Source organism: Mytilus trossulus, chromosome 12 (assembly GCF_036588685.1).
Source record: "Mytilus trossulus isolate FHL-02 chromosome 12, PNRI_Mtr1.1.1.hap1, whole genome shotgun sequence".
NCBI classification, from domain to species: Eukaryota; Metazoa; Mollusca; class Bivalvia; order Mytilida; family Mytilidae; genus Mytilus; species Mytilus trossulus.
Window position 1 is genome coordinate 52,917,737 of NC_086384.1, and position 60,948 is coordinate 52,978,684.

The following is a 60,948-nucleotide window of genomic DNA, read 5'->3' on the forward strand; positions in this document are numbered from 1 at the left end:
GAATCAATACAGCCTTACACTCCAATGAATCAATACAGACTTACATTCCAATGAATCAATACAGCCTTACATTCCAATGAATCAATACAGTCTTACATTCCAATGAATCAATACAGCCTTACATTCCAATGAATCAATACAGTCTTACATTCCAATGAATCAATACAGCCTTACATTCCAATGAATCAATACAGTCTTACATTCCAATGAATCAATACAGCCTTACATTCCAATGAATCAATACAGTCTTACATTCCAATGAATCAATACAGCCTTACATTCCTATGAATCAATACAGCCTTACATTCCAATGAATCAATACAGCCTTACATTCCAATGAATCAATTCAGCCTTACATTCCAATGAATCAATACAACCTTACATTCCTATGAATCAATACAGCCTTACATTCCAATGAATCAATTCAGCCTTACTTTCCAATGAATCAATTCAGCCTTACTTTCCTATGAATCAATACAACCTTTCATTTCAATGAATCAATACAACCTTTCATTCCAATGAATCAATTCAGCCTTACATTCCAATGAATCAATACAAACTTACATTCCTATGAATCAATACAGCCTTACATTCCAATGAATCAATTCAGCCTTACTTTCCAATGAATCAATTCAGCCTTACTTTCCTATGAATCAATACAACCTTACATTCCTATGAATCAATACAGTCTTACATTCCAATGAATCAAAACAACCTTTCATTCCAATGAATCAATACAGCCTTACATTCCAATGAATCAATTCAGCCTTACATTCCAATGAACCCAATACAGCCTTACTTTCCAAAGAATCAATACAGTCTTACATTCCAATGAATCAATACAGCCTTACATTCCAATGAATCAATACAGCCTTACATTCCAATAAATAAATACAGCCTTACATTCTAATAAATCAATGCTGCCTTACATTCCAATGAATCAATACAGCCTTACATTCCAATGAATCAATACAGTCTTACATTCCTATGAATCAATACAGCCTTACATTCAAATGAATGAATACAGCCTTACATTCTAATGAATCAATACATCCTTACATTCTAATGAATCATTACAGTCTTATATTCAAATGAATGAATACAGCCTTACATTCTAATGAATCAATACATCCTTACATTCAAATGAATGAATACATCCTTACATTCTAATGAATCAATACAGTCTTATATTCAAATGAATGAATACAGCCTTACATTCTAATGAATCAATACATCCTTACATTCTAATGAATCAATACAGCCTTACATTCCAATGAATCAATACAGTCTTATATTCAAATGAATCAATACAACCTTACATTCCAATGAATCAATACAACTTTATATTCAAATGAATCAATACAACTTTATATTCAAATGAATGAATACAGCCTTACATTCCTATGAATCAATACAGCCTTACATTCCTATGAATCAATACAGCATTACATTCAAATTAATGAATACAGCCTTACATTCCAATGAATCAATACAGCCTTACATTCCAATGAATCAATACAGCCTTACATTCCAATGAATCAATACAGCCTTACATTCCCATGAAACAAAACAGCCTTACATTCCAATGAATCAATACAGCCTTACATTCCTATGAATCAATACAGCCTTACATTCCAATGAATCAATTCAGCCTTACTTTCCAATGAATCAATTCAGCCTTACTTTCCAATGAATCAATACAACCTTACATTCCTATGAATCAATACAGCCTTACATTCCAATGAATCAATACAGTCTTACATTCCAATGAATCAATTCAGCCTTACTTTCCAAAGAATCAATACAGCCTTACATTCCTATGAATCAATACAGCCTTACATTCCAATGAATCAATACAGTCTTACATTCCAATGAACCCAATACAGCCTTACTTTCCAAAGAATCAATACAGTCTTACATTCCAATGAATGAATACAGTCTTACATTCCAATGAATCAATACAGCCTTACATTCCAATGAATCAATACAGCCTTACATTCCAATAAATAAATACAGCCTTACATTCAAATGAATGAATACAGTCTTACATTCCAATGAATCAATACAGCCTTACATTCCAAAGAATCAATACAGCCTTACATTCCAATGAACCAATACAGTCTTACATTCCAATGAACCCAATACAGCCTTACTTTCCAAAGAATCAATACAGTCTTACATTCTAATGAATGAATACAGCCTTACATTCTAATAAATCAATGCTGCCTTACATTCCAATGAATCAATACAGCCTTACATTCCAATGAATCAATACAGTCTTACATTCCTATGAATCAATACAGCCTTACATTCAAATGAATGAATACAGCCTTACATTCTAATGAATCAATACAGCCTTACATTCAAATGAATCAATACAGTCTTACATTCCTATGAATCAATACAGCCTTACATTCAAATGAATGAATACAGCCTTACATTCTAATGAATCAATACAACCTTAAATTCCAATGAATCAATACAGCCTTACATTCCAATGAATCAATTCAGCCTTACTTTCTAATGAATCAATACAGCCTTAAATTCCAATGAATCAATACAACTTTATATTCAAATGAATCAATACAACTTTATATTCAAATGAATGAATACAGCCTTACATTCCAATGAATCAATACAGCCTTACATTCCTATGAATCAATACAGCCTTACATTCAATTGAATGAATACAGCCTTACATTCTAATGAATCAATACAGCCTTACATTCCAATGAATCAATACAGTCTTATATTCAAATGAATCAATACAACCTTACATTCCAATGAATCAATTCAGCCTTAAATTCTAATGAATCAATAAAACTTTATATTCAAATGAATCAATACAACTTTATATTCAAATGAATATATACAGCCTTACATTCCTATGAATCAATACAGCCTTACATTCCAATGAATCAATACAACTTTATATTCAAATGAATCAATACAGCTTGATATTCAAATGAATCAATACAACTTTATATTCAAATGAATCAATACAACTTTATATTCAAATAAATGAATACAGCCTTACATTCCAATGAATCAATACAGCCTTACATTCCAAAGAATCAATACAGCCTTACATTCCAATGAATCAATTCAGCCTGACATTCCAATGAATCAATACAGTCTTACATTGTAATGCATCAATACAGCCTTACATTCCAATGAATCAATTTAGCCTTACATTCCAATGAATCAATACAGCCTAACATTTCAATGAATCAATTCAGCCTTACATTCCAATAAATCAATGCAGCCTTACATTCCAATGAATCAATACAGCCTTACATTCCAATGAATCAATACAGCCTAACATTTCAATGAATCAATACAGCCTTACATTCCAATGAATCAATTCAGCCTTACATTTCAATGAATCAAAACAGCCTTACATTCCAATGAATCAATGCAGCCTTACATTCCAATGAATCAATACAGCCTTACATTCCAATGAATCAATTCAGCCTTACATTCCAATGAATCAATGCAGCCTTACATTCAAATTAATCAACGCAGCCTTACATTCCAATGAATCAATTCAGCCTTACATTCCTATGAATCAATGCAGCCTTACATTCCAATGAATCAATACAGCCTTACATTCCAATGAATCAATTCAGCCTTACATTCCAATGAATCAATGCAGCCTTACATTTCAATGAATCAATTCAGCCTTACATTCCAATGAATCAATGCAGCCTTACATTCAAATTAATCAACGCAGCCTTACATTCCAATGAATCAATACAGCCTTACATTTCAATGAATCAATACAGCCTTACATTCCAATGAATCAATACAGCCATACATTCCAATAAATCAATACAGCCTTACATTCCAATGAATCAATACAGCCATACATTTAATGAATCAATACAGCCTTACATTCCAATGAATCAATACAGCCTTACATTCCAATGAATCAATACAGCCTTACATTCCAATGAATCAATACAGTCTTACATTCCAATGAATCAATACAGCCTTACATTTAATGAATCAATACAGCCTTACATTCCAATGAATCAATACAGCCTTACATTCCAATGAATCAAGACAGCCTTACATTTAATGAATCAATGCTGCCTTACATTCCTATGAATCAATACAACCTTACATTCCAATGAATCAATACAGCCTTACATTCCAATGAATCAAGACAGCCTTACATTTAATGAATCAATGCTGCCTTACATTCCTATGAATCAACACAACCTTACATTCTAATGAATCAATACAGCCTTACATTCCAATGAATCAATACAGCCTTACATTCCTATGAATCAATACAGCCTTATATTCCTATAAATCAATACAGCCTTACATTCATATGAATCAATACAGCCTTACATTCGAATAAATCAATACAGCCTTACATTCCAATGAATCAATACAGTCTTACATTCCAATGAATCAATTGTGCCTTACATTCCAATGAATCAATACAGCCTTACATTCATATGAATCAATTCAGCCTTACATTCCAAAAAATCAATGCAGCTTTACATTCCAATGAATCAATACAGCCTTACATTCCAATGAATCAATTCAGCCTTACATTCCAAAAAATCAATGCAGCTTTACATTCTAATAAATCAATACAGTCTTACATTCCAATGAATCAATTGTGCCTTACATTCCAATGAATCAATACAGCCTTACATTCCTATGAATCAATACAGCCTTACATTCCAATAAATCAATACAGCCTTACATTCCAATGCATCAATTCAGCCTTACATTCCAATAAATCAATACAGCATAACATTCCAATGAATCAATACAGTCCTACATTCGAATAAATCAATACAGCCTTACATTCCAATGAATCAAGACAGCCTTACATTTAATGAATCAATGCTGCCTTACATTCCTATGAATCAACACAACCTTACATTCTAATGAATCAATACAGCCTTACATTCCAATGAATCAATACAGCCTTACATTCCTATGAATCAATACAGCCTTATATTCCTATAAATCAATACAGCCTTACATTCCAATGAATCAATACAGCCTTACATTCCAATGAATCAATACAGCCTTACATTCCAATGAATCAATACAGTCTTACATTCCAATGAATCAATACAGCCTTACATTCATATGAATCAATTCAGCCTTACATTCCAAAAAATCAATGCAGCTTTACATTCCAATGAATCAATACAGCCTTACATTCCAATGAATCAATTCAGCCTTACATTCCAAAAAATCAATGCAGCTTTACATTCTAATAAATCAATACAGCCTTACATTCCAATAAATCAATACAGCCTTACATTCCAATACATCAATTCAGCCTTACATTCCAATAAATCAATACAGCATAACATTCCAATGAATCAATACAGTCCTACATTCGAATAAATCAATACAGCCTTTCATTCATATGAATCAATTCAGCCTTACATTCCAATGAATCAATTCAGCCTTACATTCCAAAAAATCAATGCAGCTTTACATTCTAATAAATCAATGCAGCCTTACATTCCAATGAATCAATACAGCCTTACATTCCAATTAATCAATACAACTTTATAGTCAAATGAATCAATACAACCTTACATTCCAATTAATCAATACAACTTTATATTCAAATGAATCAATACAACCTTACATTCAAATGAATCAACATAGCTTTACATTCCAATAAATCAATTCAGCCTTTCATTCCAATGAATCAATTTTAAATAATATTCCCAAAATTCAATGAAAATAATCTGACAATGCCATGGCTACAAAAGAAAAGAAAAAAAAACCAAATAATAGTTCACAAGTCACAACATAGAAAACAAAAGACTTAGCAATACAAACCCTACCAAAAACTGTGGGTGAACTCAGGTGCTCTGGAAGGGTAAGCAGATCCTGCTCCACACTAGGCCCCCGTGGTGTTGAGACCTTGATACTGGATAATACCAACCTCATTAATTGGATTTCTAGTTTGTATATCGTTCTTGTGAGCAGTAACCTTCTATCTTGAAAATCAAGATAGAATATATAAGCCCTGGAATATAGTCTCAACTGGGAGATATATAATCTGTATGCAGGTATTGCAGGGATGTTGCTACATAGAAAGAGAAAGTTCACAAATGGGAAGCTGAAATCACCTCTTTTATCTTAAAGCTTTATTTTCAATCGACCCTGAGTCATTGTCAATGTCTACATGTGACTGTATCTGTTGCATCCTTTATTTAAAGGTTGATGGGATAGATGCGTTCAACAGTCACAAAATTTGATTATTTAGGGAGAGAACATCATGTATACAGCGGAAAATAAAGATAAAGGATACTGCTAAATTCCTTTCTTCCTTCCTTTACGAGTAACCCTTCTATAAATAGAGGAACAGGTTGGCAAGAAGAGCACAGTTGGTTCCCATTGGAATGCCGATTGCTTGTTGAAAAACCATGGCCTCCAAATGAACAAATATGTTGTCAATCGAGTATTCGAGCATTTAAATAATGTTAGTTTCAGAGATTGTTTTTTCTTATCGGAGTGATTTTTTTCACAAAGAACGATTTATCCCTTCATAAGACTAAATCCTTGTATCTACTTTGGTCAACTTCTTTTATGAAACAAAGCAGAACTAACTCTTTCAGTTTGGAATATTTTTGTTACGCGACGAAAAGTCAAATGTTTTAATACTATTGCACGATGAAGTCAGGAGCCTGTAATTCAGTGGTTGTCGTTTGTTGCTGTGTAACATATTTTTTTCCGTTCATTATTTTTTACATCAGTGAAATTAGGCAGTTAGTTTGTTTTTTTTGGAATTGTTTTACATTTGTCATTTTGGGGCCTTTTATAGCTGACTATGCAGTATGGGCTTTGCTAATTGTTTAAGGTCGTGGTGACCTATATATACATGTTATATATCTGTGTCGCTTTGTCTCTTTTGGATAGTTGTCTCATTGGCAATCATACCACATGCTCTAATTTTTCATATTAGATTGTATGTTCTCTCAAAGACCTTTGGGATGTTTAAGTATCCTCCTTTTTGTCTGTTTGTATTTTTATTTTTAGCCATGGCTTGGTCAGTTTCTTTTCGATCTATGAGTATCTTTCATCCCTCTTTCTTGATTCGCGCCACTGCTACAATTAGTTTGATTGCTGATAGAATTGATTGTAATCATTTATTAAAAGGTTTCAAGGAGCACTTGGAAGACCCAGATTTTTAACGTTGTTTGCAAGGACACTTATGTAGATTAGGTATTCAATACTGTGAAGAAGGATCTAAATCTTCATCTTTGGTTGAAATTCCAAAGGAAGGTAGAACAGACCTTTGTATATCCTATCATGGGGTATATGCTGAGTTTCAAAAGGAGTGTCAATACCTTGTTCATTTAACAAGCAGTGCATGCCTAATGTAATGTGTATTTCACACAAAAACGATGTTGTTTGTGGCTTTATCTGCGAGGACAGCAACATATTTCTCATTGAGGTAAGACATGTGTTTTGCAACATTTGGGTCTTGATGCAACATATGTAATCATAGAATTATTCAGTTTTTAGTTCTGATTTGTATCAAGGACCTAAAAGCCTTAATTAATACATTTGAAAAGAGTAATACGTCTTCTTTCTCGAATTCAAAACATTGACCGACATTATACTTGACTGAGTTCAGTATTTTTGTGACATTTTTACCTATTGTCCTTTTGTTTTGTTCACACATCATTATCAATATTATTAAATTTGATTGGACTATCGTCTAAGTGAGAGGTTTAGCACTATAAAACAAGGTTGGTTTTCCCGTTTGAATGGTTGTACACTAGTAATTTTGGGGCCCTTTATAGCTTGTTGTTCGGTGTGAGCCAATGCTCCGTGTTGAAGGCCGTACTTTAACCTATAATGGTTTAATTTTCAAATTGTTATTTGGATGGAGAGTTGTCTCATTGGCACTCACACCACATCTTCCTATATCTATTCAATCCATCATTTTCAATATTTAAAAATGCCTGTACCAAGTCAGGAATATGATAGTTGTTGTCCATTCGTTTGATGTGTTTTGTCATTTGATTTTGCCATTTGATTAGGGACTTTCTGATTGAATTTTCCTCAGAGTTCAGTATTTTTGTGATCTAACTTTTTTTTTCAACTGATAAATTTAGGCTCACAATACAGGTATTTCTGGACTTTGGATAACACATTTCACAGATAAGTGTTATTGACAATGATTGGGTCACCAGTAATAGCATGGCTAGCTGGATCATATATAAATTGGAAGTAAGGATGCATAATTATGTTTAGACTTGAAGTCGTCAAATTGAGATCCTGCAACATTTGTTAGTCATAATAAACTGTTGACACAGAGAGATATGTCTCACATTTATGGATTTTTTATATTATAAACCAAATGTTGAAATCAGCATTTACACTGCTGTCATAAGTCTTTCACAATCCAACCTATACAGAGGGAGATACCGTTTATGACCAAAACAGCAATATATGGCATAAGGACATGCTGCCTAGGAATGCTCACTACAATACCATATACAATATACCCTTTGCTGTTGAATCATTTGTTGTACAAAAGATTAAAAAAAAGACGTATGAAACTGCATAAGTTTAATCTTGCATACTGGGCATGTAACACATTGCTCTTGATTGTAATTAGTAAGGAAAATGGCACATTACAAAATATAAAGTCATCACAGAGATAAGCAGCATACATATAAGAATATCATATTAATTCTCCAATTCGCTGTTTCAGAATCTAATGTATCCTGGGTAATATTTTCAAAAGTGTACACCAAAACATTGTGATTGGTTAAAAATGTCATAAACAGTGGAAATTCAACCAATGATGTGACATTATTTTCATTTTGGGGTACGAACAATGCAATTACCCATGATTCTTTAGATTTTGACATGACGAATTAAGGGGTGTTCCAGATTCAAATTCATGGGGGGATGGCATGGAGATTTTTTTTTAACCACCCATAAAATTTTCATTTTATTTATGATTTTCACTAAGTTCTCAAGATTTTAAGTACTATTTAGCATAAGCTTGATAAAAAACAACACTTTACATTGAATAATCTAATTAACTTCAAAATTAGTAGAGCATAACAAAAATATTGACCTTGCAAATGCATGTATTCACATTATGCTTCTACTACATGTACAATAAAATTTCAAACAACACTTCACTTTTTTTTTTTATCTAAATGCACGCATACAATCAAAATAGTAAACATTTGAAAATGTTAAATCCAATTTTGTGTGACAAATATAAAACTACAACATAGCATTTTAAGATAAAACATGAGAATACTAAGCTCTTATGTCAAAATAGGTTAATTCACAAAACTTTCTGTTATAAAAATTACTTTATCGAAGTTCATATATAATCTTCCCTTCTGTGGTAAAGTTTGGGGAAAAAATGAATTAAACAAAAATTATGTGTTTTTTTTACAGTAAAAACAGCTATAAATATGATAAAACACATAATTTTCAACATTAACATGAAAAATCTTTCACATGAATTACATACTGCTCTCAAAATTTGCACATTTCATTAAAGATCTAGACTTATTTTCATCTATTACTTCAAAATGGTGTATCTGATGAGTTATTCAAATTTGAGGACACTCCACCCCAGTCACCTTATATATATATATAAAAAAAACTGTGCAAGTGTGGTAAGACCAGTCAAAAATGATATAAACTCCCATCATTATCAATCACATCAAACCTTAGCTTAATTATTATAACATTATTTTTCTTAAACATACATAATCAAAAAATTTCGTATTTAAATTTTAAGGTCAATGAAGCATAACTTAGAGGGCAGACATTTGTATGCAGTAAGCAATTAATATTTGTGGATGATTGAAAATTTGTAAACCTCATATCAATGATGTACAACATATCATAAGTCATTTAAGGTAGCACAATACAAAGATTCTATACCTCCAATTCCACAGTTTTCAAATGCTGTAACTTTCTTTATAATGCTTGAAATTTATAAAAGTGGTAGTTTTGGATAACTACAGATTACTCTTTCAAATTAATGCAATGCAGAGGCGGATTTAATTTGGTTGCTAATATAGGGAATCACTGAAGCGTGACAGGAGCGGCCCCCCTCTTAGGTCAGTCAGTGGGCCCCCACTTATGAAAATTTCTGGATCCGCCACTGCAATGTTAGTATTATTATAATACTATTATACAACAATTATGTAATCAATTATAATAATAACTGTGTCTACAAAATTTTACAAGACATTTCCACTTTCAATTGAAATTAGCTTCTTCGTGAATCCCTCGAGAGGGTTGATTTTATTATATGTTGTTCCTAGAGCCATTATCTACAAAAGCGTGTCTCAGATTTCTGATAGAATGTATAGATCAAATTTTACACCTAATCAAACATTATCTACTTTTATGTGGTAAGGATGTTTACACTAATTACAAATTTATGAGAGAATGGAAAATGATAGCGATTATTTGAGACACCCTTTTGTAGCTCCTGCTGTGTTGATTAAGATAACGTTAAAATTTCTTGTGTAGTTATAGAGATGAAAGAGCTAAATTCATTCAAATGAACTAACCAAGATTTTGCCACTAATTGCATAATAATTGATTTCATAATGAGTGCATAACAAAAATATTGCATTCATTTAAAGGATTAATCTTTTATCTATCTATATATACCTCCTTTATTAATTTATATGCAGTTTTAAGAAAGTAACAGCATTTTAAAGGTTGGAGATTGGAAGCAAAAAAATCTTTGTATTGTGCTACCTTAAAACATTAATACTGACAAGGACTCACTCTTTCACTACATGTGGTGAAAACAAGAAGAAAATGAATTAATGAGACATTTTTCTTATTTACCATTTATTTTCGAAGGTTCCACATTTTCATTGATTGGGAAAATATTTTAACCTTGTTGATATTTGATTCCATGATTTTGCCTTCGACTGCATATGACTTTTGGAAATTAATACAATGTTAGACATTGAAAATAGTTGTTCAAGTCTTCCCATGAAACCCATGAAAATTGGCATCCAACGAATAATAATGACTCCACAGTATAACAGTTCTAGTATATATATTCACAAATCTCCATTTAAAATCCAAACAAGAATGTGTCCATAGTACACGGATGCCCCACTCGCACTATCATTTTCTATGTTTAGTGGACCATGAAATTGGGGTAAAAACTGTAATTTGGCATTTAAATTATAAAGATCATATCACAGGGAACATGTATACTAAGTTTCAAGTTGATTGGACTTCAACTTCATCCAAAACTACCTTGACCAAAAACTTTAACCTGAAGTGGGACGAACGGACGGACAAACGGATGGATGAACAGACGGACGGATGTACAGACCAGAAAAACATAATGCCCCTCTTCTATCGTAGGTGGAGCATAAAAATTGGATAACAAACGACAAATATAATTCCAGGAAAATAATTTCCTGATCCAGTGGTTTCATTACTGTTACCGACCTAAAATATTTGATCACAGTTTTGTTTCATCTATTGCACTGAAAATCTAAATTCCCATGAAGGCCAGTTCCCCCTGAAGGGTGCCCAGTTTTCATTGATTTTTGAACAATACATGGTTTTTAGTAATTTGAGTTTAAAAAAGATCTTCGGATATAAACTATAATGGTTCTTTCTTGAAGAATTTTGTATTATGGCAAATATTTGATTGTTATAATTGGTTTTTTTTTTATTCACAATTCAGTACTTGACATATAGTTTAGACACTTATCAGTTGTTGAACACTGTATTTTTCCCTCTAGATGTCTTATAGTTACTCTAACTCCTTTGTTTTTCTTTCTGTCTGATTAAGTATATATATCAGATCTCTGCATGTTAACAAAATTCATGATTTCAAACAAATAACAATTTTATATTACTTCATCAAAACAGAATATAAAAAAAAGCTACATAAATATACAAGCATCACATACTTGAGTGAGTAAGCTCACATATTATGTATTAAATGAGACATCCACAACAGTTAACAATAAATGCTTCACATAAATAACAGCAGATTAACAGGATTATTCTGTTTTCTGTTTCTGTGCCAACACACTTTCCAGTGCTGAGTCAACACCCAAAAATCTAAATAATGGAGCCATGGCCGTCGCTGGAAATATGCTAAAAATATTTTAAAGTCAATTGTTAATGCATTAAACCAAACACAGATTATAGACAAGTTCAACTGTTAGCTATTATCACTATTTATATAATACCCGTGATTAAAGTATTCAGTAAAGAGAAAGTTGATAAGTGATCATAGATGTAAAAGTTGTTAATTTCTGTGTCATTTGGTCCCTTGTGGAGAGTTGTCTCTTTGGTATCATACCACATCTTCTTTTTTATATCACAGGGTAAAGCATGCTAACATGAAGCTTGATGCCAAACTTCAGAAATCCTATGAGCATTGATTTGCTGTTTCTGAATTATTGCAATACAAATTTCATACACCAAAGAGAGCAGATCTATTGCCTATATTATCTTAATCAAAGAGCAGATTGCTCTGAAGGAAACAATTGCCATTGTTTTCCTTGATACATGTATTAGTTCAACTGCACGTGTAAAATGCTCGTAAAATGTAATTTAAGTAATCTGAATAGTTAATCAACTTTAAAAGTAGCCAATCCTCGATACAAGTGTATGAACAATGTACTTATTGTGTTTTATTTTTGTACTATCAATTCCAAGTTTACTTTCCACAGCAGTCACTGAGAGTGAGAGAAGGTATTTCACTTCGTACCTTATCACCTATTTTCCTACGTGAATTCTATGTGGAACCCCATTCCTAACTCTTTAAATATTTAATTTTCTTTGGGTTAGTGGGCATGACTCCTTTCCGTACACATTCCTCTGTTTAAATTGCGATTGGTTTTTATATAATACGACGTCTATCGACAGAACAAGTTAATTTTTCTCGACGTATGGTCGTTTGACAAAAGTTACTTACAGAAGGGAGACAACTCGAAGCGATAATATGGAAGACTCCATTTTGCCTGAAGGGGTGTTCTAGTTACACCTTTACATTGTGGACTACATTTATTTTAATTTAAATGATGCATACGATTTAAAATTATGCAACAACAATAACCCTCAATAGCAGATAGACATAGAAAGGACCTCGTGAGTTTCAAATGAATAGATGGAGTGGGGAATCCAGAGCAACATTCAATCTGATACCCCTTCAAGTCAAGAAAACTATACGCATGCGCATAATTACCTAAACAAACCCTAGACTTGTGATTTGTAGTGTAGCGGGGTTGCTTCCCCTTAGTACAGGTAGAACATATATAGCCAGTTTTAATCAACTGAGCTAGGGAATCGATTCTTTGGCTCAGTGGGTTAAAGCACTGACTGTCACCCAGACGACCGGGGTTCGAATCCCGGTGGTGACGATATGAATTTGTAGAGTAGATACGTGCTCTCCGGTTACATTTGGCGCCGGACTAAAAAAGCCATGATGGTTATCTGGAGTATAGCCAGGGTTTGTGTTGTCAAGAGTCATATATGAAGATATGATGACTCTTGTGGTGGGGGAATAGTGTAGCGGGGTTGCTTCCCCTTAGTACAGGTAGAACATATATAGCCAGTTTTAATCAACTGAGCTAGGGAATCGATTCTTTGGCTCAGTGGGTTAAAGCACTGACTGTCACCCAGACAACCGGGGTTCGAATCCCGGTGGTGATGATATGAATTTGTAGAGTAGATACGTGCTCTCCGGTTACAGTAGCAAGGACGTATATTAAATGTTAATTAAAGGACCTCCATTTCTTTATGGAAGTACAATATCAAATATCAGTTTCATAACGGTGACATTTAAGAAAACTCTACTTCAGTTCTTATATGACAGAAATAGATTTATCGATCGGAATTCATGGAACTTCGCATGTTATCAAAACTGGGGAATTCCCTCTGACGTGTTTCTAAATTTATAAAAACACTAAATATAAATACTGCTTAATTCTGATTTTCCGTGTTGTTAAAAACATGCATACAAGTCAAAGGAAATATCCAAACATGAAGATTGTGAGAAGAACATTATAGGACAGTTGTTTAAATTCAATCCTTTTGTTTTTTATACCATTTAAAGCAAGACAATCTCAAGAATCTGAGATGTTCCTTGATGTTTAGAATAAAACGGTTGACGTAAGGGCATGGCCCTGAGTCAATGGTATAAGTCTACAGATTGCTTAAAAGCAATTATATCCCAAAAACAGAAAACAACACGAAAACTAATATATGAAACCTGCCTGACAGACATGTTCACCTGACAATTATTCCAAACACCAATCTGATAATTTAATCACTGTTTATAGTATCTGAAATATAGACTTAACAATTAAGGAAAACTTAAGTAACCTTAACAGTTACCGCTACCTACGTACATTATATTATTTGATAAGTCAATATATCTCATGACAAAAGCTGCACCTCTAAGTGTTTCAAACAGTCACTTAACCATGAAAATGAGGTGAAGGACAATGGACATATGACGAGCAGAAACTTCATAACATAAGGTATATCTGCATACAAGGATTGAGGCATCTAGTACTTCTACCTTAAGAAATTGGAAAAAGATTACGCTTTCAGAGATTAGAAATTCCTGTCTCTTTCTGTGACGTAGCAGAAGAGACAAAAAAATGTAAAATTGGAAGAATTGTACAAGATTTATTACCTGTAAACCCATATAATATATATATACCTTAAGCATGGTACTAACAGGTACATAATCCTTGGCATCATTATTATTTTTTCATTACAAAGCACTGCTCTGACTGTTGCTTTCGCCACATAATCTTCTGACAGAGGTGGTATCAGCCAAGGAAATCTGTAATTACAACATAATTGTTATAGCTAATTAAAGGTCCACTTATTCTTGTTATTGGCTTTAAATCACTTTTGAAAATGAATCACACTGTATAGAGTTTATTGATGTCATATCAAAATATCAACCTCAGTATGTAATGGTTCCCAGCAGTTAAAAAAAAAAGTCCATTTATAAGTAAAATACGGAAAAACAGTAACCCTTTTCACAAAAAATCTTAAGTGTAAAATTTATTGTAAGTCTAAAATATTCCTTAACAATTCAATTAAATATTTTTATCGTAAGATTAATTTTACACTTAAGATTTTTTGTGAAAAGGGCTACAGGATTTTTTTTTACTAAATTTACTTCTGTATACTATCTTTTCATGAAAAGCTTCTCTCCAAGTTAAGTAGAAATCCAGAATAGTTTAAGAAAGTTATTAAAACTTTAAAAACTTTAACCACAGAGTGAATATTTGTGGACACTGCCGACAACGACTATGATGACGAGGGAATGTAGGATCGCTATGTCTTGCTTTTTTGGCTCGACAAAACTGGGGTCAAGAAACATGCATTTTTGGTTAATGTACTTTTTTCCAGTTGAAATTATAGGAGGAATAGAGGTTACTAAATATCACAACAAAATAAAAAAAATAAAAAATTACAGAAATCGCTTAAATTTTACAATTGTTTAGTTAAAGTTCAGCTTGTTAGAAAAAAATAATAAAAAGTATAGGTCACAGATGAGTTAAAAAAGATATTTCAATTTAAATGCAAAAAAAAATCTATTTTTGCACCAAAGGGAGATAATTCGGAGCTTTTTCAGTGATTTAAACATTTTAAAATCAAATTGAATGGATTTTTTTGGTTGATTTTTGTATCATATCATAAAGTAGCAACTAATAGTGTAATAAATAAAATTTGAAATGAAAAAAAATGTTTAAAATTTTGCTTAACTTTTTGTACCCTCAAGCCTCCTTAGTCCTGAGACATTACATTACAACTCTTACCTTAAGTTTTAATTCCTGAAACTTCAATAGTCTTACCTTAGTTTTAAGTCCTGAAACTTCAATAGTCTTACCTTAGTTTTAAGTCCTGAAACTTTAATAGTCTCACCTTAGTTTTAAGTCCTGGAACATGTCATTCTGGACCTGGTATGAGTGTACTGAAGTAAGGTGTATATTTGGATATTCCTCAAGCTCTAAATGGAGGGCCTCTGATATCCCTGTTGTCATAAACTTAGACCCACAATAACTGGAGGCCCCTCTCAGTGACATGATCCCTAACATAGAGCTGATTGTAACTATATGTCCTCGGCCTTGGGATATCATTCCTGGCAGAAATGCTTTATATGCCTGCAATCAAAATGTATAGCTTTACAGTTTTTACAAACATTTTGAAATATCTTTACAGTTCTTATTAACATTTTGAAATGATCTTATAGAGTTGATTTGTGTATGGCCTATTGTGAAACAAATCAAAATAATACTAGACCATTATTACTTCTGAAACAAAATATAACGACGAAACATAACTTTTAAATGAAAAGTCATTTAAAATCATTTTCATACTAAAATTAATTTTCTAATTTTCAAAAACATAAAATTTCCAAATATCACACATGCAAGAAACATAAATTTTTAAAAGACTAGTCATTTTTGTTAGATTTTCATAAACTTAATTGATTTTCAGTGGCAGATGCAAAACTTTTTAGACTTTTGAATGGTTTTAATATTGACAAAAAGTTTTTTCTAAAGATCACCATGCTATTGAAATCAAACAATTTTAGTGCTGTATTTGTTTGTCATTCTAAATGTCTAATGAAAATTATCATTACAAACGAATTGAATAAGAATCCTCCATTTCCTAATAGTGGTTTATTAAGTTAGAGAGCTGATCAAAGGATAGCCAACAAGCTGATTGCTAAAGGCCTTACACCAAATAATCAACAGGACCCCAATAAAGGACTGGAGTAAAATTTTGAATGAACTAAAAGAAAAATGAAAAATACATTACCATTACCTAAAACTTTTTTATCTGCCCTTTGCTGCTTATACCTTAGTGATTTTGAAATAAAATTCAATTATCACAGTTTGAAAACTCACCCAAATATGTGCCAATGCATTTATTGCAAAAGTTTTGTGTATATTTTCTTCTGTATCATTTAAGACTAGAGCACCATTAAATATACCGGCGTTGTTGACTAGAATTGTTACATCACCAATAGAACTCTTTATTTCTTCTCCCTGAAATAATAAAGCATGCTTCTTTATACTGATTCTTGTAACATGAAACTTTACAAATAACAAATCAGTGGGGAGATCTGTGTTGAAGAAATATTTAAGCAACAAAAAAAGCCTTCTCTAACAATTACCGTTTTATAGATAAGTTCTCTGTCACAAACATCACAGACAAAATAAGAACAGGACACACCAAGATTCTGTACATCTTCTGTTGTTTTCTGTAAAGGCTCTTCCTTCCTTCCCCATAAAATAATCTGTAAATATCAAATGGTTATATAGAATTAAATGTGTGTATAAATTAAAATTCACTTTCACGTTTGTCTTTCCATTCACAGGGAGAAATGTCTCACTAGTGCAAGGTAACATACAAACTCTTAACATTTGTTTTTGTCATAGATATTCCCTTACACCATGTACATATTTTAAGTACAGGGTTAATGGTCTCATCAGCAATCAGTAATTTATCGCCTACATGTATCTTATACTTGTATCATTTTATCTTCACATGTTGTATAGAGGGGGTAAAATATCCTAACTGCACAGTGAGATAGTATAGAAACCAATTTCAGTAAGCAAGCTGATGTTCTTACACCACTTTTCCTCCTAAAAAGCTTTATCATGAGCCAGTTTTTTTTAGCAATCAAATGACAATTAAAGGCAATATATTATTTTGCAATTGTTTATCTGTACCCAAAATCATTTGAATTCTTAATTTGCTTTCAATATGTGACTAAACCATGTAAAACTAAAGGAAAACATTCTGTCATTAACAATGGTGAAGTTATTATGACAAATTCATTTAAATGTACTTTTTATTTGATATCTTCCTTAGAAGGATTTTCCTCTCATAGTTTGGTACCGATTGGAACAGTGATCAGATGCATATGTCATCTGGAAACACCTTTTCTGAAGAAATTAGCCATACTGATTTTTTTTATTACATGTGAATTCTTAACCAAAATATTATTTTCTAAAGATCACCATGCAATTGAAATCAAACAATATTAGTGCTGTATTTGTTTGTCATTCTAAATAAATGATGCGCTTATTTTATTCATGAACCTGGTTCTATTGATAGATATAATGAACGTTTTACTTGGAATTTATTTTGAGATACATGTATCATGAGTGAATTATTTGCTAAGTCTATATTTTTATCATCTTCGCTAGCCAAGGGTTACGATCCACTCCCGCTTTCACAAGAGAGCGGGAGTGGATCGTAACCCTTGGCTAGCGAAGATGTATTTTTATACACATACTTTTATTTATTAAACATGACAAAACAATTCCTAAACAAATAAATCACAAGAAATACAAAATTTATCAATATTTTTTTTCCAAGAAAATGTAGATAACAAATAATATTATCTCATTTCATCAATGATAAAATTGAGAATGGAAATGGGGAATGTGTCAAAGAGACAACAACCCGACCAAAATAAAAAAACAACAGCAGAAGGTCACCAACAGGTCTTCAATGTAGCGAGAAATTCCCGCACCCGGAGGCGTCCTTTAGCTGGCCCCTAAACAAATATATACTAGTTCAGTGATAATGATCTATTGTTAGAATTGTTAATTTTCAAGAGCAATTTGTTTTGAAAGATTATCGTATTTAATATAAATTTTATTTTTGAAAAACCAAGTGTTGCGTTTTCATTGGCACTCAGTATATATGAAATAAAAAAATGTTAAACAATGATTTAATTATCTGAAAAAGAAACAAAATATCTCATATTTCTTATGCTGGTATCTGAAAATTGACTTTTATGGCTTCTTAATATCAGTGTCAGTAGAAATTAAACCAGCATGATGATGTAAAAGTTTATATAAATTTGATTGAACAATATACCAGCATAATGGTGTATTACATATATATCATGTTATATCAATTACATTACAATGTATATAACATTTTGTGTAAACTTAAAGACAAATAAAATAGTCTGTACATATGTTTTTCAAGTTTCTTTCACTTGCAAGTTTAAAAGAATTAAAACCTAGTCTTTTTGATAATTTACAGGGGTGTAAAATATATGCATGACCAAAGAAGGTTTTGTATGAAGGCACATGAAAATATTTTGTGCTAAAGTTAAACTGTAATATATATAAATATATAGATATATATAAGAAGGTGTGGTAAGAGTTCCAATGAGACATACCCTCAATCCAAGTCACAATCTGTATATGTAAATCATAATATAGGTACGGTCTTCAACACAGAGTCTTAATTGGCTAACATCGAACAGCAAAAGAGCCCAAAAAATGACTAGTTTTATACACTTAAAACAGGAAAAGCTACAGTTTTTGCAATTTCAACACTCCTGATCTGCTACAAATGTAACCATGGTAACCTTACTATAGATGAAAGTGATGAATAATGAATGAAAGGCTTGAACTGTTGAAGACATCAAAATTGTTCAGAAAAAAATGTTGTTTCCTGGAGTCTAAAGGTCAATATAACCTGATAACAATTTGATATTTATTTTAAGCTTCAATCATCAATTAATGAATTTGTGCATAGGGAATTACAATTTGTGACAAAAGGCATTATCATGATTATAGAGGGGGGATAGGACCTTTATCAGGACTCCAGGATTGTTTTTTTTTAAGCCCAGGATTTCGTGTTTTATAAGCTCTGCATTTCGGGATCAGGACCCTTCCTACCCTCTCTCATTATAGCTCTTGCCTAATTTGTATCAATTGAAGACTACTTTCACATATATGCATTTTCCTGTACATTTTAGAATGTCACAGTAAGAGTAAATTGTTCCTTGGATTTTTTGGTAAACTGTGGTACATTTACGTACGTATGACTGAATACATATCAATTATCAGTTGGACTCTCCCTCTTTTATCACAGATTTAAAAGAACAAAACATTTATGCATCATGATCTCAAGTGATGAAACTCATTCTTTTGAGTTCACAAACACAACTAGAAACTAGTAAGATAGTCACTATAATAATCATGATAATACACCTTATCGATATTTGTCCGCCATTACTGGATATCACACAGGTTCCCATAATTAAAATTTTGACGTCATAAAACAAAATATCTGACGCCACAATGGAAAAGTGATTGTTGTTGACGTCAAAAGTTCAAGTGGCCTTGTCAGAGGCCTTTGCGATAAGGTGTACTGTAAATTCAGAAATTAATGCGAGGTTTTTATTATTGCGAAAAATGCGACTGAGGTGTAAACGCAAAAATTTTAAAAACTCGCATTTTGAAATTTTTGATATGAATTTAACAGGATTTTTCTCAAAATCGTAAAAATAAAAATCGTATTTAAGTCTAAACTGACAAAATCGCAATAATAAATGCACGCAATAATTTCTGAATTTACAGTAATTGTTTTTAGTAAAAACATGAGTAGAGACAGAGTATTAGCACATCATAACTTGTACTACAGCATAGTTTTATAGACAAATTGACTACTTACATGTTTAGGTTTTAATTTAGAAAATTGTAAGGCCATTTGCCTCCCAATTCCTCTTCCACCACCAGTTATCAGGATTACGTCGTCTGCAACTGATTTTTCTTTTCTTGGCAAAATCTTTAAAATTAATGTTTTTAAAACATAATAAAACGCTTTAAACACTGAATAAACTGAGAGAAATATAAAACGACAGCATTCCCAAAGAACATATGAACTGTCAGATTCCATAACTAAAGGACTTCACTAAAATGTATTTTGCATTGTTGATGTTTTGATGCGGGTTTTTATCTGCCGCTTGTGGTATTAAAAATATGAACTCTGACATTGAAAACATATATGGATGAAAAATTGTATTTAATCTAGAAATTTATAACTCATATCCTTGATTCAATATAGAATTTACAAAAAAAAATATACTGATCATAAGAATATCAGTTTTCACTACTTACAAATATATATTTTTATTCTTCCTAAAACATAATATCCTTTACGGGTCTGAATCGATCTTTTAGATTCACCGTTGACAATTTTTCGGAATTCCTCGGACTGAAATGGCAGACGAAAAGAAGTATATTTTTTTTTAATTATATGTGAGCTCTTGACATCACTTGGTGTCCGACGCATTGTATGACGTCCGTTGTCTCAAACTTGTAAAAAATCTTCTCCTCTGAAATACTGTTGCCATGTGGGAAATGATGCAAATTGCAATGAACCTTACATGAAATTTTATTACATTCACTAAACATGCTAAAGTCTAGTAAAGATTGTCTGAAGACAGTAAAGTTTAAACATATTTATTCATAGTGGATTGGGAAACTTGTTATTGCAGCTTATAATTTGAGGAATGTGCTACCTTAAATACCAGCTTTATACGAAGACTATGTCCTATATATTGATTGATTATTGATTGCTCAACGTCCAGTGGCAAAGATTTCAAGGGTATCGGGATCGTTCGCCCTGATTACATGTTCGCCCTAGGTTCGTTCGCACTGAGTTTGTTCGCCCTGGTGTTCCGTTCGCCCTGAGTTCGTTCGCCCTATTCTCATTAATGATATGTATATGTTACATTAATGACAGAAATGCATATTCATATTTAAATTTATGTTTATCTATTAAAAGCTGAATACAGAATATTAATTAAATAAAATTCGTGGCTGCATTGTTACACTTTATTTTATAAATACTTTTAATTACTGTTGATTGAATTTTGATTGCTGATTAGGTATAATTTGAAATCTTTGATATCACCTGAGACTACTATAACACAGAGATTGGTCACTCTCGATTTCCCTATTAAACCGGCTACACTCAAAAAAGCTAGCTGCGTTAATTTAACGTAGTTTCGTATTTTACCGTTAGCAGACGACATGTAATTGTTCAATTAAAAACTGAGACTACTATAACACATGTGCAATGCTGTCATTATTATGCCTATTATTATATGAATATTATTATGATTATCCTACTTTAGTGATTATTCAGACTACAAAGAGTACATATTAGAGAAATGTATAAGATTATTTCTGACAGTTCGTGGTCATTCAACTGCCCGTCAAATTAAGCTCCAAATGGAACAAAAGACAACTGTAAAAGCCAAACCATTACGACAAGTACTCAAAGACCTATCAAACCGAGTGCATTAGCAAATGAACAATGAGTAAATTAAAATTTGAAACCATATTTGCTGTATATTTAAGATTTAGTAAAATGTTATTATCCAGCAAATATATTGTTCATATTTAGGTATTTGATTATTAATAAAAAAAAAAAGTATATAAGACTAACATGATTTGCAAAATGATGTAATACATGTTGATTAAGTGTGCATGCATGAGTTATAGTAGTCTCAGATATCACTGATTGTTATATGAATTGCCTTTGATGGATTAATAATGAAAATAAAAATTTTCTCAAATAAAATAGTCAGCTTGGATGGGTAAAAACACTAATGAACAAATTTTTAGACATGAAAGGGAAATTATTTTCGCAGCTTGGCTTCATTGATCTCAATGTGTTTTGACAAATTTGTTAACTTTGAACACTTTTATGTTACTGTTTTTGTATAACTTTAGTGCTTCTTATGTATAACTTTATTTAATTGATTAAATCATGTGTGTATGTGTGTAAATGTAAAGTAAAATGATGTGTGATAGTGGCTTTGTATGTTTTAGTGCTCTTTAATATACATGTACCGTAAGATTACAACTTAGTTTGATATATTTGGTATATATGATTGTGATGGTGAATAACAAGTGATCAATGTACAGCAGTCTGACTGTGTTTTTGGTATATGTTTTACTAAAAGTAATTCAATTTAGTGCTTTCAAATATTCGTTTAGGACAAGAACTTATAACCTAGTAGCAGCTAGCTGTATACAACACAATACATCGTAAATATTCGGCGAAATTGTAGACTGACTTCAACATATTCAATTAAATACACACAACACAACACTGTAATAAAAAATAAAAATCAGGGCGAACATACCCAGGGCGAACAGGTATCAGGGCGAACCGTCTCAGGGCGAAACGGAACTAGGGCGAACAGTAACTAGGGCGAACCGAAATCAGGGCGGACGGACCCGGATTCGATTTCAAGCATATTGTCCTCAATCATACATATATATATAGTTTTTGTCAAAAATAAAATAATCAGTTCGGAAGAAAATATTTTGGGAACAATCGTTCTGAATTTTAGCTTCAACAAGCACGAGGGGGTTTGGTAATTTTCTAATAGAAATATTAATAATTATGACGTCTTGAAGGCTATTAAATTTTTGTTCTTTTGACACATGCGAGTGCTGCCTTGTATAAGCATTAGCTGGCTATTTATCTAAATCTTCAAGGGTGTCTTTTACGTGCAAAAGATCATATGGCTCTCTCTTAACAAGTCACTGGTCTACCATTTATCATTTTTCTGACTGACCATGCTGACTATCATCTTTTCTCAAGACCATACTCTCAAATAGTGTCAAGAAAGAGCTGAAAATTCAGTTTTTTTTAATTTTCACTTCAGAGCTGGGATAAAAGCAGGAACCTGTGTGTTAATTGTCGGATGCCCTAACCACTACACCACGGCTCAGTAATATCTTCCCTTGACTTCAGTCATGTCAGGATAATTTATATCAAAAAGAGATGTGGTATGATTGCCAATGAGACAACTATCCACAAAAGACCAAAATGACACAAACATTAACAATTATAGGTCACCATACAGCCTTCAACAAAGAGCAAAGCCCATACCGCGTATAGTCAGCTATAAAAGGCCCTGATAAGACAATGTAAACAATTCAAGCGAGAAATATAATGGCCTTATTTATGTAAAAAAATGAAAGAAAAACAAATATGTAACACATAAACAAAAGACAACCACTGAATTACAGGCTCCTGACTTGGGACAGGCACATACATAAATAATGTGGCGGAGTTAAACATGTTAGCAGGATCCCAACCCTCCCCTAACCTGGGACACTTGTATAACAGTACAACATAAGAACGAACTATGAAAATCAGTTGAAAAAGGCTTAACTCATCAGATAGACAAAAATAAAAGTGGATAATACAGTTATAGATATATATTATTATAGCTACGTACGATTTTGCAGTTAGATATGGGGTATCTAGTTTTAAATTCATATCATGGGAATTGATCAATCAGTTCTGCCTTATAGTCCAAATATTTATAACGTCTTGAAAGGCTGTTATAAGGCTTCAAAACAAAAAGTATAATAACCTTTCAAGACGTCATAATTATTATGTTGTGTGCTGGTTAGGGCTGCTGTTTCTGAAAATAGCAGTTAGGGATCAGAAGTTATCGAAAGGTGGGGCCACTGACTGCCTCAGACATGTAAGAGGGGGGATGTTCCAACAACTCTTCATTGATAGCCTATATAATCAACCAATATTTACCCACAAAAAAAGGGGGGATATAAATCCACCTATGAATAGAATGAAGGAGGTCAAATGCAGTTTTTTCTAAAACTAAACCACTTAAAGAAAATCTGGCATGGGTATAAATGATGATTCTATCTCCTTAAATTTCTAAAAATTTCTGACAGCTCTATTAGAGTTGTTGCCCCTGATATTTGTATTTTTTCGGAAATTTTGATTTTTATATGCCAATTTATAGGATGTTCAAAATGTTCAAAATGTATTATGGTTTACTGTCGTTCATCCATCCGTGTTTCCATCTGTTGTTCTGTCCAACCATCTTCAAAATTTTGGACATCAACTCATAAACTCTTGAACCAATTTGCAAATTGCATGAAACTTAAGTAAATTGTTTATATCTATTGATTTTTGTGTCTGAGTTACGAGGGTAGAAATGGCCTTCACCATCAGGCGTGAAACTGTCATTTTTTGGCTGCTGTTAGCATCAAATTGGTTAAACTTTTACTGTAATTTGTCTTAAAAAAGTGAAAAATACATTTTAATAACTAAAAGCTGCAATGCACTTGTCTTCAAAGAGAAAATAAAGAATAGATACATGTATATATATCCATTTATAAATTAGTTCTGTTTTTATTCTATTTAAAGGGTTTATTTGGATTACAATGCCACAACACCACTTGAATCAGAAGTTATTGGAGCCATTACAAACAGTCTGACTGAAGCATGGGGGAATCCAAGTAGTTCTCATGATGCTGGTAAGATTTTTTATACTCTGTAGATTTATTGATATTCTTTGGATTTTAATTTTCGTGGATTTCGTAGGTATAGGAGAACAATGAAGTTAAATGATCAACTTATTACTAATTTTCTAAAGGAATGTTTGCTGACTTTGCCAAAACCACATATTTAATATCAACCAAATGTGAGTTTTTCTGAACCCACTAAAATAAATGAATCAACAGTAGTTTATTTTACTTAAAAGTTTATTGGAGCATGGGAGAAACCCAGTAGTTCTAATAATGTTTGTAGGAGATAGTTATTACCCTTCAGGTGACTTTAGGATGAGAAAATTCAAGTGGATCTCATAATGATGAACAGATTTATAGTTTTAACATAATAACCCTACTTGCATGACTTGTGAGAGTATTCTGACCAAAGTATTTGAAAATCAAAGTTGTTTTTATAATGCTTATGATATTTAGTTTGATTTTATAATAACCTTCATTAAGATAAATTTAACTGACAATGGCTGAAGCATTCAATTGTTCTGATGATGATGATTCGTGAAGGAGTATTTTGACAAAAGTGTAGATCTTGAGATGATGATTACACCAAGATTACTATTGAGCTTAAATAGGCTGTCTTCATACAGGTAAAGTTAGGTTTATGGATATAAGAAGATGTGATATGAGTGTCAATGAGACAAGCAAACCGTTATAGGTCAAAGTACGGTCTTCTACATACATTTTAAGAATTGCATAGCTAATATTTCATTTTTTTATTTCAGGGATTAAAGCCAAGAAAGTGATAGATGAAGCAAGGTACAATGTAGCTAACATGATAGGGGCTAAATCATCAGGTATTATATATATATATTGACATTAAACTGTATGGTGTTACTTTGACATTTAAAATTTAAAAAAAAAGCTATTGACAGAAATGAGTACCTTAATTTTCATATCTTCATCATTCCTAAAGAAAACTCATAGTGACATAAATCTACATTTTACATTCTTTTTACAAAAAGATTTAAAAAAACCCATTGCATATTATTTTTCGACTGTAATACATATATGTTTGTCTTCATAGCAAAAGTCTTATATATATAATCTTAAATACTTTATCTATTATTAAACCAATCAGATTTTGTCAAAAGGAAATTATTCAAGGGTTTATAAGACATAATCCTGTGAAAGAATTGACAACTTTTGAGTTGTGTCTTGCGCAATGTCAATAGTTTCTTTCCCCTAGTAGAAATAAGGAGGATGGTGTATAATGATCTGATGTATATAGTGTATTTTTCCTTTAAAATGTTATTTCTTTATACTTTTGCAATTTTGATTGCAGAAGGGGAGATAACTATGAAACTGTTAATTCATTTTTTTCCAGATATCATTTTTACATCTGGTGGAACAGAGGTAAGAATAAAGAATAACAAATATTTCATCTTAATTGTAAGCATAGCAATGGATGGAACAAATGGAAAGTTACTGTTGGGTTCTTGATTTGGAATTGGTCCTTTTAAAATGTCTAGCTACATGCATTAAAAAGTGTCATATTTTCCTGACATTACCCGAAAAATGTCATTCACCTGATGTAATGTTGAAATAGGCACACTAGTGTTTTTTGCAACCTTTTTATAAGCAACAAATAAAATAAAGTATGCAAAGGATGCCTCCAGGTGCAGGAATTTCTCACTGCATTGAAGACCTGTTGGTGACCTTCTGCTGTTGAATTTTCTATGGTCGGGTTGTTGTTTACACATTCCCCATTTCCATTCTCAATTTTAAATGATAGTTATATAAACAGCACACTTCTAACTGCTAACACTGAATAAAACATATATGGAGCACTAAGACAGAATATAAAAAATAATTCACTTGAACAGACATCAGTCAATTGTTTTGAAGTTGTTTTTGATGAATAACTATATATCTAAAAAAGCAATAAATGATCATTTTTTTTTCCAGAAAATATTTTAAATGATTATAAAATAAGGAATGATTAAGATAATGATTAAAAATTATTAATAAAAAGACAAAATCAAAGTATGATTGTGCCCATGACCATGGTTTTTTTCAGCTATTCATCCAAAAGCTTGGAAAGTTAGAAAAGTTAAATATACCATTTATTTAATATAACAAGAAGATGTGGTATGATTGCCAACGAGAAAACTTTCCACGATAGACAAAATTGACACAGAAATTAATAACTATACGTCACTGTATGTCCTTCAACATACCGAAAAGTCATAATGTTCATCTTATGAATTTACTTGAAAAAATATTAAACTACATGAACTTGATGATGCTTGACAAAAAGTACACAAATTTCAAATATACTGTCCATTTTATTGAAAATGCATAAAATATGAGCTAGTTGAAGGATATGACATGATTTTTTTTATGTTAAAAGTTATTCTGTCAAATCATCACACAATTACCACCAAAACAATTAATACATGTATCTTTTATGTTTTACTAGAAGACACCCGCGAAATTGCGGGCATATACAGCTTGTGAACTGTTGTAGGATGATTTTTTGTAAAACATATTATAGATATAGGAAGATGTGGTGTGAGTGCCAATGAGACAACTCTCCATTCAAATAACAATTTAAAAAGTAAACCATTATAGGTTAAAGTACGGCCTTCAACACGGATCCTTGGCTCACACGTACGTACCGAATAACATAAAAGGTATCTAAAGCCCTCTCTCTTTTTCCAAAGTCCGATATTTGTTTCATTTCTGTTAAATTCAATTATATTCGTGTTTCTGGCCTACGACCAGAATTATTTTTCTCCTTTGCTACACTGCTTCTTTTGGTAAAAGTCAAATCAAATTAAAAATTTGCACCGTTTCAAACATAAAATAAATGTAACTGCATGCTTATATATAAAGACCATTATTATAGTCTAAAAAATATGCTTCTTTGACAATCCATCAGACTGACTGCTTTTTTTGGAACCTTTTTAACATGCCAATGGTAGGATTTTAATCATATATACATAAATGACAAATACCGACTAAGGCTAATATGAGGGGTTGTCGGAGGGGTCCTGATCCTGAAATCCCGAGATGCAGAATCTTAAGAAATTCATATCCCGAAATCGAAAAATATATTCCCGAATCCCGTAAGGATCAATCCCCAAATTCCGAGCTTAAAAACACCCGATCCCGACGCCCTGAAAATGGTCCTGCCTCCCTCTTATCTCTACCTTACTTTCGTTTTTGCCAAATCACTATTTTCCCTTTTAACAATTAATTGTTATGCTCCAATTATGGGCATTATGTTTTCTAGTCCGTGCATCCGTGCGTTCGTTCGTCAGGTCGTACGTCCTTTCGTCTTGTCTGTCTGTCCCACTTCAGGTAAAAGTTTTTGGTCGAGGTAGTCTTAAATGAAGTTGAGCATGTTTTGCTTATTTTAATATATATGCAAGTGGTATGACCCCTTAAATAGTAAACGATTGAAAGAAAACAGTGGACAGAATACAGAGAGTCTCTATATATTAAAGAAACTGACAGTAAACAAAATCAGGGACTTTCTATACTAACATATACATTCCCTGACAGAATACAGAGAGTCTCTATAATATATTAAAGTAGTATAATCGTAGTTTACATGTAGATAAACGCGAAAAATATTTGTCCACTCTAAAGAGATATAATAGTTGTGATTCTTGCGATCTAAACACCACGATATGGAGAACGCTCTACGATTGGTTATACTTGTGTCACATGTTTTACGGCTTATTTTAATATATATGCAACTGGTATGACCCCTTAAATAGTAAACATTTTAAATAAAAAAAGTAGACAGAATACAGAGAGTCTCCACATATTAAAGAAGTGTAATCGTAGTAGATAAACGCGAAAAATAATTGTCCTCTCTAAGGAGGTAAAATAGTTGTGGTTCTTGCGATCTTAACACCATTTTATGGAGAACGCTCTGATTGGCTTATCTATTTTTATTTTTGTTATCTATCATACGATTGGTTGTGTTTGTGCATGTTTCAAACCGGAAGTCTTATCTATGACTGAAAGTCAGTCTGATGACGGAATCATATCCGGACTCTTTTTTTGTCGTTTTTCTCCCAAAATAACTCAATCTGAATAATCATAAGAATGGATGACAAATGCGAGTATGCATGTTACCTAAAGGACAAAAATGCATGATGATTGATTTATTGCGGAAGGAAGAGAAGCGACACCAAAAACCAGGTCTTCTCGTTTAATAGTATAGATGATTTAGGGAAATAACATGATAATACAGACAGCAGTGAAGTATGCCTATCATGACATGTCTAATGACTATCCAGGGGGAGATAATCTCTAAGTATTTTATGTTTTAGGGAACCAACATGATAATACAGACAGCAGTGAAGTATGCCTATCATGACATGTCTAATGACTATCCAGGGGGAGATAATCTCTAAGTATTTTATGTTTTAGGGACACTACATGATAATACAGACAGCAGTGAAGTATGTCTATCATGACATGTCTAATGGCTATCCAGGGGGAGATAATCTCTTAAGTATTTTATGTTTTAGGGAAACTACATGATAATACAGACAGCAGTGAAGTATGCCTATCATGACATGTCTAATGACTATCCAGGGGGAGATAACCTCTAAGTTATTTATGTTTTAGGGAAATAACATAATACAGACAGCAGTGAAGTATGTCTATCATGACATGTCTAATGGCTATCCAGGGGGAGATAATCTCTCAGTATTTTATGTTTTAGGGAAACAACATGATAATACAGACAGCAGTGAAGTATGTCTATCATAACATGTATAACGGCTACCCAGGGGGAGATAAGTATTTTATGTTTTAGGGAAATATTATGATAATACAGACAGCAGTGAAGTATGTCTATCATGACATGTCTAATGGCTTCCCAGGGGAGATAATCTCTAAGTATTTTATGTTTTAGGGAAATAACATGATAATACAGACAGCAGTGAAGTATGTCTATCATAACATGTATAACGGCTACCCAGGGGGAGATAATCTCTAAGTATTTTATGTTTTAGGGAAATAACATGATAATACAGACAGCAGTGAAGTATGTCTATCATGACATGTCTAACGGCTACCCAGGGGGAGATAATCTCTAAGTATTTTATGTTTTAGGTAAATAACATGATATTACAGACAGCAGTGAAGTATGCCTATCAAGACATGTCTAATGGCTACCCAGGGGGAGATAATCTCTAAGTATTTTATGTTTTAGGTAAATAACATGATATTACAGACAGCAGTGAAGTATGTCTATCATGACATGTCTAATGGCTACTCAGGGGGAGATAATATCTAAGTATTTTATGTTTTAGGGAACCAACATGATAATACAGACAGCTGTGAAGTATGCCTATCATGACATGTCTAAGGCTACCCAGGGGGAGATAATCTCTAAGTATTTATATGTTTTAGAGAACCAACATGATAATACAGACAGCAGTGAAGTATGTCTATCATGACATGTCTAATGGCTACTCAGGGGGAGATAATCTCTAAGTATTTTATGTTTTAGGGAACCAACATGATAATACAGACAGCTGTGAAGTATGCCTATCATGACATGTCTAATGGCTACTCAGGGGGAGATAATCTCTAAGTATTTTATGTTTTAGGTAAATAACATGATAATACAGACAGCAGTGAAGTATGTCTATCATGACATGTCTAATGGCTATCCAGGGGGAGATAATCTCTTAAGTATTTTATGTTTTAGGGAAACTACATGATAATACAGACAGCAGTGAAGTATGCCTATCATGACATGTCTAATGACTATCCAGGGGGAGATAACCTCTAAGTTATTTATGTTTTAGGGAAATAACATAATACAGACAGCAGTGAAGTATGTCTATCATGACATGTCTAATGGCTATCCAGGGGGAGATAATCTCTCAGTATTTTATGTTTTAGGGAAACAACATGATAATACAGACAGCAGTGAAGTATGTCTATCATAACATGTATAACGGCTACCCAGGGGGAGATAAGTATTTTATGTTTTAGGGAAATATTATGATAATACAGACAGCAGTGAAGTATGTCTATCATGACATGTCTAATGGCTTCCCAGGGGAGATAATCTCTAAGTATTTTATGTTTTAGGGAAATAACATGATAATACAGACAGCAGTGAAGTATGTCTATCATAACATGTATAACGGCTACCCAGGGGGAGATAATCTCTAAGTATTTTATGTTTTAGGGAAATAACATGATAATACAGACAGCAGTGAAGTATGTCTATCATGACATGTCTAACGGCTACCCAGGGGGAGATAATCTCTAAGTATTTTATGTTTTAGGTAAATAACATGATATTACAGACAGCAGTGAAGTATGCCTATCAAGACATGTCTAATGGCTACCCAGGGGGAGATAATCTCTAAGTATTTTATGTTTTAGGGAAATAACATGATAATACAGACAGCAGTGAAGTATGTCTATTATGACATGTCTAATGGCTATCCAGGGGGAGATAATCTCTAAGTATTTTATGTTTTAGGGAAATAACATGATAATACAGACAGCAGTGAAGTATGCCTATCATGACATGTCTAATGGCTGCCCAGGGGGAGATAATCTATAAGTATTTTATGTTTTAGGGAAATAACATGATAATACAGACAGCAGTGAAGTATGCCTATCATGACATGTCTAATGGCTGCCCAGGGGGAGATAATCTATAAGTATTTTATGTTTTAGGGAAATAACATGATAATACAGACCGCAGTGAAATATGCCTATCATGATTTGTCTAATGGCTACCCAGGGGGAGATAATCGGGACAAACTTCCGCACTTTATTACATCTAATCTAGAACATGACTCGGTGAAACTGGTACTAGAACATCTTGCAGAAGAAGGAACAGCAAGTAAATTTACTAAGTAGTTCTATTAAATATAAATCTTAGAAAGGCATGTTAAAGAGAAAAATGCTACTTGGAAAGGTAATCATCCTAAATTGTTTATGTTTCAATCAAAATGGAAAGCCTTTTCATGATTTTGAAATTCAAATCTGAAACTAATTTCCAATGTGCATTAGATAACTGGCTCACCTCATTCATACTGTGGATTCCTTTATGTTGGTCGATTGAGGAAAATTTGCATTTTCATGGATATTTGAATATGTGGTTTTGGCAATCTGTGCATACAAAGCTTTTAGAAAAATTTGTGTTATTCTTTGAACATTTAAATTCTTGGTTCACCTATTCTCACCAATACCATGAAAATATGTATTCAATTAATAATAATGAATCTACAGTGGATTGCCTTTAATTTAATTGGTGGAGAAACATTGACCTTTCTTTCAATTTTGTACAAGCTTACAAAGTTAATTCTTATGAATGAGGTTAATTTAAAATTCCATTAAACTATATGAGTTAGTTTGTGAATGATGTTATGTTAATTAATGTTATTTCAGGTGTTACATTTGTACCTGCTTCTAGTAAAACAGGACAGGTAGATGTAGACGACGTGTTATCAGCAATCAGACCTTCCACATGCATGATTACTGTTATGATGGCTAACAATGAAACAGGTGTAATTCAGGTATACATAATCATTTGGTTATACAGTATATAATAAATGTAAGAAGATGTGGTTTGACACAACTCTGCATCCAAGTCACAATTTGTAAAAGTAACCATAATAGGTCAAGGTACAACTTTAAATACAGAGACTTGGTTCAGTCTGAAAAGCAATATATTTTAGATATACTAAACATTCTTTATTTTTGCCCTGGCAGATACATTTGTATTTGTAAGAACTCATCTAACAATAAAGAAAATGATTGAACTGGTTGTGCTTACATGTTCTATTCTTATGTCTTCCCTTACTAGAAAAACTCTTTGACTGTAGTCTCATTTTGATGTCATTTGAATGTTTTATGGACAAACTGGATCCCTGCATCCTTCATCCTTGAACTGGGACTATGAAAAAAAAGATGTGGTATGATTGCCATTGAGACAACTATCCACCAATGTTCAAATGAAGTCAATGTAAGCAGATATAGGCAATAGTACAAACTTGAACTTTGAAAAAATCCATATCGTATAGAAGACCATAAAAGGCTTTGACATGTAAAATTTGAAACAACTCAATTGAGAAAACTAGTGGTCTAATTTATACAAGAACACTTTAGGAAAAACTAATAAGGCAAACAAGAAAGAACCAAAGACAACCACTGAACAACACTAAATGCGGATAAAAAAAATTATAGACTTGGTTCAGTTTAATTCTGTGATCATATGTGAACTTTTTAATTCTATATTTATACTAAGGTTGTGTCTTTATTTCTCCGTATTATAAGGATGAGGGCATTTGTATCTCTCATTTTTCAGCCAATAAAACTGATATCAGAAAAGTTAAGACAAATCAACCAATCAAGGAAGAGTTTACCTAAGATATTACTCCACACTGATGCAGCCCAGGCTATAGGGAAAATAGAAGTGGATGTGGAGGATTTAGGGGTGGATTATTTAACTGTTGTTGGACATAAGGTAGGTTTATTATGTACAGTGTTCATGCTTAACCATAAGTCCTAAGACAATTGCTTGTAAAATTGCCTTTCGGGCTTATAAAATTCTACTCTACAGGCCAACAGAATCCAACCAAAATTTTCAAGAATTTAAGCTTAAGCATGAGATTAAGGGTTAATAATTGAAGAAGTGTTAATCTAACCATTTCTTAACACTAGGATTATTCTGTTTGAAGCAAACCCAGTAGATTGAAATTTGGCATGCCTGTATTTTTTCTATCACATCTACTGTCCAAAGTCATAAAAATTATTCTTGTAATGATGTTCTAAAATCTTTATTTATAGCTAGAAAAACAATATTTAGATACTTACCAAAAACAAGAGACAATTCCTATAACAGAATAGAATGTTTTAACAGAATTAAAAAAGAAACTGTATTAAAACAATGCATAAAATTGCAATTAAACATTGACATACATGTTTTAAGGTTGGGGTGTTGTATGGGGTGGAGAAAAAAAGTTTTTTTTTTCCTTATTTTATAATTGTAATAGAAAGTAAGAGTATATTTTTCACATGTTTTCTTAGTTTTATGGTCCAAGGATAGGAGCCATATATGTTAGAAACCTTGGTAATAAAGACGTTCCATTATACCCAATGTTATATGGAGGTGGGCAAGAGAGAAATTATAGACCTGGGTTAGTAAACGCCATACTATCATAATCAATGAAAAGAAAAGTTTATTAAAACATCACAAACAAATTTAAAATAGTAGATTATAATAGAATGTGTATATGCATTGGAAATACCATTTACTACTTTACTGAGTCCAGTGAATTAAAGTTTAATTAATTTCAGGTTAACCAAGAATACTCTTTATAAACTAACAAAAAGATAAAAAAGGGATATTCTTGATTGGTTAGAAACTAAACTGACAATGATTCAATTTCAAGAAACAAAATGTCTGATTCAATTTCAAGAAACAAAATGTCTGATTCAATTTCAAGAAACAAAATGTCTGATTCAATTTCAAGAAACAAAATGTCTGATTCAATTTCAAGAAACAAAATGTCTGATTCAATTTCAAGAAACAAAATGTCTGATTCAATTTCAAGAAACCAAATGTCTGATTCAATTTCAAGAAACAAAATGTCTGATTGTTTAAGTTTGGCACAGGAAAAAGACATATAATGACATAATGGTAAGTGCTAGAGAACTTCATTCTAAAAGGGAATGTTTATACCATTATAACAAAAAGAGAATGTTTACCATAAGATATAGGTTTAACAACTCGTTAATTTCAATAGTGATGACTAACTCCCAACAGGTTCATTTATTATCATCAGTATGTTGAAATCACATGTATTCACTTTAAATTTGACTTACTAGGATTGTCAGTTTCCCTACAAAAGATATGTGGCACTCGAGTCTTCCTCCTCAAATAAAAAGTGGCCGCCACTTAAAAGCACAATAGAAAGTAGTGTTAAACATCAATCAATCAATCATTTATTATTTATCTGATTTTCATATACAAATCAATTCAGTTACTGCTCTCAATATGACAAAATGTTATTGTTAATATCATTGCTGCTTTCATGACAATAAATAGAAATTTGTATGATTTTTCTTTCTCAAAAAGTGAGAAATGTATGTATAATAAAAACAATCATATTTTATTTTTTCAGAACAGAAAACACAGTAATGATAGCTGGATTGGGAAAGGTAAGTTTTCATTTAAATGTAGCATTGTCACGTAACAGAAATTTTACTAATTTTCTGAAGTTGGGTTTCAACTTTTTAAGCTGTATGTAAGGATACCGAAACTAACATTCACAAGAATTCCTCAGATACAATTTTTAGGCCAGATGTAGTGTAATAAATCTATCACTGCAGCAGCATATTATAATTATATTGCACAAAATTTATTACTTTTTCTATGGTGTAAAAATTGAGGTGATACCTAACACCTTTTCTGAAATTAATTTGGCTCATTTAATATTCATAAAATTTTGACAAAATATTTACTTTGACACTTTGACAATAATATAAAAAAAAAAATTCCACAAAACTGAACCAGGCACATTATTGAAAAAGAATGGTTGGATATATAGCAGTTTGACAAACACTGCTTTGATCATTGAGAAGCTTTATATTTTCTTACCAATAGAACATGATTAAAAGGTTCAGTTGATATTACAGAGTTATCTCCCTGTAGTGTTATGTACCACATTAAGTTCAATTATGATAACATTAATATAACAGATTTTATCCAAACTTCGTCTCTATACATTAATAACAAATACATAATTATTTACATCGGCTTTGTGGTTCTCTGTGTGTGATATGTGATGAAGAACATATCATTTATTCAAGACTAACTAATTTTTTCCACAATGTAAAAAGATATAACTATTTTCTAGGCAGCTGAGCTTGTAGTAAAGAATATCATTTGTTACAAGAACCATTTGTCTTCAGTCAGGGATTACTTGGAGATCAAATTACAGGCAAGTTCAGTTAAATGTTTGATTTGTGATCAAAGAACTGCAAAAAAACCGACATGTTCCTTAAACATACTGGTAAAGAAAAAGGAACAACCAAACAAAATGCCCAAAATAAGAAAAATTCATAAGTTTGGATAAAACAAAGAACAAATACTAGATAGTTTTGTTTCAGAAATTCATTTCTATTTGATTCAGGAAGCCTTCAAAGATAGGATCCGTGTGAATGGTAAATTTGCCACCAGTGAAAGACTACCAAATACTTGTAATGTATCGATTCTGAGTGACAAATTACAGGGTGAGTTATATACAGAGAAGGCTTTAATTTTTGTTGCGATCAATTTTCTTCAGGGTTCTTGATTTCATGTTTAAGAAGATTTTTAACAACTAAAGAAATTTGATATTTTGTTGAGCTCTTTAACTTAAAATTCACCTATCCTCATAAAAAGGTAACAGGATTGATAGTATTTCCTAAGGTACAAGTCTTTGTCAAAAATTTGCATGAAACATTTGTTGGAGGACATTTTGTAGCTGCTGTGAGTCAACAATTCTCAAAACTAAAGAGATTTAATTTGTGAACAAGGGAGATAAGTAAATATTACAAGTTATCTTCTCCTTGAACCATGCTGTACAAACAGACATTTTGTTTCAGTAAAAATAAATAACAAATATGGAGATGTATAAATGTAAAACAAAGTTAAGCTTCACAAAAATGCACTCAACAATAATTTGATATTGATTTCACAATTTTTAATTTTAGGTCATAAAGTTTTATCTAACTGTAGAATTCTACAAGCCAGTATTGGGGCTGCTTGTCATTCACAAAATAGGTATAATTCATTATCACTATTTATGTGTATTCAAAAGTAATTTTTATTGGCTGGAAAATTATCTTGATTCAATTAATAAAAGCATATTATTTAAACTCACATCATTTTTAACAGACTTAATAGATACAGGAAGATGTGGTATGAGTACCAATGATAAAACTCTCTTTCCAAGTAATGATTTATAAAAATAAACCATTATAGGTCAAGGTACGGCCTTCAACACAAATTACTAGTGTAAAACCATTCAAACGTATAAAAAAACGGTCTAGTCTATATAAAAACTAGAAACACTAATGAACCACATAAACAGACGACAACCACTTAAAAATCGAGATAACTTATTTCAGGGACAAATGTGTCAATTTATCTCACATTGCACAGACAGCTTTCACATATGGGTCTTATATTACCATATTGTTAGACCATTCCTTACCATGTATTAAACAATGTTGACTTGCACTAATGAAAGTAGCTTACTGTGTTCTTGAAAATGAATTTAAAGATTTGATCAGATTCATTGACAGCTACACAATCCAATAAAGGTACAAAATTGTCAGATCTGAACTGTTATAAACAGAAGAATAAATCATGTGCATAACTCTGTTTCTTTTTAAAAAGACTTGATATATATATCATTTTTGTATTGAAATTGTCTATATATACCGTACACACTACTTTAAATTTTTATCTTAACCTGTGCTATTTTTAATCCTGTGATATCTTGTTTAATTGCAGACCATCACCTATTCTGTTAGCAATAGGGGTTCCTGAATCAGTTGCCAGAAATGCATTGAGGTTGTCAGTGGGCAGAGAAACTACTAAAGATGACATTGACTGTGTGATACAGGACTTGATACAAGCTGTCAATCAATTAGAAAATCATACAACAGAGACTTGATTATAAAATTATTTTAAAGTGGATTTTATTGAATAATTTTAAGCTTATTCCATTAAACCTGCTTAAACTCTTAAAATTCCAACACTTCAATGAATACAATTGAGAATGGAAATGTGGAAATTTAAAAGAAACAAAAACCAGACCAAAGTGTAGACTACAGCCAAAGTCCACCAATGGGTCTTCAACGCAGCAATCAGAGGTGGTCCTCAGCTGGCCCCTAATAAAATTGTGTACTAGTCCAGTGAAAATTGAAGTCCCACTAAATGTCAAAACATATAAATGAACTGAAATAAAAAAAAAAAACATACAAGACTAAGTTTAGACTAAGATTGCTTTATTTATAAAAATCAGTTTTGTAATTGTAACAACTTTTAAAATATTTAAGTATTTTGTCAAGTAGCAAATATAAGGAGTTTTGGGAAGATTCACCTATTATATAATAATCATTTATTGCGAGTGCATATTTTTCTTGAAAGACGTGCATATCAGTGATTGGTGAATATTAAGAGAATTACTCAGATTGACATAAAAGAACAGTCCTTATTTGGCTGTGAGAAGAGGACACTCTAGTCAATGTAAAAAAATAGGGAAGGAAGATAATGAAGAGATAATAAACCTCATAAGTAAAAAAAGGGTTGATAATGCCATTGCAACAAACCTTCAAGATGGGAAAACTGTACATGTATTAAAAGCACTGTTTATATGATATACCACTATTGGGTATTTTAGAGCATATCAAAAAATTGTTAGCTTGCCAAGCCTGTATCCTTTCCTGTTTATTTTTGTGGGTTTTGTTTTACGGTTTGCTTTGATTGATGATCATTCCAAAGCTTTCTGCAAAATGTTGAAAATGTTTTCTGTGATGATTCATTATGTGCTGTGTGGATAACCTGTAAGTTGCCATATGAATATTGATAAGAAATCTTGATTATTGCTCTCTATGTTATTTATGTCAGGAATGTATAAGTTTTTGTAATAAATCATATTAAAATCAATATTCTCAGTTTTTTTGAAAAAAATTGTAATAAGTGTTGATTGAGCTTCCTGTATAATGCTCTATTTTCCTTGTTATAGGAGTGCTGACATCTTAATGGATCAAAATATTTACTTTCATATAAACTTCTCAAAATGGCCTACTTAAAAAGCCTCAGGAATCCTCTGAGCATACTTTGAGCTTCCTTAAGCTTGCAATTCCTTGATGATGTACTGTGAATTCTGTTATTTTTCGTGGAATTCAATTTTCGTGTATTGATGAAAGCTTTAATTTTCATGTTATTAGAATTCAAGGTTTTATTTATCTTTGCATACAAACTGTTTGATAATTTATGATTTGTTGAACATTTGAATTAGTCAATTATCTCTTATATGCCATTATAGGTATCATATGTTTATTTTTTTCAGTACAATACACCATAATGTGTTGCTTTGACATGCAATGATTGTCATTTTTTTTTTTAAATTAAAACAAAAGAGCTATGCCTGCTTAAAATTGTGGAATTCAACATGATATAAAGCAATGAGGTCATGAATAAGTGTTGACTTCCTAAACCAAAATATCCTTATTTACAGTATGATTAATATCCCGTAATCTTTTGTAGTCTCTTTAACAATTTAGAGATTGACAAATACACTAGTCTATTAATTGTTGAAGACTGCATGTTACACCTTCTAGATGTCTTTTGGTTACTATTGTTGGGTTGCTGTCTCCTTGGAGAACAGTACAACAGACAACATCAATCACAAGCATAAGTTCATGAACCAGTTGCTTCAATGAACTTGATGAAATGGAGGCATGATAACTTATTAAATTAACACGAAAATAATAATCAAATTTATTTATAACATTAATAGCACTTATTCAATATAAACATCACAATTATGTATAAACTGAAATGGATATGAAATGTCACAGCAAAGAATGATTTAAATACTCAGAAAAAGAATATTTAAAGAAAAAACAACATAGATTTATATATAAAATAAGATTAACTCTTTAACAAAATCCAGAAAACATACAAAATAGTTTGTAGATATAAGTTCTCAATTCTGTGGATTCATTATTATTCGTTGGATACCAATTTTCATGAATGTCAGGGGTAATGGTGACCCACGAAATTAAATGTTCAACCAAAGACAAATTTCCAATAGGTTTGTATGCAAACTTCCACAAAACCATGAAATTAAATATACATAAAGATGTAAGTTTTCCTTAATCCATGAAAATTGGTACCCACGAAAATAAGTGAATCCACAATAATTAAAAACTGTTACAACAACCTAATACACTTATTTAACAGAAAAGAATATAAAAGATCCGAAAAATATTTGATGGGAAGTTTAAAATATACTAATATTTCATGCATTTACTGTGATTAGAAAATGATTTGTTACCTTATAAATATTGCATTAAATAAATAAATAGAGGGGATAAAACTATATCTAATTTCTGAAGAAAATTTAAACAAACTGGTGATAATTGGGTAATATTTTTTATGTTATCATTAATTACATAGAGATTTAAAAGTTGGTCAATTGCACAGCGTAACCTTTCAAATAAAGACCTTATCAAAGTGAAAACAGTGATAATATATCAATACTTTGTAAAAAGGTTAATAAATTTTACAAAAATTCTAGAGTAAATATTATATCATGTTAAAGGAGGGAAGGGTGATGAAAACAGAGTGGTCAAATATGACACTGATGACCATAATGGCAACAAGGTTGGTTGTTGTTGGCTTTGAATATATTACAATGAGCACAAATAAATATCGATAAAATCATTCAGACATGTACAATTTCATTTCATCAATAAAAATTTCATTACTTCTATGAACAATTTCATAACTCTTATACGAACACTTTCATTACTTTTATGAACAATTTCATTAATTCTGTAAACAATTCCATTACTTCTATGAACGATTTCATTATTTCTGTAAACAATTTCATTACTTTTATGAACAATTTCATTACTTTTACAAACAATTTCATTACTTCTATGAACAATTTTTATTATTTCTATGAACAATTTTATTATTTCTGTGAACAATTTCATTATTTCTATGAGCAATTTCATTACTTCTATGAACAATTTAATTATTTCTATGAACAATTTCATTATTTCTATGAACGATTTCATTACTTCTATGAACAATTTCATTATTCCTATGAACAATTTCATTATTCCTATGAACAATTTTAATAATTCTATGAACAATTTCATTACTTTTATGGACAATTTCATTATTTCTGTGAACAATTTCATTACTTCTATGAACAATTTCATTATTTCTATGAACAATTTCATTTTTTTCTATGAACAATTTCATAAATCTAGGATCAATTTCATTACTTCTTTGAACAATTTCATAAATCTAGGATCAATTTCATTACTTCTTTGAACAATTTCGTTATTTCTATAATTTTATTATTTCTATTAAAAATGTCTTCACTTTATGAACAATTCCAGTACTTCTATGAACAAATTTCATTATTTCTAAAAACAATTTCATATTTCTAGGAACTATTTGAAAACAAATTAAATAACAAAATACATAATAAATAGAATATAAAGGGCTTTATTTGGTTAAGAAAAAGTTATGCATAATAGTATGAGATTTGTATAATTGATACTAATGTTTGCAAATGATCTATGGATTAATTTCTTTATTAAAGAGATCAGATTAGTTATGTTAGTATAACTGATATTACTAACAAAAATAATCTATTCCTTAATCCCAAATTAAAAATATTCCTTGTTGAAAGTTTTGGACATCTAATATTAGTACCAGAGGCAAAATATGTATTTATATTGGTTATAAATATGCTAAATGATGAAAACCACTAAATCATACCACAAGCTCCTTTTTAACGTGTCGTATTACATACTATAAACAATTACACATTACAGTTATTCAAATTCATACAATACAGCACTTACAATTATGAACAAATCATGAACACATTACATATGAACAACCAACCTTTATATATATTATGAATATGTGAATCTTATTCATTAATGTGAAACTAAGAAATACTAATGTAAAAAGAAATCACTTTTTTTCTGTCACTTTCCTTCATTAAAGACAGAAGAAAAGATATTCAATGTTGTCTGACTGTACAGATAAGGATTAAATTTTCAAAGTATGTTATATTGATTTCTTATTTAAGGTGGTACCTAACACTACAGGGAGATAACTCTGTAAAATCAGCTAAACGTTTTAATCACATTGTATTGTTAAGAAATAGTAAGCTTCTCAATGATATAAATCAGTGTTGGTCATACTGCTATCTATATCCAATGAAATTTTTCTGGGAAAGTGTGTGGTTTTAAGTTTTTTGAAATTTTTATATTTTTGTCAGAGGGTCGAAGTATAAGTTTTGTCAAAATTTTATGAAAATTAAAATAGCCAAATTAATTTTAGTCAAGGTGCTTTTTACCATCTTTACATCAAGTGGAAAAATTTCACCCAAGAGTCATTATAAACAAATGATCAATGGACGTAAAAATGTCAAAAACAAAAAAAAACATATTTATATACAATTATATAACAAATGTTAATTAAAACAAACTAACTAATATATTATGGACATTAAGACCCACTTATGGCATCAAAATATGAAGGTTTTATATAAACAAACATGATAAAATTATGCATTATGTTTTTGTAACAATGGTAAAAAGAGCAATTTTTCAAGTTTATTTGCTTCATAAAAAATACAGAGAACATCTTGTCACAGTTTTTGTAGACTTTTGAACTTGTTTGTGCCAGATATTGAGAATTTAACTTAATTTATGTCCTTTTTAAAAAGCATCCATGCATTTATTACAATAACACTCTTCTTCAAATTCCAAAATTCTATGCAAATGACTTTTTATCTAAGTCTGTTATGAAATTACATGCAATAATTATAGAAGTTATTTTAAATAAATAAACAAATCTCACTAACCATCAATATCATGTTTTTAATAGATTTATGTAACCATGGTAACAATCTTTAGTCAAATAAATATATTTATAAAAACTGCTATCAATTTTATACGAATTTCTGAAATTTAAAATGTTGCTAGGCAGCCAATGGATTGGTTGATATAAGTATAAACTAAATAGACAAGATCACAAATTATTTAAGGCAAGACTATCGTTTATATGAAGGGTGGCCTTTGCAGTGCTGTACTAATAATAGCAATTTCTTACATACCAAATTAAATGAACATATTCTAAAAGTACAATAAGCATAAATTAGTTTCACATAAACTTTCCTGGTAAGCTGAGGCTAATCATACTTCTGAAGAAACTCTTCAATAAACGTATTCAGTTCTTTATCCAACCAATCAGCCTTGTTCCTGTAAAATAAACATGAATAAATATGAAAGATATATAATCAATCCATCCAAGGAATAGAGCTTGTATAGCTGTTTTCATCATGGCAGTCAATAGCAGGCATTAGCTGTTACTGTGGATTCATTTATTTTTGTGGGTACAAATTTACATGGATTGCAGAAACCTTGCATTTTCATGGATATGTGATTTCGTGGTTCTGCCAGAGTCTGTATACAACTTCATAGACATTTGTATTTCAATGAACATTAAAATTCGTGGTTCCCCTGTACCCATATCATATTTTTAATAAATTTATGTAACCATGGTAACAATCTTTTATAGTCAAATAAATATCAATTTTATACAAATTTCTGAAATTTAAAATGTTGCAAGGCAGCCAATGAGATTGGTTGTTATAATTTATAAATGTAATTTAAACCCACCAAAAATTGGTATCCAACAAATAATAATGAATCCACATTAAGTGTTTTCCTTGCTGTGTCCTGTGTATATGCCTGTCTAAGTCAGGAGCCTGTGAATCATTGGTTGTCATTTGTTGCTGTATATCATTTTTAGTTTGCTTCTTACATAAATAAACCCATTTGAATATTGGTTTATATTTGTCATGTAAGTACCATTGATAGCTTGCGGTGGCAATTTGTTATAAAGGCAATTACAGCACATCTTCTTATATTCATATACTACAAATGAGAAAGACCAGGTCTATTTTGAATTAGCAGTAAGTATTTGGGACATTGTTAACTATGGTTGAAAGTAGCTATTACAATGAATAGTCTGCATACTATGGATTCATATATTTTTGTAGGTACCAATTTTCATTGTGAGGAAAATGTTCCAATTCATGGATATTTAATTTCCTGGTCTTAGCAAAGTCTGCATATACTTCTTTATACAATTTGAAAGTCATCGAATATTTAATTCCTGGTTCCCCTATACCCACTAAATCAACAAAAATTGGTATCCAACAAATAAAAAGGAATCCACAGTAAATAAATGTTAACCCAATATTTGCGCAAGATATGATGAAACTATCTCCTGAACTGACTGTCACTATACTATGATGTACCTGAGACTCTTGGCGGTTTTAGAAGTATCTTCTAATCTTCTGATTTCTTTGTCCAGTTTCAGTATGTCGTCTTTAAGGTTGTGTTTAGACTGATCAACAGTGTTACAAAGTCGGGCAAAAGTTGATGACAATTCCCTGTAAAAATAAATATTCCTTTAGGCCACACCAATTTGATTCCTTGTTCGACGGACCCGCCCGCACCTATTTTTTTCAAAACAGATTTTTTTTATTTTTATTATATTCCCGCTTCCCGCATCCGGAAATGAAATCATGTCCATTTCCCGCACCGTTTTTTTTTGTAAATATTATATAAAGATCTCAACATTTGTTTTTTAAAATCACAGTCTAGCCTTTATATATAACGATTAAAACTGTATCAGCACCCCACAACACTGTAAATATCTGCAAGAATATTTGTTTCAGCATTAAACCAATTTATTCCAAGCGGGAGTGCTCCGATATAAATAGAAATACCAGTACAGAACAAAACGTTGGTTTCTTTCCCCCTAACTTATATTCCCTATAAAGAAAATGTTCGTTGTTAAAATAAAGTACAAAGAACTTCTGAAGGATTTGCCTTCAACAGCAATTATAATGTATGGTGACGGTCATACCCGCTGCAGGTTTGTGCACCTGTCCTGGTTGATTCAGGGACCTGTCGTTCAGCAGTTATAGTTTGTTGATGTGCATGGTTCATTGGTATTTCCCCGATTGGAAATATAATTCAGATCGTTGTTTTCCTGTTCGAATTGTGTACAATACTAAGTTGTGGTCCCTTATAGCTTGCTGGTTTGGTCTTGATCAAAGCTCTGTGTAAAAGGCCGTACTTTGACCTATGTTTGTTATTATCAGGTTGGGATCAACCCTCCCTCAGTCTGGCTCAGACAAGGGCCTTGAAGGGGTCATTTTACCATGTTTACTGTTGTAGAAAAGAAAATCGAAATACTAAGGATTTGTACAGTGCTACTATACAAAACCGTTGACAACTTAGAATTTTTTACTCAAAAAGAGGAGAATGCATTATATTTTAAACAACTTTTCTGAAAGAGGGATGGGTCCACTTACTTTGAATAATATTGAACTGTTATAAAAGTAAATGTGTTTAAAACATGGTTAAAGTCCAGGAACATTACAAAATTCTTGGACATGTTTTGACCATTTAATACCAAATATTATAGTTCTTTGGGAAAATATAAGCCCTTTTGTACTTAAAGTGTTTTTACAAAAAAAAATATATATTATATTAAACTTATTTTGACCCCTCATAAAAGGGATATGCATAACATTAAGGGGTTGTTCTGAACCTGATTATGACTTGGATGGAGAATTGTCTCATTGTCAGTCACACATACATAGACCAGATTTAATTATTCAATTATTTCTTGTTGAACAGGGTAAAAATACTTCATAAATTAAAGAGATGTCAAGGTACAAGTGATAGATCAAGTTTTAATATAGTCAAAACCTACTATTTTATGTTTACAAAAAAAAATTATAATCGCTCGCCTTTACTTTTTAAGCTTCGCCTCAAAAATTTGCAAATTAAATATTTTTTTATTAAAATTTTCAAATCGCTCGCTCGCCCCAATTTTTGGAGTCCAAAAATCCGTAGAACAAGAAATTAAATTGGTGTGGCCTTAATACTCTTGTGACAAATATTTGATATACATGTAATTATTGCTGTAAATAAAACTGCAGGTATATAGCTTTGTAACTCATCATTGTAGACTCACATACATCAGCTCCATATGTGAAGGAGTTTAGAAAACTAGAGGCTCTAAAAAAAAGACTGTTGCGCCTTGATTTATGTGCATGATTTCCTCTTTAATGTCTCAATTATAAGTTTCTATCTATCTATTATAATTTTGAAATATATATTAAAGACAAAAATGAAAAAAAATATGGTAAAAATCATCATCAAAGGACAATAACTCTTGTAAGGAGTTGGCTGATGATCGTGACAATGTGAAATTATTTTAAGAACTTGTCTTGCTGACCATTTTTGCAGTTTAATTAATGTATCACTTATAAATTTAAAAGATAATAGGCAATAAACAGCTGCACCATTTGCAAAAACCAAATAAACACTGAACTTAATGGTTCAATCAATCAATTTGGTAATTGTTACTAAATTCGTAAATGTTACCCAATTCAGATATTTACAGAACTGTTATATATTGGATGAGAAAAGATCCTAGTTTATAATTTTCAGGACGATTTATATTCAATCTATTTTCCTACTCACAAAGGTCACAAAAATAAATAGCAAGGTCACAAAAAAAAATGGCTTGCAAAAATAAATGTTACCCAATTCAGAGATTTACAGAACTGTTATATCTTGGATGAGAAAAGATCCTAGTTTATAATTTTCAGGATGATTTATATACAATCTATTTTCCTACTCACAAAGGTCACACAAATAAATAGCTCGCAAAAATAAGTTGGTTTTCAGTTTTAATACATACTGTTGTACTTGGTGACTACAGTTAGAACTTGTCAGATCTACGATCAGTCTGAGTTTACTAGCTGCATATTCCACATATTGACTTTTAAATCTCCTCTCCTTGGCTTTATTGGTCCAACTTAACCACTCATAAAGGTATAACATACAATATAATGACCCTACTGCTGCAACAACCTTCCATCCAGTTACCTTTAGGACCTGAAACGAAAAACTGGCTATATTAAACATTACTTTCTTTGGTTAGTGTGGTACCCAACACCTTGACTTAAATAAATTTGGCTGGTTTAATTTACAAAATATATTTACTCTAAACCTTTCACAAAAATATAAAAATTTCAAAAAATAGAACCACAAACCTTATCAGAAAAATTAAATTGGATATATAGCAGTTTGATAAACAGCAATTTAAATCATTGATTTTTTAATATTTCCCTAACAATAGAACGTCATTTTAAACATTTAGTTGATTTTTACAGAGTTATCTCCCTGTAGTATTAAGTACCCCTTAAAAGTGCTTACTAAGGAAAATGTAATCTAAAAAGTAATTATTGTGTAGCCACATAAACTAAAAGATATTATTCATTTTATTACTATGTCAAAAGCACTTTTCCTATTTTCAATATTAAGACTGTGCTGAGTTCCCATTTCCAAGGCCTTATTTTGCATAATTTAAAGCTAATGACAGCTTACTGTGGATTCATTTATTTTTGTTGGTATAAATTTTCGTGGATTGCTGGGATTCATTTATTTTCCTTGGTATCATTTTTTTTGGGTTGCTGAAAACTTTCATGATCGTTCGACATTTGATTTCGTGGTTTTGCCAATCCCTGTATACAGAGCCTATTAAATATATGTTATTCCTTGAACATTTGAATTCATCATTCACCTCTACCAATAAAACCCACGAAAATTGGTTTCCAACAAACAATAATGAATCCTCAGTACAACATGTAAACTCTCATTTTTCCAGAGTTTCTACTCACAAGTCCTGCAACAACAACACCTCCCATTGTAGACCGTGATGTAATGGTAGCAAACGTTGTAATGACTGACATCAGCACTTGACTGTCTTGTTGTTGTAGTTCAGCTCGGGGGGTCATTGGTGTACCAGAACTAGACATGGGTCTAGGAATCTGAAATATACAATGTTTTAAAATCCAATGAGTTGCAATTAGGTAAAGAATTTATGATGTTCTCTATTGTGGTATTATCAATGGAAGAGGTGCACTAATGGACCCTTTCCTCCTACATTAATTCATTTTGTATTACAAAACTGAACATCTTTTGCTTATAAATTTTCATAAATTGTGTGTGCAAAGTTTAAACTGAAATATCTTTGAAATATTAGGAAAATTAACAGAAGTTTTAGTCAAAAATTTTATTTCAAAGATGCATTTACTGTATCAGTATGGGTAAAAAAAATGTCTAAAATACATAGATAGATTATTTGTCTTCTGCGATGTTCTGGTTGTAGTGTTTAACGTATCTAAATTATTTTTTCTTGTACAGAAGACAAATAATCTATCTATGCATGCTCCCTCCATTAAGACATCCCATAAAAGAATGGTAACTTGCTGATAGGTTGGTAATCTTACAAAAATTATTCAACTGAGTTTTATTTTCAAACTTATGATAAAAAAAGATTAGTTAATTTTAGGAGATTTAGCTGGCCATAAAACTGATCATTGATATATAGTCCAAAATTTGTCAGATTCATGCACTTCACCTTTTTTATTTACCTTAGAGTTTGGTTTTTTGTTAATACTTGTTTGTTTATTCTATGTGATTATTCATATTTCCTTCTTAAAAACTACAAGCATAAAATTGAGAACGGAAATGGGGAATGCGTCACAGAGACAACAACCAGACAAAAAGCAGAAAACAGCCTAAGGCCACCAATGGGTACTTTGATCCTGGAAATAAACGTGGATCTGATACTTACATAATTTTGACCACCTCCTAGTGTGTGCTGTGTTCCTTTGTTCCCTAAGAATTTATACATTAAGGATGTTATTCCAAAAGAAAAACGAAACTGAATGTCTTCTTGGAACTCACAACATAAATTTCTACAGTCCAATTTATAAGCTATTTCAAAGTCTCTTTTAGGTAATGCGTTATTCAACTGTGCTCTTTCTTCATCTTTTAAAAGTGCTGCCAGGCGATCTACAATATAATTTTAACTTCATTAGTAAAAAAACTATAACTATCAAAAGTAAAAAACTAAATGATATTTAAAATGAATCTTTTTCAAGTTGTTTTCCAAAAAATTGAAATTAAAATATTGCTTGTAAGGAACCTCAAGGAACAGTAAGTAATTAAAATTTTTCTCAGACAGGTAAAATGCTGAAAATAAATTATTTGCCTACTTTTTCAAGGTTGTTTTCCTGGAAAAATCAAAGGAAAACCCAAATGATTTTTTGGAAAATTAAGAACATAATATATTTTAAGTACAACTTTTTTTTATTAAAACAAAGATATAGAAAAAAGATAATAAAAGAAAGGATTATATATTTTTCGTCTTTTACCAATTAAAAAGAACAAAACAGTATCCATTATAAATGATTCCACAACACTACAAAAAGCATGCTGCAGACATATACATATATGAGTGGTTGCTGTCTAATAAAAAGTGCCTCCAATGTTCCCCATTTGTATAATCTAGAACTGCATAATTGCTTTTGATAAGCAGGGGAATAAATAAATCAACATATGTATTGATATTTCAAACTTTTTTTATATAAGCACTCAAGGCTATTCCATTAAAATATATATGTGTGAGGGTAGGAAGGGATGTTTCAATGTTGAATGTGTGTCATGGGTCTTTGATTCTAATGCAAAATTATCTTAAATTTATTCTTGGTTGTAGAGATACAAGTCCCTTCATACTCTCCCACATACATTTTAATGGAATAACCCTAAAGCAAAAGCGATTTGGAATATTTTTGTGTCATGTTTACACCTTGTACACCCATATATTAGTACAGTATCATTTGAAAGATAATTATTTTACAGCTCTTCTATAAAAGGATGCAAAGCAAACTTTGATCAACTTGCTTGCTATGTTTGTTTGGATGTTTGTAAATAAAACATAGGAAGTCGGTTTCAGTCTGTATACTATAAATACTGGAATTTGATTGGACAATAAACATTAACTTCATTGCATGTCAATTTTTATTGTATCTTATATAAAACAGACTGAAACTCTGTCTACCTATTGTTTGAATACATCCAAGCAAACTGATCAAAGGTTTGCTTTGCATGCTTTTATAAAAGAGCTGTAAATTATTATTTCTGACGCTATGAATACCTGTCATTTCCTTTTGAGTAGTTTCCACATGCTGTTGTAATACATATGAACAACGCTGCTGTACGTTACGTCCTAACCCTTCTTCTACATGATTATGTAACTCCTATGATTAGAACCAATGAAATGATAAGATACATGCCATGTGACTTCTATGGATTCAATGCAAAATAAAAAGCACTATGAATGTCCATATTAATGACAAATAGGTTTTCTATAATTGTTTGGTTTTATACGTTTTGATTTTGCAAAATTTAAATGTCAACACAAACTGACTTCTGAATGCTTTTTTTTCTTCCATTGACTTATTATGTATATCTCACATTTTCAACTAAATTACAAACTGAGTGCTCATTATGTTATTTTTTCAGACACAAATCTGAACAAATGTTTCAGGGAGCATACACATAAATTTTGCAACGAAAGAAATTTCCTGTTTGATGTTTTTGCTTCAATTTCTTATATAACCAAAATTGAAATAACACATCAATGATATGAACATTCACAATTCTGCTAAATAGCTTCCATTAAACTTGGTATATAGTCATGCTACATCAATACAGCAGGGTCATAAGCCATATGACAAAATACCCATAATACCTGTGATTTCCTGTTGTGTTCTATTAAGCTTCTTTAGAACCTTTCCAGAACATTTGCCCTCTAAATTTCTACACAGAGTATGATCTATATACTTGTGTATCTCCTTCAAATATAATAATCATACAATAATCTATCTTTACCTTTTTATTGCATTTTGGGAAAATTGCAAAAATAATTTACTTGTGATGGGTCCCTCTGTTCCTAATGTATCAACTGCTTGTTTTGTTCAGAATAAATTTAAGAATATTAAACTTGTTCCATTATTATAAATATCATGACTCAGAAAATTTTAAACTTCAGTGACAAAATCTTAATGGTAAACCGTTTTGTTCTCAGTTTGGCATGTTCTTTAAAAAAGCTTTAAATACTACATGTATGTCTTTTAGTAATTGTGTGGTTGCTGTCACATTTACGTTTACTCCACCCTATCTTTTAATCAGATAATATTCCCTTATTAATGAAAGAATCTTCACCTTTTTATAAACACTCAGCACTAAATTGTCTGGATGGAAAGGTCGATCAAAGTCATCAACAAGGGCAGATAACCGTTTAATTTCATCATTGAGAGCAAATGATACATTTCTCTCCACTTCCTCTACCATGACCTTTATCTTGTCTTTAATTTCCTCGGTCAATAGATCAAGTTGTTTATCTAAATATTCTAATTCATCAGCTGTTTCTTGTCTTCTATGAGCCTGGTCCTCACTAAAAAAAATAAAATACTTTCTGTAGGTTTGAAAGTTTGCCATCATACCTAAAAAGTGCAATCTTTGAAGAATTTTAACATGTTTAATCCTGCAAATAAATAAAGTAATTCAATAGTCAGTTCTAATTAAAACTTTATGATGTGCATTTGCAGGAGTAAAAGCTAAGATTGATAAATTAGGCTATCATGGCTATAAAGGCATTTATAATGTTCCAGGTTTTGCAGACACATCTTCCTGTAGAAAGTTACTATTTCAGCTTGAGCCAGGTAAAATGTGAATCAGTTTAGAAGTAAAATGTGAATCAGTTTAGAAGTAAAATGTGAATCAGTTTAGAAGTAAAATGTGAATCAGTTTAGAAGTAAAATGTGAATCAGTTTAGAAGAAAAATGATCTATTCCATTACTCATTAAAGAACTCAAATCTTACCAAGCTTGTAAACATTCAGTATAAGTTCTCTCCATAATATCTTTTAGATCTGCAGTAATTTTCTTCCCTCTTTCTGAATGGGTTTGAAATTTTGTATGTACAGCTGATTGAGAAATGCACACCTGAAAATAAGGGATTTTCAATAGAATGAAAATCATGAAATATTATAATGATTCATTTATTTCCTTGTTTTCAAGTTCCAATAGGGAACATACTTTATATAATTATTTCCATGAGTGCGAAGTCATAAATTTCAAGGTTTCAAAATCTTGACATATTTTTTGTCAAAGATATAAGATATGTCGGGAGAAAAATTTTTGTTAATGATGATATGAATAGATTAACCAATGCTGTAGTTTGCCTGTTTTAAAGATGTGTGCTACTGCCTCATTAGTGATGTGCTTGCTTTGAGTACAGCAAGTTGTGGTTGGATTCTTGTCAGGTAAAATTTCCTTTTTGCTTCTTCTACTCTAAGCACATGGCATAGACTGGTTAGCTTGGGTGAAAATAAAGTTTCTAGTTACTTTGTTCACTAGAAAGTTAAAAGTTTGACTAGACATGTGTGTCTTATAAGTAATATGTTTCACTGCTGACCCCCTATGGATCCATAGAGGGTTAGTAAAATCCATAGGGTGTGAGGCCGGAGGGCGGAATTCCTTATGAATTTCATTCACCCTCTATGGATCCGTAGGGGGTCAGTAGTTTTAAACCGTATAAGGAATTTATTGGACTCTGGACTTTGCATGCTGCGTTTTGTTCAAAAATAAGCAATGAAACACAACAACATTAATAGACGTCGTCACCATTAACGCGTCATGAACCTCTTACAGTCTCATAGGGGGTCACCACATGACGGTGTTTAACCAATCACAACGTGATAAATTATCTGTGGTCCAATAAAGTATAATGTACGGTTCATATGCATTATATAGCATCAATATATCCAGTATTGTTGAACATGTTCCTATACTGATTATGCTTGAAATATTTCCTAAAATTATTAATGCGTTATCTATGTAGATCTGAAAATAACAAACCTCAAAAGCTCTCTCAAAATTGGCAAAGGCAAATAACCGCTCAGCAAAATTCTTCTGTAATGATCCAGCTGTAACAATAAATTTCAAGTTTGAGGATTATATATTCATTTTGTGTTGTAATTTTGATTGATTGCTTACAATCTTGTTATTTATTCTATACTTTCATACTTCAGATTAAACTTTTGTCATATCTAATGTATATAAGACATTTTGTTTATAATAATCCAATATCTATTGAAATTCAGACAATTTATTGTTTAACCAATGTGAATAATAGCTACTGAACAGTTGAATGATAAATGTGTTCACTCTGACAGAAAGACTGATTGTGATCTTCTAATATCTACTATAAACTTTTCAAATCAGTTGTAAGACTATCAATCAAAGAAGTTGACATATATTGGTATAACAGGTGAATCTATGAGCTGCTTCTTATCATAATGATACCCCTGCCCCACTAAAAGTATAAGGTAAACAGGAAGTTGTTGAGTGATAAATCAGAAAACACATCACACTGACTGAGTTTAGCTGACTCATATAAATGATGAAACTGAATTTCAGAAATCCTTGTAATGTAGTTCCTGAGAAAGATTTGACAAATATATTCATTGGTGTTACGAATTGACTGACAGATGTAAAACAGTATACAGGGGGGTGACAAAATATTGTGACATACTTGGTGTTGGTGTTTGACTGTCTTCATGAAGCCTACTGATCAATGCCTCTTTGGCCGAAACAAAGAAAATTCTATTGGTGGCTTCCTGTTTATCAGCTACTTTCAGTTCATCTGTCAGGAACTGGGTATTTCTGGTATAATGTTGCTCTTTTACCTGAAATGCATTAATATAATCTTAACTAGAACACACCTGTTACTTCTTATTTTGAAAAGAAGACTAAATTAAATTCTGTCTGTCTGAACTTTGACACGACAGTCTACATGCATTCAAGTAGCTATCTTTTAAGAAGTTCAGCTGCAAAAGTCATGTAGGATAATTTGTTTTGTATATGAAGAGTTAAGGTATTTTGACTTAAGACCGCTTTGAAACTATTTTCTCTCTCATTTTATTAAATACAGATATCTAATAAAATCTAATAATGATCAGTTCAACCAATGCAGTTGTCACATTAAAACTACAGGTTGCCCATTATACACACAATCAAACTTTCCTTATTTTCTGTTATTAGACAATAATTTAATTTTGAATGTAACACGTCTTTCGACTGGCTGACGTTATTTTGTTATTAGCCCATAGACATAATTTAGTCATGCGACGGTGACGTCATCAACGTTTTTCATAGTTTTCTACAGTTTAAAAATTAATTTAGAATTAAATTATAAGAAATGACTGTATTATTTTTTTCTGTCTATTCGAAATAACATTAAAAATGTGATGCACGCTGTTAAATAACCCGCTACGCTCATTCATAGACAGAAACAATATTACAGTCATTCCTTAATGGTAACAAATTATTCATGTATGAAAGGTTAATTAAAAACTTTGAATATATTTTCTCTCTTTGACCTCTGACATTGAATTTGATTAACATTTTAATAAATATCATTACCTCGTCTGCATCCTCCTCGTTAACTGACACGTCCCATCTGTTTTGTAAAATAAATATGTTGGGTTTGGATAATCGGGAGCTCACTTTGTGGAAAAAGTTCTTCTCCTGAAATGCACAAATATAAAATTAGAAAATCTGTTTTACGAGTAATCTTATATCCCTATTGGATCTCTATATAAATTTTTAAAGATAAATATATATTTTTACCATGCAATAGTTTCAAACAAAAGATTGTAAAATTACAGGAAACTTGTTGTTCTTATATTCATATGTTTAGTGTCATTGATAGGGTTTTCAAAGGTTGATTACTCACAATAAATTCAATCAAGAACGGACCATAACATTCTAATTATAGATTATCGGTGATCATCTCAACAAGATTGATTTTCTCGCTTGAGCCGGGACAGCGAAAAAGAGAAAAGCAATGGAGTTGAGATGAACAATGATAATCTTTTTATCGCTATTTTACCTATGACGACGTTGTCAATTTCATTAGCAACGCCACATGCATGCTTAGTTTATAGCGATAATTTTCCATCTCAAGCAAGTAGCATGATATGAAAATTATCACTAAAAACATCAAAGGAAAAATGCACAAAAATAGCGATAATAGTAAATATCCAATGTGATCTCCATTTTGCGATGAAAACAACATAGTAAAAACTGAAAGGGATTGGAAAATCATGTTAAGGACTGTATTGTGACCTATAGTTGTTTTAACTTCTACAGCATTTTGTTTTTGGTTGAGAGTTGTCTCATGGGCAGTCATACCACATCATCTTAAAAAAAAATCAAGTTTCTTTCATTCATTCACATTAAACACAAAGAACAATCTCCCTATTATTATATAAAGTAGAATATTTAGCTTACAGTTTGCATGAGTGTCGATTCTGCATTGCCAACTAAGACAAAAACATCAGCATCCAGACAGAATTGGTCAATCCAGGAGTCTAAATCTGGTGTGACATCTATTCCAGGACTGAAACAAACATTAGTTACTTTCACGTTTAGAAATTAACATACAAAAGATCATGACCAACACACTGAAATATTTTGACTGCTTTTCTTTTGAAAGATCAAGAATGCATGTTGTTCAGTAGTTGTCGTTTGTTGATGTTGTTCATAAGTGTTTCTCGCTTCTTGTTTTTTATATAGATTAGACTGTTGGATTTCCCGTTTGAATTGTTTTACACTAGTAATTTTGGGGCCCTTTATAGCTTGCTGTGAGCCAAGGCTCTGTGTTGAAGACTGTACTTTGACCTATAAAGGTTTACTTTTACAAATTGTGACTTGGATGGAGAGTTGTCTCATTGGCACTCATACAGGGTTATAATCGCAATAATTAAAACTTGCATTTTGAAATTTTTTATATGAATGAAACAGGATATTTCTGAATATCACATATTAGTCTAAAATGACAAAATTGCAATAATAAATGTATGCAATAATATCTGAATTTACATTATGTCATTTCATAGATCACTAACAAATTCAAACTTAGAAAATCTTCTGCAATACCTGTCTACAAAGACAACATCTTCTTTTAGCAGACGACACTTCTCTTTTGGCCATACAATCCGAATCAATGAATTCTCTTTAAGTTTCATGGTACTCAGGGCTGAGGCTAACTGCTTGATTGACTGAAAGATGTAAACATATAAAAAACTAAATATTCAACAAGTATTTGAAATCATTTTAGTAATTTTATTTGTTATTGAAATGAAAGGAGAATATGGGTACAGAAACCCAGACACAAAATAATTTATTTATTACACTTTTAGTTGTTACTTTATGATATGGTATAAAAATCAACCAAAACTATTGATTTGTTTTGGCCCCAGATGACTTTTAAAATCATGAAAATGTTTGTATTATTCAAAAAGATCCAAATGATCTCCCTTTGGTGCAAAAAATTGCATTAAAATTCAAATATCTCTTTTAACTCATCCGTGACCTTTATCTTTTTATTATTTTTTTCTCAAATAAGCTGAAATTAAACTAAAAGATTGTAAAATTTAAGCAATTTCTGCAATTTACTTCTTTGTTTATTTAGATTACAAATGCATGAATGTCAATGTATGTATACGTTTTTTGCTTAATACCAAGTGTGTTGAATATATCCTGTTTTTACCTCCAAATTGAAGAGTTTGAGTGCTACCATTGGTATAGAATGATGTATTCAGAATAGGCGTGACTTTGATCTACTGATAGATGGCGTAACATTGTTATCACAAATGTTGGCTTAATTTGCCAAGGATGGTGAGGAGAGAAGTGGATTGTTACCCTTGGCTAGCGAAGATGGTGAGCCCCTTTAATATTGTTGATGTTATTAACAAAGACATACACTAATACTTTTAGGATCTTCTGAGTCATCTGTTAATAAAAACCCTTCTGAGGCCTCTGTTCCTTCTACTTGTAAAAAGCAATTTGTCGTGTGTCCAATACCACTTGGTAAAATCTTACTCCTTAACATAGCATTGATAGTGGTACTTTTCCCGTTAGAAGTTCTGAAAGAAAAGTTAACATTCAACATAGTTTATCCAGCAATATTCTACACATACACATATAGCATTGATCAGATACACTTTTACAGAATCCAAATAAATGTTTCCTGTTAACTTGTTCCTTGGGGTGTTTCATTATATCATATATAGGAGCACAAGAATGAATTTGATATTTGTAGCGTAATATTGGTGTGTATCTTAGTTCAGTGGAAATGTAGGTAATTTTTTGGATTTTGTTTAAAGGTTTACCTTTTTTGAAGGAGCCATAGGCATCTTGTATCTTTAAATGAAACAGTCAATATCATTAATGGATCTTTTGGAAATATATTTCTGGGTACAAAATGTTTCCGTTCATTTTGATGAACCTTTTTATGTTTAACATGTATATCCAAACAATGTTCATTTAATCAAAAACTAATGCAATAGCTTCAAATACATTGTCAAACAAATTTCGCTTTTAGTTGCCACATCACAAAAAAGATTCCCTTTACCTACTTTTGACATTTTGGGAAAAACAAGTCATTCCTATCCATACCTGCCAAAAAATACGACTTTCATGTGGTCTCTGGCCAGTTTTTCTATGATACCATTTACCATCCCTAGAAAGCCATGGACAACTTGATATTCTTCATTTTCTTCACCTTTGGTTTCTGTTAAAGAAAAAACATGCTATGACATAGAAAAAATAAAATTTCTAATTCAGTGAACATTTGAATTTCTTTAAGATTGTCCCTAAGTGGATATTGGAGTGCCAGTAAATTACATTTGAATCGTAAAATCAGCAGGTATTTTTTTCTTCAATCCATTGATCAGATACCTCGCATGACTCAAACCGGGGATAAGTGGAATACTTTACTAGATGGTTATTAAAATATAAAATGATTTTCCATTAAAAAATATTCCATCATTAACAATGATTAAAAAGATTAGGTTAGATTGTTAAACTCTATTTACAAATGATTTAAAACAAAACCTCTACAACTGTGATATTCCTCTGACAATGAAACTGTTATTATTCCCTTACCAATAATGTGTTTTTCACTATTTACGAAAACAACCTGATTAATATTGTGACAAGACCACAGCAAATTATCCAAATACATTTTTGTACTTTTCAAATAAGCTTTTTCAGGTTAATTTTTTTACAGAACCAATTCAAGCAATCAGAATAGAAAACATTGTCATACATTTTTTGTACCACTGATTCAACCTTGAAAAAACATATGTAATATAATATTAGACCTACTATTGATTAAGCATAATGCTTTTGCTGCTGTTGCTTATAGATTAAATAGGTGGTATTACCTTGTAGAAAATGTTCAGCCTCCAACACATATTCTGCAATTCCTTTGAAAATGTCATTACTTTTACTTTTGGCTCTTGCAAAAAACTTGAGTGGTGAGGTTGGACGAGAGTTGTGTCCATTTCCTAAGCTTCTTGGAGTATCAGAGATATCTCCTTGTCCGAATTGACCTGGGTATGTGTCAGCGGTCCTCAGTGATCCGGACATTTTCTTTCCTGCCACTGCTATTTTGTATACTGTAAGTTGTTAAAATTTTCTGAGTAATCTACAATTATTAAAATTAATTTGTCTTTACAGGATCTTAAGAATATAAAAGTGAAATGAAAACTGTAACACTGTATCCATAATGATGGACTCTGAGTCAGAAATTTATTTAGTTTTGCCTTTTTCCCCACATCAAATTTGGGATTATAATATATTTAGGGAAAAAAATATAGGGGAAGAGTGTAGTATGATTTGAGGTTTTCTAACTGGTTGTGTTTTGGTAGATCTTCCATGGACGAGTCACTTAGAGTGCTGTTTTGGATCTAGAGATTGAGGATTTGAATCCTGCTTGTACTATTATACTTTTTCAATTTGAGTATTTGACCAGTGGAATAACCAGTCAGATTTAACTGTGACGGCAAAGGCTTTGAATAATTTTAAGTCTGCATTAAATGGCAAAAATTGGAACCATTTTTGGAGACGAGAAATCACATTACGAAACCCAAGATGTCTCAGCATGATGAGGGGTCAGTACGTAGAAGTTGTTGGCTTATATAACTACCCAAGAATAAAGGTATGGTACACTACTGGCAATTTAAATATGTGGAAAAATTATGGGTTGTCTCAATAGGGGGTTTTGGTCCCGCTTACTGTTTTGAAAGATTACCGCATCCCGTTTACACTATGTACATGATGTACGTAAGCAATTCTCATTTTTGTGTAAATTCCCGTGTCCTGTTGACTTCATTTTCTATTTTCATGGAAAATATTTTGACTTTCATGTGTCATGCCTAAAATAAATCGGCAAACCCACATCACACTTGGACCCCAATGAGACCCACACTCATGCTACTCAGCAAGTCTGCCTGGCAAAGTTTGGTTCAATGTCATAATCTACCGTGGTTAATCAATTCCTAGTTTAAATTCCCTATCGAATGTCTTGTTTTTGTCATTTATAATTATTAATCAGTTTCTAACTTTCATTTTATATGCATGTTTGAAGGACAACTGGGACACCAAAATGATCAAGTTTTGTTTTGTAAAATAAAAACCTGTTGATTTTTGTTTTGTCTTTTATAACATAGCTATCTTTAAAATTAATTTGTGTACGCACTTATTGGAATAAAGTTAATTATTTGAGATAGAAACACATGTTTACATCATTTTCGTCATTTTATAACAGGAGTCCAGGAGTCTGCATAGAGGTTAATGTATGGAAAACATCCGATGAGTCCGATTTATGGAACTGGACCTAAAACCAGGATGCATGGTTCGATCTTGGATCCAGGTGTTTAGAAAATAATATGAGGCAGGTGTTACCTGTTAATAAGGAGTAAGTCAATATTCACATAGATATTAAATGGCGATTGTTAATAAAATTATAAATACTGATCATTGCAAAATTAAAACTATAAATATTGATTAATATTAATCAAGGATTTGTATAGTAAGTCTATACTATACTATATTACTATACAAATCCTTGTATTAATATTGCAAAATTAAAACTACATGTACAGTAAAATGATTTAGTATTTTAAATCTTCTAATTAAGACCACCATTTATTTATACGTTTACAAGTTGTGACATATACTACCAAACGTCACTATAACTTAAAGCAAACAGTAACTTTTGAGATATCCTACAAAATCAATTTCACGACTGGAGTCTGAACAATTAGTATATTGTAAGTCTTTTACCGTCAGTGTTGCGTATTTGACTATTTTGAAATGAAAATTCGTTAGAGTTCCGCATAACCCAGTGTCTCGCCTACTTTTGCCGTTTATCGCATATTCAACAAAACTCAGTGAATGAGGAAAAAATCAATAAAAATATTCCTCTCGATACGATCATTTGAATGTAAGAAGCTTCTATCCAATATTGGTACAAATCCAGAATAGTTTATGTATCAAATAAATGTTTTAAAACTTAAACTGCAGGCTGTAATTCTGCAATATTAACTGGGAGAAAACTAAGTCCATTTATATTTCAATGTAAAATGCGGATAAACAGGTAAAAAATGTCCTTCTAGATACTAGCTTTTGATCAAAAACAAGAAGTTCTGTTCAAGTTTAGTACAAATCCAAGATAATTTAAGAAAGTTATTAAAATTTTAAAAACTTTAAACACAGAGTGGATGTAATGTTTCCCGGCAGAAAAACTAATTACATTTACAAGAAAAGCAGGAATTTTATTTTGTCCAAGTTTGAAAAAAACCCAGGATAGTTTAATAATTTTTTTCCAAGTAATTAAAAAAAATACAACCGCAGAGTGAATATCTATGGACGCCGCCGCCGCCGCCGCCGACGACGACGGACGGTATGACCGCCTATGTCTCGCCGGTTTTTCGACTAAAGTCGAAGGCTCGACAAAAAAAATTAACAAGAGAGATGAATTGAAATTGACCTTCAGAATAAATGACTTCAAAAAATGCCCTAACATATTTCTTATACTGTAACTAACTGTTGTGTACTAGATACTTCATAGATTCAACGTTGATTCTACTAACTGTTGTGTACTGGATACACTTGACTTGATACTTCATAGATTCAACGTTGATTCTACTAACTGTTGTATACTAGATACTTCA

The 60,948-nt window shown here is 31.5% G+C and overlaps 3 protein-coding genes across 7 annotated transcripts; 1 reads left to right on the plus strand and 2 right to left on the minus strand.

Annotated features, from left to right (window-relative positions):
* Positions 1–10,169: 10,169 nt before the first annotated feature.
* LOC134692838 (short-chain dehydrogenase/reductase 3-like) lies at positions 10,170–20,791 on the minus strand. The gene is made up of 6 exons (XM_063553431.1): positions 20,494–20,791; positions 17,183–17,305; positions 16,914–17,054; positions 15,925–16,163; positions 14,705–14,830; positions 10,170–12,126 (listed from the first exon to the last, which is right to left on the minus strand). Exons 1-6 carry the CDS (start codon positions 20,716–20,718, stop codon positions 12,030–12,032), a joined length of 951 nt encoding a protein of 316 aa, XP_063409501.1. The 5' UTR covers positions 20,719–20,791; the 3' UTR covers positions 10,170–12,029.
* Positions 20,792–21,029: 238 nt separating this feature from the next.
* Positions 21,030–38,823, plus strand: LOC134692839 (selenocysteine lyase-like). 2 transcript variants are annotated; one of them, XM_063553434.1, is made up of 13 exons: positions 21,030–21,058; positions 25,027–25,136; positions 25,889–25,960; positions 26,491–26,519; positions 31,833–32,001; positions 32,550–32,677; positions 33,469–33,627; positions 34,191–34,300; positions 35,288–35,324; positions 36,023–36,110; positions 36,303–36,398; positions 36,861–36,930; positions 37,666–38,823. In XM_063553434.1, exons 1-13 carry the CDS (start codon positions 21,042–21,044, stop codon positions 37,826–37,828), a joined length of 1,248 nt encoding a protein of 415 aa, XP_063409504.1. In that variant the 5' UTR covers positions 21,030–21,041; the 3' UTR covers positions 37,829–38,823. The 2 variants fall into 2 exon arrangements, with proteins under 2 accessions (XP_063409504.1, XP_063409503.1); XM_063553433.1 differs by lacking the exon at positions 36,023–36,110 and having other exon boundaries at positions 36,299–36,398.
* Positions 38,824–39,648: 825 nt separating this feature from the next.
* On the minus strand, positions 39,649–59,618 carry LOC134692840 (mitofusin-2-like). Of its 4 annotated transcripts, none has more exons than XM_063553436.1 (17): positions 59,472–59,618; positions 58,156–58,418; positions 57,386–57,500; positions 56,691–56,853; positions 55,865–55,986; positions 55,217–55,325; positions 54,347–54,451; positions 53,457–53,610; positions 52,781–52,848; positions 51,744–51,865; positions 51,084–51,315; positions 50,611–50,713; positions 48,649–48,869; positions 47,690–47,839; positions 46,708–46,904; positions 44,243–44,377; positions 39,649–43,178 (listed from the first exon to the last, which is right to left on the minus strand). In XM_063553436.1, exons 2-17 carry the CDS (start codon positions 58,358–58,360, stop codon positions 43,109–43,111), a joined length of 2,271 nt encoding a protein of 756 aa, XP_063409506.1. In that variant the 5' UTR covers positions 58,361–58,418; positions 59,472–59,618; the 3' UTR covers positions 39,649–43,108. The 4 variants fall into 4 exon arrangements, with proteins under 4 accessions (XP_063409506.1, XP_063409508.1, XP_063409507.1 ...); XM_063553438.1 differs by lacking the exon at positions 50,611–50,713 and adding an exon at positions 50,014–50,116 and having other exon boundaries at positions 58,156–58,389; positions 59,472–59,617; XM_063553437.1 differs by lacking the exon at positions 50,611–50,713 and adding an exon at positions 50,014–50,116 and having other exon boundaries at positions 59,517–59,616.
* Positions 59,619–60,948: the final 1,330 nt, after the last annotated feature.

Bases quoted from the DNA above. Each gene is read 5' to 3' on its own strand.
- LOC134692838 (XM_063553431.1), bottom strand. From the start codon at position 20,718: ATGGAATCTGACAGTTCATATGTTCTTTGGGAATGCTGTCGTTTTATA. The intron at 17,306-20,493 runs GTAAGTAGTCAA...TGATATTTACAG, and splicing joins CTAAATTAAAACCTAAACAT to ATTATTTTATGGGGAAGGAA. The intron at 17,055-17,182 runs GTAATTGTTAGA...TTATTATTTCAG, and splicing joins GAGAACTTATCTATAAAACG to GGAGAAGAAATAAAGAGTTC.
- LOC134692840 (XM_063553436.1), bottom strand. From the start codon at position 58,360: ATGTCCGGATCACTGAGGACCGCTGACACATACCCAGGTCAATTCGGA. The intron at 57,501-58,155 runs GTAATACCACCT...TTTCTTTAACAG, and splicing joins GGCTGAACATTTTCTACAAG to AAACCAAAGGTGAAGAAAAT. The intron at 50,714-51,083 runs GTGAAGATTCTT...TTATATTTGAAG, and splicing joins TGCTGAGTGTTTATAAAAAG to GAGATACACAAGTATATAGA.
- LOC134692839 (XM_063553434.1), top strand. The intron at 34,301-35,287 runs GTTAGTAAACGC...TTATTTTTTCAG, and splicing joins GAGAGAAATTATAGACCTGG to AACAGAAAACACAGTAATGA. The intron at 36,931-37,665 runs GTATAATTCATT...GTTTAATTGCAG, and splicing joins GCTTGTCATTCACAAAATAG to ACCATCACCTATTCTGTTAG.